At 37.6% G+C, this 57,035-nt stretch overlaps 4 protein-coding genes across 7 annotated transcripts; all 4 read left to right on the forward strand.

The window, feature by feature from the left end:
• Nucleotides 1-19,150: 19,150 nt before the first annotated feature.
• LOC128866055 (alpha-tocopherol transfer protein-like) lies at nt 19,151-30,039 on the forward strand. 3 transcript variants are annotated; one of them, XM_054106537.1, is made up of 4 exons: nt 19,151-19,288; nt 28,734-29,119; nt 29,187-29,559; nt 29,672-30,039. In XM_054106537.1, the coding sequence occupies exons 2-4, from the start codon at nt 28,791-28,793 to the stop codon at nt 29,924-29,926; spliced, it is 957 nt and encodes a 318-aa protein (XP_053962512.1). In that variant the 5' UTR covers nt 19,151-19,288; nt 28,734-28,790; the 3' UTR covers nt 29,927-30,039. The 3 variants fall into 3 exon arrangements, with proteins under 3 accessions (XP_053962512.1, XP_053962513.1, XP_053962514.1); XM_054106538.1 differs by having other exon boundaries at nt 19,155-19,269; XM_054106539.1 differs by lacking the exon at nt 19,151-19,288 and adding an exon at nt 19,295-19,608.
• Nucleotides 30,040-37,787: 7,748 nt separating this feature from the next.
• Nucleotides 37,788-41,306, forward strand: LOC128866058 (alpha-tocopherol transfer protein-like). The gene is made up of 3 exons (XM_054106544.1): nt 37,788-38,141; nt 38,223-38,595; nt 40,751-41,306. The coding sequence occupies exons 1-3, from the start codon at nt 37,834-37,836 to the stop codon at nt 41,006-41,008; spliced, it is 939 nt and encodes a 312-aa protein (XP_053962519.1). The 5' UTR covers nt 37,788-37,833; the 3' UTR covers nt 41,009-41,306.
• Nucleotides 41,307-44,031: 2,725 nt separating this feature from the next.
• On the forward strand, nt 44,032-45,350 carry LOC128866057 (retinaldehyde-binding protein 1-like). Its single transcript, XM_054106542.1, has 3 exons — nt 44,032-44,435; nt 44,500-44,872; nt 44,948-45,350. The coding sequence occupies exons 1-3, from the start codon at nt 44,128-44,130 to the stop codon at nt 45,203-45,205; spliced, it is 939 nt and encodes a 312-aa protein (XP_053962517.1). The 5' UTR covers nt 44,032-44,127; the 3' UTR covers nt 45,206-45,350.
• A 6,626-nt stretch (nt 45,351-51,976) lies between these two features.
• LOC128866056 (alpha-tocopherol transfer protein-like) lies at nt 51,977-53,412 on the forward strand. 2 transcript variants are annotated; one of them, XM_054106541.1, is made up of 4 exons: nt 51,977-52,072; nt 52,172-52,497; nt 52,565-52,937; nt 53,035-53,412. In XM_054106541.1, exons 2-4 carry the CDS (start codon nt 52,190-52,192, stop codon nt 53,290-53,292), a joined length of 939 nt encoding a protein of 312 aa, XP_053962516.1. In that variant the 5' UTR covers nt 51,977-52,072; nt 52,172-52,189; the 3' UTR covers nt 53,293-53,412. The 2 variants fall into 2 exon arrangements, with proteins under 2 accessions (XP_053962516.1, XP_053962515.1); XM_054106540.1 differs by having other exon boundaries at nt 52,021-52,039; nt 52,109-52,497.
• Nucleotides 53,413-57,035: the final 3,623 nt, after the last annotated feature.

Raw genomic sequence — 57,035 nt, forward strand, 5'->3', positions numbered from 1 at the left:
GCTCACAATGGACATTCAACCATCTTAGACTCCTATACGGATATAATGAAAATCCCTTCCAGACTGGAATGGCTTGAAGAAGATCCAACACCCAACACACCCGTTAAGCTTTACACAGACGGATCAGGGTTATATAGTGAAGAGCTTTCTATCAGTGAATCCTTTAAACTACCGGATCACTGTAGTGTTCTTCAAGCGAAAATAAACGCTATTCATGAAGCCTTAAAATGGTTAGAGATAAATAGAATATCATCAACAGATATCTGCATTTTATCAGACAGCCAAGCTGCCCCACGAGCCCTGGATGCATTCCAAACAACATCAAGGAGTATGTTACGTTGTCGCCAATCTCTTAATGAGATTACTAAACAAGATTGTATTATCTTATGCTGGGTTCCAGGCCACAGAGATATACCGGAGAATTGTAGGGCTGATCAACTTGCAAGAGAAGGTACCTGTATGCGAAACATAAGTAATTTTATGGGAGTGCCTCTCGTAACTTGTAAGCTTCTTATTAAAGACGCAGTAATCAGTTCTATAAATCAAAGATGGATTACTGTCAATACCTGTGAAATTGCTAGGCAAACATAGCCAAGGCTAAATCTACGTCTGTTCAAGAATATTATAAAATTGAGTAGACTTCAAATTAGGACCATAGTAGAGGCCCCCCAGGGCATTGTCTCATAGGAAATCACGCAAGGAGATTACATGCATGATTTCTTTCGTAGCTGCAGGGATGAGGAGGAGTTGGAAACAACTCAACACCTTTTTTGCGCATACCCGGCTATAGCCAGAAGCAGGAGCCGATATTTAAGATCCTACATACTTCTTAATGAACAGAGATAATCTATACACTTTAGGTATCAACAACCTTTTACACATTGTCAAAAGCTCAGGATGGTTCAATATGGAAAAGGAAATGTAGCCCAGCCCCCGCGGTTCACAACGAACCCACTTCGTGGTCCAAGTTTATATTAAAAATTATATGGCACCTCTATGCCAAAGAAAGGACTTTATTAAAGGTCTTTGAACAGAGTTTCGAGTTTTGTAAAAATTCCGCAAATTCTCTTTTATGCGTATGTTTTATAGATCATTGAAATGATATGGACGATATTTTTATAAAAAATAATGGAAACTATAAAATAAATAATTTGTAAAATAATATATTTTGACGCAGGCTGTATATATATATACATATATACACAGGTAAGTATATGTATAAATGTATACGTGGAAAATTCCGCTTTTTTTGGTGTAAAAACTTCTTTTTACATCTGCAAAATTTGTGTCTACCCCGTCTTTGTATTTTAAGCTATCAATTAAGTTCATCTTCTTCACTCGTTTTATTGAATTTATGCTGATTGTGAATAAAATTTCAAGAACGTGACTTTTATCTCATAACTCAAGTAAACAAAAGTCAGCTTTGAACTTTTATAGTACATACAAATAAAAGAAGGGAATTGATGCCACGTTTTTCACACAGCACGTGCAACGGCTAATAACACTGATCGATAAAAATAAACTTTCAATGATCCCTTGCACTTGTTGAAAAAATTCTGCATCGCCGCCTGATGCTGCTAATTCACGGCGAGCCTCATGCACGAACGAAGAACGGGCGCTCTTAAGAAAATTAGAGATTTCTAATGGGTGTGATTTGGGAATATAGCGACGACAACTACAAGTCTCTTCATTTCTTGAGTTAAGTTGTGGCCCTCTAGATCTTGTCTGAGGACAGCAAAAAGAAAAATAATGTTTTCGGAAAGTTATAGCCACATATATGCATGCCCTATACCTATAATCCTGACATCGCTTACGCTTAAAGGTCTGGAAAGTCTAAGTCGAAACCCTCTCAATGTCATACAGCATGCTTATCAAAGTGGGAAATCTTGCAAATCGGCTCTGCATGAGTGCGCCAGCAAAATCGAAAAAGAGCTGGAAACAAGAGAGTACAATCTTGGTGTGTTTTGTGGACATTGAAGGAGCTTTTGACAATGCTACCTTTGACTCAATGTGCTCTTCTATCAGAAGTTATGGAGTAGAAAAAATCATTGTCAGATGGATGCACTTATGCTATACAAAAGACTGCTTGCCACGGATAGAGAAAGCGATGAAGAGTTAGCCACAAGGCGCTGTACTCTCTCTCCTACTTTGGTGATTTGTTGAGGACTCTCTTCTTAATGATCTGCAGGAAATTGGACACATCCAAGCCTACGCAAACGAGATCATTAGAAGCTATATGCAATAAAATGCAGGTAGCTCTAAATAAAATTGAGCATTAGTGCGAATTGCATGGTCTCTCGGTGAATCCTATAAAAAGTATCTTAGTGGTTTTCACTAGGAAACGCAATATGGAAGGTCTGTTGCTACCCACATTGAAAGGGGTAACACTGCAACTGCCTTCTGAGGTTAAATACTTGGGAGTAATCCAGGTCTCTCGAACACTAAAAGTCTTCGGGCAGTTTAAGAGAACCTTTGGCAAGACATGGTGTCTAAGACCCGCGATAGTACACTGGTTGTACATCACCCTGATTAGCTCCTTATTATATACGCCTCTGTAGTATGGGGGAAGGCTACAATGGTTAATTCCAGAGTAAAACCCCTAAACAGGCTACAGAGAAGTGTGTGGTTGGGTATCACAGGTGCTAGGAGTACGACATATGGTGGTGCCCTTAATGACATTCTGACCTGCAACCTCTATATACTCAATTTCGAGAGGAACCGATGAAGGCGGCGTACATGCTCAAGTTAAACGGAGTCTGCGGAAATGAAGAAAGCACTGGCCACTGTCACATATACCACCAGTTGTCGGAGCGGTGCACACTGTTCGCGATACCAGCGGGCGATCGGGTGCCTTACGTTAGCTTCGGTAGGAAGTATGACGTTTGGATCGCAGATAAATATCAATGGTTAAGTCCAGAGAACACTTTCTACACCGACACATCCAAAACCAGTGATGGTAGCGGGTCTGGATGGTATTTATACGAAGACACTAAGTACACCCATGCCACAGGTTAGATGGCCACGGTATTCCTTACCCAAGTCTATGCCATCTTGAATGTGGCGTACTGGCTAATTGAGAAAAAGTGGCGGAGTAGCAGTATTGGAATTTCTAGTGACAGTCAAGCTGCACTGAAAGCCCTTGCTAACCCACGCTGCTCTTCAAAATTAGTCGGTGAATGTAGGACAAAACTGAAGAGTGTTACAACAAAGTTAGTCTTATTTGGGTGTCTGGGCATTTGGCATTACAGGTAGCGAATTAACTGATAAATTGGCTAATGAAGGCTCTGCAAGTATGCCACTAGGCCCTGAACCCTTTCTAGGTGTAAATTCTGCATCGATTTAACTGTGGATTGACGACTTCATGAGGTCTACCCATAGAGGACGTTGGTCCGGGTTGAACTCGTGCAGAGTAGCCAAGTGCTTTGTGAAAGAACCAAACAGGAAAATAGCGACTTTTCTCCTAAAACTCAGCTGAAAGGACCTGGGAGTACTGGTGGGTGTAATCATAGGGCAGAATGCCTGTGATCAGCATATGGCTACCATGGGAATCTTTGGCGGCCCAATGTGCCTATCCTGTAGTGAGAACGAAGACACTGCAGTACTTTTTCTCTGTAGCTGTCCGGCGTTTTCCAGAATCAGATTTAGGATAGTGGCTGGCGCTTTACTGTGTATGAATAAAGTTCATACTCTTCCTCTTCCGGATCTCTTAAGATTCATCAATGAATCCAAGAGATTTGTTGAAAAGTGACCTCAAACTAATTTATCCGCCTTACCACCCACTTTTTATCTTTCCTATCTCTATTCTTTCTACTGAAATCTATCCGGGTGTAGTACAATGGTCTCCTGACTGAGTGCTTGGACTTGTCCAACTCCCCACAAATCGAATCTAATCTAATATGCATTTCGTCAAAAACCGTACGCACCCTCTATTTGGTGAAATACGTCTTTTATTATTTTCGATGATCTTTCAGAAAATCCCTACTTATGAGACCTCAGAAATTATTATTATTTTTATTTCGTTGCACTGTGTAATTTGATGAATGAACAAATTACTGTCCCACAGTCTCGTTTATAAAAATAAATTAATCTGACTTTGCTTATTTAATAATTGGCCCATTGTACATTACTTAAGTGTAATCGAAATTGTAAACGCACAAGAATAGACAACCTGGATTCACTAAGTGTTCGTTTGAATTTGTTTCTAGTTATTTGATTTATTTGTTTGCATAGTACCAACACTTGACCACTGCATTCTGGCTTTTATTCAACATTTGACGAATTCTTGAGTTGCAATGCCTTCGCACTGTCAGTCCACCCATTGAATGCAATGATTTGTCTTCACATCAATTCATTTATAAACAAATAAATTCTGATTGAAAATAAGCACGTGCGACTTTTTAACCCTTAATAGTGTTTTTTTTTTTTGGTTTGAAATTTTAATTACCGTTTTTTGGAGGTCAGTGGTTTTTTACGATTAATAATTTTCTATATCAATTTGCGCTTTTAGATTTCATGGCAGTCGTGAATACGTTGTATTCAAACTTTAGACGCGTTTTTCTCAAAACTATATTTTTCAAATTGGCGTAAACGATAACTCGAAAAGTTATTGGCCGATCTGCCTGAAATTTTGCACACATCTTTTTTATGATATTACTTTCTATGTGTTTCAAGCTTTCGGAAATTTTTCGAAAAAATAGTTTTTTCGAAGCAAAAATAGTAGGGAAGTTCGTAGGGAAGTTTTTTTTTGAAGCATTTTATTTCGCGATTTTTTTTTCCATTTATTGTTAAGTCATATAGAAATTTTGACATTAATAAACAAAAAAACGTTTGGTTTTTTTGTATTCAGGTCACTGACGCCGATGCTACAATGCCCGCCGATTGAGAAGCCCGCCTGCGACCTTCCTGGAATTATTGAGTGTACATCCGCCATTTTAAATGATTAAAATAAAAAAAAAAATTATATTATTTTAATGTATAAATAAACTGTATGCCAATTTTGAAATAAAATATATTGACTTCTTCATTTAAATAATTTTAATGAAAATCAGGGAAAATATGGCCGTTTACAGGTGTCTGTCCCCTTAAGCCGATACAACCGGTTTGAGTATAGAATATTTTTTTTAATTATTTTTTTTTTGTGACGCTTGTTTGTTCACATTTTGGTTCACACTCAAACTGCCGAATTGCAAAAATAAGGCCTTAATGAATATTAGTAAAACCTCATTCAGACAGGAAAACATTTGTTGGTTCAGATCGTTATTTGTGGCGCTCGCGCTCTGTCAACGCCGTTTGTGTTCTCGTTCTTTTCTATGTCGTTGTTGACTTTAGATTAAAAACTAAGTTACACCAGTTTTTTGAGGTAATAACCATACCCGGTAGCAATGAATCTTGCTGGATAACTTTTTTGTTACTTTCACATACAAATTTTTCGCCACCAGAGAAATGGCGAATCGGAGGCGCCTACAAAATACATGCACAAGCTACGAAATGAAAATAAATAGTGTTGCTGTTGATAAGAAACTAAGTTATCATTGGTATCAGTCAACTTTATAAATAACGTTGATTTTCAATATTACCAAAAAATGCGGCATTTCTGTAGCAAACCAAAAAGAATGTACCAAAATTTCTTCTTAGCATAACAGACCTTGATGCACCATTGATTCTTTCACAACCTTGAGTCATTTGTCTCTATCTAAGGCTCTTTCCACCAAAATTTAATAAAAGTAATAATTTCACTCAGTAGTGAATTGACTCAGAAAGTCTTGGGGACACCACGCCATTCAATTTCCAACCTTGTAGTTGTGTTTACCGGTCATTAGACGATCGGCACACACGCGGAAAAGCTGGGCTTAACATTTAACCCCCCTTGCAGAAGCCGTGGGGACTCTTCAGAGAAAGAGACTGTTTAGCAGGTTTGGCAACCAGGCGATTAAGGTCACTGGGTGCTCGTTTCTTCGACAGCCTGGGGCAGTGCGGCAACCTAAATCCTATCAATCTGCTCCATTATATCAACAGCTCTGGCTGGCTGTAGAAATCGGCCTGTTGGAGGTCGCATAATGATATGAAAACGGCGCTTCAGTGCTACTTGGGGAGTGTCAGAGTGGTGTTTCAATCGGTTCACCTACTTACCTACCTAATGGTTTCTTTTCTGTGAAAGAAATATCGTTTAATATATTTGAAGTTTAAGCGCACGCTGGGTATAACTGGGCTCTTCTTCACTCATTTAATGCTGAAGTTATGCCAAAGCTGGCTTTTCTATATTGCAAAATGCCAAACCGCCACTCATCATAACCGTTGCAATGACTAAACATAACAAGAAAAAAAATAAAATAAAATAAAAAAACTAAAAATAAAAAAAAATTAAAGTAAAACACTTGTCACATTGGTAGCGTGTGAAGAAGCATCGCATGCCAGTGCATTGCAAAACATCGACGCAGCTTTATTAATATAAAATTTTTGCTGTAACCACTACACCGCTCAACTTGCTTGCTTTTATATTTATCGCAAAAACATTTAATTCAAAATTGAGTAACAGTTGCATTTTCATTATATAATTACATTGAAAAACAATAGCAAACATTCTAATTATTGGTGACATCTGCACGTGCTAGAGTAAGCCAAACGCATTTGGTTACCAAAAACAAAAACAGCATATACGAGGGCGGGCTAATAAGTGTTATAATTAGATAAGCAAAAAAAAATTCGAAATATTTTTTTTTTTTTTTTCAACACAAACTCCTTTTGGCGCGCTTTAAATTTTTTTTATTTTTTATTTTTTTCCTTGTTCACTCCTCTCGGGAGCATAGGGCCTCGACAAGACTCTTCCATCGTGCACGGTTCTGTGCTGCTGTTTTGGCACCGTTCCATGAGATGTCGGCATCTGCTAGTTCGCACAGCATCGTCCTTCTCCAAGTGGTTTTTGACCGACCGCGACCTCTGCTCCCTTGGGGTTTCCAGTCCAGTGCAATCCTCGTGATGCTATCTGGTGGTTTTCTGAGCGTGTGACCTATCCATCGCAGCTTTCTGCGTTTGATTTGCCTAAGGATGGGTTCCTCGTTCGTTAATCTCCACAGTGCGTCGTTACTGATGGTGTTTGGCCAGAAATTTCTGCAGATGATGCAGAGGCATTTGTTGATGAAGGATTCTAGCGTCTGTGTGATGGTGTTAGAGACTAGCTATGTTTCGCTTCCGTGCAACAATACTGCCTTGACGCATGAGCCGAATATTCGTAGCTTAATGCGCCTGGAGATTTGCGAACTCCTCCATACTGAATGCATTAGTTCGAATGCCGCCCTTGCTTTGTTTAGCCTACAGTTGACCTCTTGATCTGCTCCGCCGTCTGCCGTGATAATGCAGCTGAGGTAGCAGAAGCTTTCAACGAATTCCACAGCATTCTTATAAACTCCTGAAAATTTGTTTAATTTTTTTTTTGTGAACTCTCCAAAATGCGCCACAATTTATCATTTAAAAACTTAATTCCATGTAAATTTTCGAGCAATTTTTTTCGTTTACGTTTGCGTTACACTCTTTATTAAGCATATGGCCGAGCTCTTTCTCATATTTGAGGTGTATGGTACGTCTTAATGCTTTCTACAAATAGAGGGACCTACAGTTTTATGCCGCCTTCGAGCAGCAGAAGAGTTTTTTAGTGGAGCTTTTTTTCATTGCGTAAATACACTCGGAAGTTTGCCATTGTCTGCCAAGGGGCCACCGCAATTAGAAACAACTTTTCCATCAATTGGTGTTTCGTGCACACACTGGGTTTCGAACCTATGCTTTTTCGATTGGAAGTTACGCAACAACCCATTCGGCAACGGATGCAAATTTAGATACAGATAATAATCGCAGGAGTCAAAATATGGTGAATGCGAAGGATGAGAAAGCTACAGCCGGTGTCAGACAAAAAGAACCGGTTGTTTTCTTTTAACTTCAAGATATATTTCGTTCTGCTTTTGCTGCATAATAGTCTCACTCATGGGCTACGACACCAGTGCTAACTCAGGTGAGGGTCGTTCTAAACCTTCCCGTAAACGCAAACGAACAAAAATGAGTGAGAAGTACACGAAGCGTTTTGAGGCGGTATTTTCATGCACGAATTCGAAAGGGCCGAAATTAGCTTACGCCGCCGTTGCAAAAGTAATTAAAAAATTAAAAAAGTTTCTTGTGATGTGGAATCAGCGGTATAACGTGTACAAAAATGTTGATGACTTTACCGAGAGCGGCTTGAAGCGAGAGACGACAAAAAAGCAGGATAAAGTGATCGTCCAACTTTTTAAGCGGGACCCTTCTTTGTGACAACGCCAAGCACGCCCAATTCTTGCTAAAAAGAGAATATATGTGAGCATCAACACCGTCGAACGTCGACTGAGGTAGGCGAACATATCCCACCGTCCCACATCAGAACCACTGCTCTCAGAAAAACACATTGAGAAATAACAATACAAGCAAATGGCGTCACAGTATTGGACTGGCCTTCCCAGTCGACGAGCTGTTTGTCGACGAGCTACGCAGAAAGCTAGTTCAAAGCATGAAGAAGATGCCAGGCTATACTCGACAACGATGAAGACTACACGGCTTGTTGAGTAATTGCGACTTGTAGTTTTGTATATACTTTCATGTAAAAAAATTTAAATTATATATCTTTCATACTGCATGAGTCATCGCGGTTCCTTTTTTCTAACACAGACTGTATTTGCAGCGTAATTGATGTAGGCATTTGGCTCACTGTACGCAAATGTGGCGCATTGTGATTAATTTCCTTATATCTCATTTTTGATGCAGTGCAGAATGTGTGGACGCTCTCTTGAAATCTTTCATTTATCTCGCTGGCTTTCACTCTCCAATCGTACACAAAATTTTATTAACTTTTTTGGGTTTAGTCAGTGAGAGCTCCTATTGAGCGACTAGAACATGGTACCCTATTGGTCCTGTTGGAACCTTCTTGTTGAAAATTCCTTTAACCAAAAACAAATGTTGACTAGCGATGCTGCACAGATGTCATAAATATTCTTCAATTCCCCATTGATTTCTTTCGGAGTTTAGTATTTTATATAAAAGTCTTTGATTACTGCCTGAAACTCTTTTTTTTCTATTTTTACACAAACCAGAAGTTATTTTCTTCACAGTTGAGAGCTGACTGCATTTCCGTACGCAAAACTCTAGCAAAAAAGGAAATTAAGAGCATAAAGTGACATTTCAGTTTTGAGGAGGAGCTGATGGTTTCTGCTGGAAAAACTGTTACCATAAAGGGAAATTGTTTGATTCCTCTGATACACACAGCGGCGTACGCCAAGAATGTGCCCTATCTTAGAGGCGATCCTACTTCTGCATCGAGACAATGGGTTCAGATGGGATATGTTTAGCTAGCTTCTCGATTATGCTGATGGCGTTTGCTTCCTGACGCACAAAATAGCGGAATTGAACTGAGTGGTTGAGTCACTACTGAAAAGTGCAACCACTGCAGGCTTAAGACGTTGCATGCGTCCAGAATTTAAAAAAAATCGATGTTTTTCGATATTTCGAAAGCATAGTATCTTAAGAAAATGCTGTGAAATTTCCATGTGGGAATTCCCAATATTATAGCTTCTACAGCCCATTAACTAGGTAGAGAGCGGTACGCGCGTAAACTCGTTTTTCTCGAAACTCCTTTTTCCGGCACAGTGTGCATGATAACTCATACAATTTTTAATATTTTGTGATGCGGGTTTTTTTTAATACTAGAAAGTGTTTTCTCTATAGATTTATTTTCGATAATTAAAGTGTGATATGATGATGTAAAACGCATACTTTTTTTTAAAGATGCCGTAAATTGCAAAATTTTTCGAAATTCAAAAATCCGGTTCGACAGACTATAACTACAACTTTATTTTACAAAATTTTTTTTTTACTTTTTACAGATGCATCAACATTTCAAGAAGAAATGATGCAGATTTAGTCCGGGAGCCAGGGGTCATATTGACCTCATGCCGATAGAAGCTTCGCAGAAGTTGTGTCTGAAAAGAATAACAACAGCGTACCAAGCAAATCCAATGCTCTTGAACGAATTCTGTCGAAGTTAAAGGAGCAAACCGCCTTCAACCAATTGCTTTTGAAAAGAATTGAAAAACTTGAACAAAAGCAAGACACCAGAAAATCAAAAACATGAGAACGACCGACAAAGTTATGGCCTGGAATGCAAATGGAATCATGAAGAAAAAGGAGGAACTTGAACTTATTCTTGAAAACAGAGAAATCGACATTTGTCTTATATCAGAAACTCACGTAACAAAGCAAATGTTCATCAATTTCAGAAATTATTTTATGTATTGTTCTAATCATCCTCTAAATAATGCTGGAGGAGGCAGTGCAATTTTGGTAAAAACATCTTTAGAACATTATAAGGAAGAAAAGACATAATATTAAATGTGATCAATACAAATTTTTTTTAAATAAACATAAAGGAAGATTTGTGATTGGAGGAGATTTCAACGAAAAAAATGTAAACTGGGGCTCCTGTTTAGCAACTAGTAAAGGCCGCGAGTTATTGAATGCCTCCCAACAACTAGGCTGTGATATTATCTCTACGGGTAATCCAACATATTGGCCAACAGACCCGTCTAAAACACCCGATTTAATCGATTTCTTTGTTACAAAACATATTCCGAGAAACCTAATGTTCATTGAAGATGGAGTCGAACTAAACTCAGACCATTCACCCATTTTTCTCACCTTTGGAGGGGAATTAAAAAAAATTACACACAATATCTCCCTTTCAAACAAGCTTACTGACTGGGACTACTGCAAAAATATTATCGATGAAAAAATAGACGTCAAAAGCATAATAAAGAGTTCTGAAGACATTGATAATGACTAGAACACTTTTCGACGCAAATTCAAAATGCTACTTGGATGAGCACACCAGTAATTCAAGAGAAATACTGTCGCCAATCGTATCTAGCTGAGATTTTAAAAATCTTACACGAGAAAAGAAAAATAAGGAAAATGTGGCAAATATTACGGCTTCCCGAATACAAAACAAGGCTCAATTTTCTTACAAAACTTCTTACCAACAAGACTATAGAGTTCAAGAATACAAAATTAAATGATAAAATTAAAAGATTATCGGCAGACAAAACAACGGATTACTCCCTATGGAAAATGACAGCTCATATGAAACGACCTATCTGCCACAATCCACCTATAAGGTTGTGTAATGGTATTTGGGCAAAAAATGATTTTGAGAAGGCAAAGGCGTTTGCCTTGCACTTATAAAAAAATTTTCAGCCAATTGAAGGTACTAACACTTTTAATAATCTTTCAACTGTGCAGGATTTAACGTGCATCCAACCGATTACAACCGGATAATTGCTTAATGATATAAAAAAATTAAAGCTTTAGAAATATCCTGGCTTTGATCTTATCACATCTAAAGTTTTAAAAAACCTCTCACCAAAAGCTTTAAGAAAATTGCTACGTATAATGAACGCTTGCTTAAAACCAAAGTACTTCCCTTCACAATGGAAAGTATCAGAGATGAGGCTGACGGTCTTCCCATCTCTATAAAAGCAGCTGACCATCATTATTATATTTTCATATGTGTGCAAAATTATGTAAAAATATTACAATCGGCATAAAGTAGTTTTACTTTTTAATTTATTTTACAAGTTCGCCTGTTCAGCTGACGTCTCCCCCCCCCCCCCTCTACGGCGCAGCTGACTATTTTTTTTTATTCTACTAAATGTCAACATTACTCAAAAAAAATTTCAGCCGGTATTAAATGAGTTGGTAGAAATTTTTTTTCGACACGTTTCGTACCCTTCCACAATCACACCCACCGCGGGTGCGCCAGCTGACGTTCACTTTCGTTATTCATGAAAGCTAAATCACAAATATAGTCAAGAATTTAACGGTATAAAAACGCAGTCCAAAATCGACCCCTGGCTCCCGGACTAATTGTGGAGCAACTGTTTTTTCATTGTACTTTGGGTCACGTGATTTTTTATGCATGGTACTAAATTTTGTAAAGAATTTGTTTTATAAAGTTTAAGTACTAATAAACATTGTACACAATTTTTTATTTTTTATTCTATTATTATCCCTTCTAACACCAGTTTTCTTTTAGCGCATTTTTGGCGCTGTTTGACGTATGTAACCCCTTACAAATTAACTGCGGCAAAACAAAAATTTTGAGTTTGTCTAGAAATTCAAAAGCAGCAGTGAATATTTCGGGTGCTCCAGTATAAAGTGTTAAGCAATTCACATGTCTTGGTAGCGTGGTAGCAGTTTTGGTGGTACGGATGAAGTAGCCAAATTTCCCATTGGCAAAACAGGAACCGCCTTTGCTATGCTCTCTTCTGTGTGGCGCAATGACAACCTTAACGCTCACACAAAATTGACATTTTTCAAGTCCAACGAGTTATCGGTTTTGCTTTACGGTTGCTGCTCTTGAAAAGTGACCAAATCTAGATTTCTTAAATCGCTGCCTGAGGTTCATTAGTTTTTTTTTTTGCCGAAACGATAACGAATTCCGGTTTGCTAAGAATGATGCAAATAGAGTCAGTCAGAAAATCGAGATGGATTGGTCATACACTTCACAAATACGAAAAATGTATTGTCCGAAAGGTAAAGAAGTGTAGTCCTCCTGCGAATGCTGGTCGCAAGCCTGGTAGACCAAGGAAGCTTGGAGGCAGACGGTCAAAAGGGAAGCTAGAAGTATCGGGAATAGCTGGAGTTAATTAAAGTTCATTGCCAAGAATCGTGCAAGGCGTAGGCGTAGTTGATACCCTGTGCCACACGAGAGATTGATTGAGATCAGAAGAAGAAGAAGCCAGTGCGAATACAGCCGTCCGATTTGCTCGATGGCACTTCGAAAATGAAATGTGAAAACAACAGAGTGCCCACATGCGAAAACGGGACAAATTCAAAACATAAATTTGACACACATTTAGAAGAAGGCGCAGATGGGGAGTAAGCCTGCCCTCGTAGGCAGCAAATTTTTAAGTAGTACAGAGGAGTGAAGTTTCAGTGCTTGCTGTTTTTGTTTTTTTTTTTGTTAATATGACAAGCAGAATTATCCGGTAAATGCGGCGCGATAAGGCGCTTAACAAAAACGGGAACACAAAATTATAAAAGAGTAAGCAATAAAACCACAACAACATCTGCAAAGCAGTATTAACTGAAATTGTAGAAATAAAACGCAATCGATTGTTGCTAGCAACTAATTGGTAGCAAAATAGTATCAGCGACTAGAAAACAAAAAGTAAGGGTCCATGCATTGCACAAGTGTTAATGCATCTATTAAATTGGCTGTTGTATGTAGCTGCACTTGTAAATACGAAAATATTATAACCTACCTAAAGTGCAAGGTAGCGGCGGATAATCCACTTTCAGCTGTAAAACGTATTAATGAAGGCTCGCACATCAGCTCACAAGCACACAGCGATACAAATATCGATTCTTCTTTGTTGTTTTTTTTTTTTTTTGTTCTCATTCTACCAATAAAACGTGAATTGCCCTAATATTTAAGTAGTACTAATCTGAAACACAAATACGTACATATGTGTTCGTGTATGTGTGTGTGTATGCAAGCACTCTGAAGAAATGGATCGATATTCACGTTGGTTTTTGATGGCCGAGGGTTGTTGTTGATTTGGGCGCTATAGGCGAGTAGACGATTCGACGATAACTGCATGGTGGGACAAGAAAGACACTTTTTGAGGAGCAATGAAACTTAAATGATAAAAAAGTTAACCATTTGTGTATGATTTATTTACTGCTATTGCTAAAAAATTTTGAAAATTGGTTTTTCGTGTGTCTAAATACACTGCATTAAATAACTACAGCGTAGATAGGCCGATAGTCTTAGCTACTAACGCCTTTTTTAATGTTATATAATTATTCATAATTATATTTCTAATATAAAAATAAGTAAATAAACTATAGCACAGGGACTTGTTGACGAGCTTTGCAAATTTATCGATTTCTTAATTAATTTTAATAATTTTTTTAAGAAAATATAGTTCATTAACCTGCCAAAACTATGGAAATCGAAATTTAAAAAAAATTACAAAAACACTTTTTGATAAAAAATTTTCAGAAAATAATTGGGTATGCAGTTCTATAGCCCATTGAATTTTATTTTCTAAAATACAAATTTCAAGTGGGTCGGAAATTCCGACGATTTTTCACATATTTTTTAAGTGAAACTCCTTAGACGTCGATGGACGAGCGAGAATGTAGAGTAAAATTTCAAGGCCATACAACGGTTTTGGCATTTTCGTTCCGCGAGAGAGGAAAAAGGTATAACGTAGAGGAAAAGTGGAGAGATAGCTATACCTTGTATATATCTTAGAGAGACTTTAAGCTATTTTTCCTGAGTTTTTCCTTGTGGTTGCTAATTTCTAGTGAGACATAACACTGCCTACTTTTTGGCGCTTGTTTGTTGCTGCAAACTTGTAGGAAATATATTTTGGTGCCTACTTTTTGGCGTTATATATCCTTGGTGCCTACTGTTTGGGGCGTTTTTTGATCCAATTTTTTTAGGTTTTTACGGATTTATTGGTATTGCCTTGCTGTAATTTGTGCCGTTGCTGCGGCTTTGGAATCGCTGTAATTGTGCGGATGATAAACGCTCGGAGTAGTGCGCGCTGTTGCCACGGTTTGTGTCCGGCGTTTACCTACACCGGTGGACCCTTGTCCGTTTTTTGTAAATTTTGTCTATTTGTATTCTCTGCAAATGTTGTGAATTTATTTAGATATATATTCTTTCTCTCTCTTTCTCTCTCTCTCTCTCTCATTCTCTCTCGGGTCTCTTCCTCTTTCTTTGTCTGCCTTGACAGTTTCACTTCTGTTATGTGTACTACGCTACAAGCTACTTTTTTTCTGGCGGTATCGAGGATTTTTATGAGACAGGTTCCAAACCCAGCACAAACCTGGGTTGCTTTGCCTTCTCACATTAACTCGCCCTCGAACGAGTGCTCGGAAGCTACCCAGAGGATACTTGGGCAAAACCCGGAACTTATGAGCTGATTGGAACATATGCAGAAGAATCGGCCTATGTATAAAATATATGAGCACTAGTTATATGGAATAAATGTACGAAACTGTCAGAAAAAAGAATTGTCAAAAATTAATGTAAATTGCACTTGAAGCTTACACTTTGCTCAATAAGTTATAACTGATAACCTGTATACCCGAAATGTTACCAAAAATTCTGATTAAAAAGTTGATGAAATTTTTTTAATTTGAAAAGAGTTTGAAAGTTGGATTTGTGCAGTTATTGTTGGAGAATGAACTATATTTTCTAAAAAAAAATTATTAAAATTAACTAAAAAACAAATAAATTGAAAAAACGCGTTAATAATGGGCTATAAATGTGCGTACTCGAATTTTTTCAGAAATTCTGTTTGAAAAGTTTGATGAAGAGTTTCAATGAAAATTAAATTTATATGGTTTTTTTAGGAAACTTACTATATTTTCATAAGATATTTATTAAAATAAAATAAGAAACAAATATTTTGTCAAAACTTTTCAATAAGCCCCTGTGTTGTAGTCATTTAATGTCTGTATAGGCGGTGAAAAGTCTTCTCTATTCATCACAAATGCAAAGCTCTATGCAAATTTCTTGGTAAAATTGCGCTTTCATTCAATATATGACCGTTGTGACACCTTAACGCAGCATTTTGTTCCTTAGCACATCCAAGATTTTAACTCTCATTTCATCACTTACGATATATCGCAACTACTTTTTACTATCAGGTAAACGCTACGATCCTCTCTTAATAAATGATTGGACCTTTATTCAACTTATCATTTTTTTTCTGTAGCTGAACAGTTATACATAGTTCTCAGCATCTAACAAATACCTGCCTTTCTTGTCCTAGCACCAAAGCGAACTGCGACCCAAGTGTTGGGTTACTATGATATGATTTCTGCCGAGCTCATCAATTTAAAAATTCAAATTTCCAGGCCTCACGTAGAGGTGCTTCTGCTTTTCCTTTAACATTTCGATTGTAATAAATTTTTTATTTTGCAGTTGTTTTCTGCGCGCTTGATACATGAATTTTGCCGATATGTATGTACGTCTTGCGGGCAGATGTGGAAGATTTCGCTATGGAAATGATATTAGTAGATGATGAATGACATAGTGATATAATGAAAATGAATGAGCAAAAGTATTGTCCAAAAAATGTATTTTTTTTTGTACTTTAAGTTCAGATTTTGAGGTTGAAGACAAAAAATAAATTTTCGTGTATGCAGTTTTTTATTACTGAACTAGACACACATCAAGTTTGTATGGCGTTCCAAATTACACAACTTTTTTTCTATTTTGTTATGTATAGTAGTGTTATTGCTGTTTCGTCATGGAGCCACCCATTTTGAGTGTAATGCGATAGAAATTAGATACAACAGATTGGTTGATTGATCGATTCATTTCTTAAGTGTGCAAACGATTTTTGCTTAAATAAATGACAAATACATATCTAAATATTTAATATATGAACAAACGAGATTTTTAAGAGCAAAATTATGTCAACATTTTTTGATAATAGATGCAATATTTTTGAATACAAAAATAGAATATTATTTTTTGAAAAATTATATATTTCTTATAGAAAGATGCATTATTGTTTTGTATTTTTTTTATTTTTTTTTATTTTTGTTTTGTATTCTGATTTGCTTATTTCGCTTCTGTATATGTAATAGTCATAGCTTTCGTATGTATTAGGGTTGCCTGCTTTTTATTTCGTCAAAAGTTGAGAAATTTTAATGAAACTTGGAAAAACCGCTAATACTCGTTTAACCTATAATTTTGTGAAAGTATTTTTTATCAATGAATATTGTCCCTTTCCAGTAGTTTGAGCGAAGAAAATGGCTAACAAACGTTGAATATGATTCACGCCCAGCTAGTCCGTCCACGTCAAAAACAAATGATAACATCGAAAAATTGGTAACTTCATACGAACTGTCCATCGGATAAGTATTACTACTGAGTTGCTGAGTTTGAAATTAACAAAAAATATGTAAAACAAATTTTACATAACAATTTTTGCATACCGGATGTATGTGCTAAAATGTTGCCCGAAATTCTCACAATCCGTATTGTCTATCGAGAGATTTCTGTAGGTTAGGTTAGGTTAGTCTGAGACAAGCCACTCGGCCCATTGTGATACCTGCATTTGATTTCCATCCCCTAACTAAGTTGGTCAAACCACTTAGATATTTTTAAGAAGCTAACTGGACCATCCAGTGGGACCTTTTGTCCATTTTTCCCAGGTCTTCAGAGAAATAATCGTCAAGATATTTGGCATGGCTTCTTTAAAGTGCAGCACATTCACAGAGGAGGTGTTGTACCGACTCAATTTTCCTTTATATCCACAACTCTTGGAGAAGTTATTTTGATATACACCTATTTTACTGGCTAAGGAGCCAATAGGGCAGTGACAATTTATAACACCTGTGAGAACGCTGTTAGTTGGACTGTTGAGTACAAGCGAGCATTTTGTCCTTTTAAGATTCAGTTTTGGCCAAAGCGCCAAAGAGACCCTGCAGTTAGTATTTGTAGATCACTGTCTATTGGTTTCTGCGAATTGGTAACGCTGCAGTCAATCGCAGTATACAGTTCATTTAGAGGATTGCTGAAGTCCACTACCACTCGCTGAAGCTGAGCCTTTCCTTGCATCCTTGCACACTCATCAAGTAGCAGACACTAAAACCAGCGAGCAATGTAAAATCAGAAATGTAAATGCAAACCCATTCGGGTCCGCTGGTATACGACCTCATGGCCTTTTGGGTCCTCTACTTATTACAGTACCACATCCTAACCCAGTTCATTATTAAACTTGAGAAATAAGTAGAGATGGGTTGCGCTGAGTGCATGCGCCTTTCTACTGGCTGCATTTATCTGAGACGTCTCAATCTTCTCCGCATATGGAATCAAATTTTTTGTCTACAAGGTGGCGCAAAATTAATCACCCTAACGTTGTACCTCAATCACATTTATATACATATATATATATATAATTGGCGCGTACACCCTTTTTGGGTGTTTGGCCGAGCTTCTCCTCCTATTTGTGGTGTGCGTCTTGATGTTGTTCCACAAATGGAGGGACCTACAGTTTTAAGCCGACTCCGAATGACAAATATTTTTATGAGGAGCTTTTTCATGGCAGAAATACACTCGGAGGTTTGCCATTGCCTGCCGAGGGGCGACCGCTATTAGAAAAATGTTTTTCTTAATTTTGGTGTTTCCCCGAGATTCGAACCAACGTTCTCTCTGTGAATTCCGAATGGAGATCACCCACCAACCCATTCGGCTACGGTGGCCGCCTCACATTTGAGGCTTGTAAAATCAAAACCAATTATTTTTTTGATTAGTAGCCAATTTATTCAAAAACAAAACTTATGATTAACTGATAATATGTGCCACCTTGTATAAGCTATTCTTATTAATTTATTTATATATTTATTAGACTCAAGGTAGTACGAGAGCGAGGACTAGCTACCAGTTCCTACAACTCGTAAAGCTTTTCCCAAATATTTTATTACTACTTCTTTGACATTGAAAGTTTTAAGCAACAATTATTCAGCCCTCACCCACTGTACGGATATGTTCGCCACACAAAATACTTGCCGATAATCCACTTAGGATCAATAAACGCAAACAAATTTTGTACTGTTTTTGCTATTTGCCCGTAGCATTGCGTTTTGTTTTTAGTTTATTGCCCCTGCCGTTGTTGCTGGCGCGGGGTGGTAGGCACATGATTAGTTGTTAAGTGTTTTGAATACATTGGCATTAACTTTAACTAAATTTGTATTTGTTTTTTCCTTGCATTACTTATTAAAATGTATTGTTATAGACACACATACAAACGTAAAAGTAATTGCGATCGCTTTTCTTGCGTGTTTTATTGCAACTTTTGCTGAGTTACGGCTGTTTTATTTTATTGCCTTTTTAGCCGTTTTCATTGCTTTAGTATTACTTAGCGGTTCCCAACAAGCTTGCAGCATTGCACTTTTTTATTATTTTATTTTTAGTTTTTACTCTTTGCTTTTATTGTGCTTTTTAACTCACTTTAATTTATGTTTGGTTTTTTTGTGTTTTTTATTTGTTACTTTTTCATTCGATTTCATTACTTTGACATATGCGCTGCCATTGTCGGCTATCGTTGCAATATTGCTGTGACAGTTGCTCGTGGCGCCTCAGACGGTGCAATACAAAATCTGGCGCTTCATCTTATTTAATTTCACCTGTTGGCCTGCAGCGATTGCTTGTCGCACTACAGAGAGCGGGTAAAAGCGCGAGATAGAGGTATAGAGAGAGGGTGAAGTGGTGTTGTGCCTTGTGCGTGTTTACCATAAAAAATACAATATATCAGCATTTATGGATTAGACGCGTTGGTGTGCGTATTTAAAACAAATTGACTACAAATTGTTGCTCAAACGAAAATTGTGAATTGTGAAAATGTAATCTTTGTAACCTTTTTAAGTATCTTGTGCAAATTCAAAGAGTTGTTATTGCTTTAGTGGGCATCGAAGTAGCAAAAGGCGGTATATGCAAAGAAAAAATAAACTGCCGGTAAACAATACTGACCTTTTCTGCTACTTAGTTTTAATGAATACAACTTATTGGTAAGTCGCCAAGTTAGCTCTTTTGGCGTAAAGTCTTTGATGCCAAAACTTAAAATTAGAAACATCAGAAATCCTTTTTTTTTTAATGGGTTAATGGATTTGTTTTTATGTTTAATTTTTTATTTTTTAATTTCTATTTCACTTAATTTCACATTCCTATTTCCTAATTAATTTACTCTTATTTTTTGTCTAAATTCGTATTTAATTTTTTATTTTCTGTTTTACTTATTTTTTATTTTTGGCCTCAATTTCATGGGTTAATGGATTTGGTTTTATGTTTTACTTTTTATTTTCAAGTTCCTTATTTTTTAATTTCTATTTTACTTAATTTCTCCTTCCTATTTCCTAATTAATTTCCTTTTTTTTAGTTTCTATTTAAATTCGGCCGCCGTAGCCGAGTGGTTTGGTGCGTGATTACCATTCGGAATTCACAGAGAGGTCGTTGGTTCGAATCTCGGTGAAAGCAAATTTAATAAAAAACATTTTTCTAAATAGCGGTCGCTCCTCGGCAGGCAATGGCAAACCTCCGAGTGTATTTCTGCCATGAAAAAGCTCCTCATAAAAATATCTGCCGTTCGGAGTCGGCTTGAAACTGTAGGTCTCTCCATTTGTGGAACAACATCAAGACGCACACCACAAATAGGAGGAGGAGCTCGGCCAAACACCTAACAGAAGTGTACGCGCCAATTATTTATTTATTTTTTTATTTAAATTCGTATTTCATTTTTTACTTTCTGCTTTACTTATTTTAGATTTTTATCCTCTATTTCCTAATATTTTTTTATTTTTAATTTAATTAAAGTTTTTATTTTTTATTATTTACTTTCTATTTAACTTTTTTTACTTTCCATTCACTCTTTAATTTCATTTTTTCTATTTTCTATTTAATTGCTTCTTCTGATTTTAAATCTTCATTTTTTGTCCAATTATTTTTTGTTTTTAAATTTTTTATTATTTACTTAATTTCTTCTTGTATTTTTACTTCTTTATTCTCTTTTTAATTTACAATATTAATTTATTAAATATTTTTTAAATTTTCTTTTTAATCTTGATTTTCTATTTAATTGTTTCATATGTATTTTATTTGTATATTTTATATATTTTTTTTGCACTTTTGTTTTTTATTTACGGATTAATTATATTTCCTACCTTAAATTTTCTATTTAAACTATTTTTATTTTCTGTTTCATTTCTTCTTCTATTTGATTTTTAATTTTTTATTTAATTAATTAATTTATTTTCTTCCTCTTTTTATTTTTCATTTCCTATTAATTCTTCATTTGTATTTTATTTTCTATCAACATAATTTTTTCATTATCTATTTAATTTACATTTACTACTTATTTTTGATTTATACATTTTTTATTATTTATTTTCTATTTCTTTTTTAACTTTGAATCTCCATTTCTCATTTAATAATTTTTATTTTTTCTATATTGTATTTTCTTACTTTTTAATTTTTATTTTCAGAAAAATTAAATTTCTTACTTCACATTACTGAAACTTTTTGTTTATTTTTAGTTTTTCTATTTTCAATTTAGTTTCTTGTTTTATTTTTTACTTTCTGCTGTATTTTTTAGTTTCTATTTAATTTATTTTGTAGTTTTAATTTGCATTTTTTGTTCTTCTTTTAATTTATTTCTTACTTACTTTATTATTTTTATTATTTATTTTCTATTTTGTATTTAAATGCTGCTTTTATTTTTGTATTTTAATTTATTATAATATATGTTTTTTATTTCCATTTTTCTAGTTAATAAACTTTTTACTACCTATATTTTATTTAATTTATATGCTTTTATTTTGCTTCTATTTTCCATTAAATTTCGTTTCTAATTCTATTTTTCATTTATAGTTTTTATTTTTTATTTCTCTTATAATTTATTATTGATTTTAAATTTATCTACATTCTAATTGCTTTTTTTTTAATTTTTTCCATTAATTTATATTTATTTGCTGATTTCTATTGGATTTCTTCTTTTGCTTTTATTTTCTATTTCCTCTTTAATTTCTTTCCAAATGTCTTAGTTTCTATTTTGTATTTAAATATTATTTTTTAATTTCGTATTTTCTATTTAACTTTTCACATTAATTTTAATTTATATTAATTTTATATTTTTTTAAGTTATTTTTTTATTATTTGTTTTAAATTTCCATCTACCATTTCTAGAAAAAATTGTTTTTCTATTTAACTTATTCAATTATTTTCTATTTAATTCATTTTTTATTTCCTATTTCCTGTTTTCTATTTTTTTCTATTTAATTCCCTATTTAATTTTAATTTTTATTTATATTTTTTTTGGTTTTTTGCTTTTTTTGTTATTTTCCTTTTTTACTTATATTGCTTGCTCTTTCTCATTTTCTATGGTGTATTTTTTCGACTTACGATTCAAATTCAAATTTTAAAACCGGCGCGTAGTAAGTTCGGCCTTAATTCAAAAAATTCGTTACAAGCAAAATTCCAATCGACCTCTCTTTTCCCAATCATTCCTCCTCTTAATATTCTTATCACTTAAACATTGTTTCGCAAGTCAACAACCGCAAACAGATTACAATCTTTTGCTCCCTCTAGCCATTTGGTGCTGGGCTATTCAGTTCACTTAGTTCCCAATGCTTACAGAACTGAATCCAATAACCTCATTAATTGCCTGAATTGGGCTCTGAAATCAAATAGAAATAGACAATCGCGACAGTTCATAATCAGAGAAGACATTAAATTAGTCATTTTAATTTCTGTGAACTTTTGACTAAACAACTCCCATGTGTCAACTCAGCACTTTCTAGCGCTTCTATTCTTATGTCGGTTCAGAACTTTGTAGCACAACGTTTCTAATAAAGTTTGATTGAAAATGTGACATTTTTCTATATTTTATTTCGAAACATGTTGGTATTCGATAAGCATTTCCTTCATTCAAGGAAATTAAATTCAATGGTGGTCTTTTCATCATCTGCTTTGAAATGGTCCGATAAGGCTTTAGTGTTCACTTGTTTCTAAGATGTACTCGTAAAGTGCAAATTTGCGCCATATCCAACTAAGCTTTGGACGTCCTTTTACCTGGTATAACAAGTAGCGCGCGGTATGTTGTTGTTGTAGCAGTTCATCAAGCCCTGCCAGTGCGGTGTAGTTACCGGTCGTCTTCGTCTATCTCATCGAACTGTAGGTCCAGGTGGGGGGTGATAATGCCTGTTCGGTCAAGGCTTGCTAAACATCTTCGTTTGGTCTTTAAATAGCATAGTAGCATTGTTGTGGAGATACACAGAGGAGACATCAGAAAAAATCTTGTGGCTGTCATGGTGGAAGTATTTTTGGCAGGTCTAAAGCTTGGCCCATTGCGAATCACTAGTACCAGCCGACCGGACGGGTGCAGCGTAATTCAAAAGCGACAGGCCGATTGCTTTAAATGTTGCCAGCCACATTTTTGTACTTGCCCCAAGTGCTATCATCTATTGAATTGAGCAGCTTGCTGTTGTTTCAGACTTTAATGGTAGTTTGACCTTCTTTGACCAGGTGGTAAATAGCGCGCATATTTTCGTTGTGGGTGAAACTCTTAATTTTATCGTATTTCATTCTAAATCCAACAATTCATGCGCGAAGTATTTGAATCCATAGCACATAATTCTGTCACCTCTAAACTGTTCCACATTTGATACAATCAGTCATTTTTCTGCCAACCTTCGGAAAATCTTCAAAAATGTCCGTTGCTTTCAATCTTTGTTTAGGGGCTTTATTATATCCTTTCGGCAGTTCGTTCCTCCTGCTTCTTCAATTATTCATTTCTTCTATTGAGAAATGGCACAAAAAATTTTGCTGATTTCAAAAAAATTCGAAAACTTGTATAGCTTAAAAAACAAACAATTCAAAGCGATTTCCAGGTTTAGTTATGGAACTACTTTCTTTCCGTGCCATTTTGTCTCCTAATAAATCGCGTTCGCAATATGCGCCTTGATTTTAATTTTTGTACTGTTTTCTCATTTTTATATATTGGCTACACTCAACGCCAACAGATGATTGCTGACAGGTGGGGGAAATGGGTAATTTGATATGGAAGTGACAGAAAATATGGAAAAAGTGGGGATGCAAAAAAATGCAAAACAAGAAAAAACTAGTGAGGCGTTGAGATAAAAACGTGTAAATTCAATATCTAAAGATATAGTAAAACTGATATACTAACCAAACTACATACATACTCGCACGTACATTCATATGTCAATGCATTACAAACACGCAATTGTGTCTACAATGAGCCTGGACGCTTACATATCGCTCAACTGCACCACAATAAATTGAGAAATCAAATTTAATAAAATATGAGCGAAATGCTATGTGAAGAATCAACAAGCAAGCTATTTATTGCTTATCGTTCGTGCCCTCCAAAAGACCTCTCCTAGAGTGGAATCGATTGAAGAAAAAAATAGTTACATACTTTTACTTTTCTATGCCAGCAATGGGTGAATTTTACACGCCGATACCCGGGTGTAGGTAGTAATCGGTCGCATTGAATATCTTTCTCCCCTTTCGATACACATTTACATATGTATATGCATTTTACAATCACATAATTATTATTTGGAAGGAAAATTATCCAAGGCTCCATGTCCTAGCTGAAGTAGGTCAAGTTGACTCAAGCGCAAATTAGAATAGATGGCATTGCCACATCAAATACAATATTTTGCTTTTCAAGAAGCACATTTCAAAACAATCCTCCCTAATTTCCTAACTGGCACGTCAAATATCAGGTCAGTCCATAAGTTCGTGCGTTTTTTAAAGGTATTTTTAAAATTAATAAAAAAGATGGTTAAAGTATTTATTAATCAATAATATATTTTCCTTCATTATTTACAATGTCTTCTCAACGTTTAGGCAAAATTTTTAATTCCCTGCTCAAAAAATTGTTTGTCCTTGGAGCCAAAATACGCTTCGATATCCCTTTTTATAGCTTCTTTTGAGGCAATATCCGGAGAGTATGGTGGATGCAGCATTAGGTCTCTTCCGAGCTCGTTCAGCTTGCCTAATGTTTGCCTTGCGGTATGAGGTCTTGCGTTGTCGTGGTGAAATAAAACTTGGTGTCTATTCCCTTAAGGCGGTCGATTTTTGTTAAGTGCCTCATTCAGGTTTGATAGCAGATGGGAATAATAATCAACAGTTTTTGTCTGGTTTGGTTCCAGAAGTTCATAATAAACAATACGGGCCATATCCCACCAAATAGACAGGAGAATCATCTTGGGGTCGGTTCCGGTGTTTCATCTTTATCTAACCATGGGTGTTTGCGAACAGGATTATTGTAAAGGACCCATTTTTCATCACCAGTAACGATACGATTCAAAAACCTTTCATTTTCAAGCCGTTGCAGCAGCTGAGAGCACGCATTCACTCTCTGCTGAAGGTTGGCGACGGAAAGACTGTGCGGATCCCATTTTCCCAGCTTTGAAACCTTTCCCAACTGAACCAGGTGCCTGTGAACTGTTCCATGCTATGAATTTAACCTCTGAGCTATCATATCGACTGTCAAATTTGTCTCACCTTCCACGAGTTCGAGCAAGGCGCCGAAGTTAAAGACTTAAGGACGACCAGCGCGCGGCGCATCCTCCCCTTCGGAGTTTTAAAAACCACTTTTGAGCACTCCTTACACTCACGGTATCCCCTCCGTGAACAGTGTTTATTTCTGCTGCGGTTGTTGCATTTTTACCACTTTTATAAAAAAAATACAAAATATGCCTCTTATACGCCTTCGAAGATTCCATTTTTTTAATAACACGTCCTTCTATCCGCGATTAAAACCACTTGTTGAATGCACCATATATCAAAGAAAATATAAATAGTTCCGTTATATTCCGCGAATAATTTTTTGTATGCAAAAATCGTACAAAAGTGAAATTATGGGTAAAATACGCACGAACCTATGGACTGATAGTTTGCTTCAGACAGCCAATTGCAACAGACGCCTTCGAGTATTTTCGGGAAAAATGGACAAAGGTAAATTTGGGATTTCGTGTGCTTTTTAAACTCGATTTTCTGCACGAGAAAAACTATCGAGCGAATTAAATATCCAATTTTGTTTTTGAATAACTTTTTTACCAAATAAAAAAACACAATGATTTATGAGTGCTGGAAATATTTATTTTGAACTTTACGCGCTTCATTGCTTGTCTGTTCTCGGTTCTTCAGTCTAGTTCGTTCTCTTCTTCTTCTTCTTGATTGGCGCGATAACAACTTGCCTGATTTTGGTCGAGCAAAGCGCCAATGGTTTCTTTCTCGTGCTAACCGGCGCTAGTTGGAAACACCAAGTGCACCCAAGCCTGTCAGGAGGAGGCCTTCCTCTTCCTCTGCTACCGCCAGCTGGTAGCGCATCGTATACTTTCGGAACTGGAGCGTTTGTAGCCATTCAGACGACATGACCCAGGGCAACGAAACCGCTGGATCTTTATTCTTTACGCTATGTATATGTCTTCGTTCCATCGTCTACAACACTCGCCGTCGCCAACGTGCAAAGGTGCAAAAATCTTCCGCAGAATCTTTCTCTCAAACACCCCAAGCGACGCCTCATCGGATATTGTCATTCAAATATGAAATGGAATCCGAAAGATGGTTGCGTATCTTCAACGAGTTTTTACGATATTTCCTAAAGGTAGACGAAATATGGATTGCATTACAAGACTCTACATATCAAGAAACACGAGTAGGACAAACTTGTCATTCCCACCAGAATCAGTTCTGCGGTAGAAACTGGAACGACTGGGGCGTATATCCCTTCAAAAACTCTCACATCAGTTGCATTTCCTAAACAATTATGGGGAATATTTATGCTGGAACAACAGCAACAGCAAGGCGACCAAAAATTCATGGCGATAGTTTTATTGGGATGGCATAGTCCACAGAGTTGTAGGAAAGGTTTGAATCTAAAGCAAAGGCCTTGGCAAAGCACAAATCCCATTCACCAATACAACAACCTACCGGCGCATAAGACCGCAGTCGACACGAGTGGTAAGAGCTAGTTTTCCCTCAGTCGAAAAAACACGAGTCGTTCCGGTACTTATAACCGGCTGCTATTTATGGTCGGGATATTGCGGAAGAATCGACCACGAAATACAGAATATATATCCGGCGGAGGTATACCGTACGATACTAACGACCTATTCATATGCCCTCTTAAACCCACTCACCTAATACTACTCTTCTTCTGGAGCCAATCGGTCGAAACAGCACTTTTTCTGGACCTAGCATTAGATGAGTTAGACGATGACGAGCGGTAACTACATACACTGCACTGATAGGACCTACAACAACAACCACCACAGTCGCAATGGCAATGCCAAAAATCCCTTAAAGAGGTTATAAATTGCTTCCTCATCCAACATATTCTCCAGATTTAGCGGCTTGTGACTCTTTTTTTATTTCCAAAAATGAAGAAATGGCTCGGTGGTAAACAATTTTGGTAGAATGAACAGGTTCTCGATGAAATAAATGCCCGCCTTGACGGGCTGAAGAGCCCCCCATTCGAGATCTTGAAGATGGGTGCCCTTCAATTGTTTTCATCGACTCTGGCGCCAAGGTAAATGCATAATATTATCGGGAAAGTATTCTGGAGGTTGCTTTGAAGCCGTAGGCAGACAAACCTTTCGGTGGCAGATCATGGACATTTCAACAGAACTCGGCACCGCCTCACAAAGCTCGAGTGAACCAAGAATGGCTAAAAAACAACGCTCCGAACTTCATAACGTCCACACAATGGCTCTCAAATTCACCAAACGCCAATCCAATGGATTATTCAATCTTTGGGCCATTTTGGAGAGCAAAGTCTGAACTAAAAGATTCATCTGTCTCGAGGCGCTGAAAATAACCAAAATACCCGCAAGTCATATTCGGGCAACTTGCGGTTCGTTTCTGGACCGTCTCAAGGCCATAGTCAAGGCAAAGGCAAGGCAAAGTGATCCTATCGTGCAGTAAAAGTATATTGATTCTTAAAATTATATTATTTTTACACATTTTTTACTTTGAATTGAATAAAAGTAATTTTCCAAACTAAATTTATGGCCTTTTTAATTGGTTACACTTCGAGTGCCGGACCCTGTAATAACCGGTATGACAATTTCAGCTTTGTGTTAATTCTTTTGACTGTGCGTGTACTCGTATATTATTTTTGTTATTATTTATAGGGGATATATACAATATAACCCTAACTTAATTAGCACACTGACTACCAGGGCCTTCAGTGCTATGGGTATTTGTGAATATACGAAAACAATTTCGTGGTGATCGGTCCAAATTTACTCGAAAAAACCCGTTTAAACTTTTCTATACTCATTCCACTGAGAGAGGATGTACTAAAAATCAAAATAGAAGCTTTTTAACATTTTTCCCATCTTATTTATTTCCCGCATATTTTAAACAAAAGCAAAAAGTCTTTTTTTGTTTTTTTAATTTCTACAGTAACCTCTTCAATTGCAAAAATTGTACAGCTGTCGTTGTCAGATGCGCCTGTTTTGAATGATGTGTGCGACAACGACCGCGTCGGACTACAGTCCACACCAAACATTGACTTATTCGGAAGGCATTTGCAAATGTTTTTTATGCATCGTTAAAGTCTCGTGGCACAATCATTTCTGATAGTAAAGTCTGCATTGTTATTTGGTGCCATTAACATTATAAATCATAATTGTGCACCCGTAATGCGTTCATATCAATTATCAAAAAACAATAAATCATATGCACCAAAGCTGTGATAAGCGTCCAAAAAGGCACACACAATTTCCATAGTCATATACGCACATATATTTCTTTTCAATAAAACGTATACAGTCATGGCAGTGAAGGGCAAATATAAATGCAGTTTTCCAAAAATCGCAAGCATACAAATAGCAAATGCAAACATTTTCTATTTATAATCTTTTGAAACAAATTGTACCTCTCTTTTATCTAACTCACCAACACATTCGATTGTGGTGTGTATAGATAACGTAATTTTGGGACAATTCGCAGAATCAAACACAGTACAAAGTGTAGATTCGAGGCGACGAGTTTTACCAACAACGAGCAAAACAGCTCTGCGCTGCACACAAACCACTCAACATCGCATTAATCTAGCCGTAATCTACTAATAAATACCTTAAACAAAATCTACTTTTAGGCAGTCTGCTTCAACATTTCCAATAACACACGCACACCCCGTACCGTCTACGGTATAATGAATCCGTTAAGCGACAACATACCACCCGTCATACGTCCACTCTCACCTGCTTTACAGAAAATCGCCGGCGAGGAACTGAACGAAGTGCCAAGTCGGGTAGCCGACGATGTGCTCGCTCTACGCCAATGGATACACAAACAACCGCATTTGTGTGCGCGCACTAACGATCAATTTCTTGTTGGCTTTCTGCGCGGCTCCAAGCATAGTTTGGAGAAGGCGAAACAGAAAATCGATCGTTTTTACACGCTGAAGGCAGCCTTGCCGGAGATATTCAACGAGCGGCGCCAAGTAGATGATCCGTTGGTGTTGGAAATTGTGCGTTTGGGGTAAGAATTTTGTGCTTATAAGATAGTTTCCAGTGCTAGAGCAAAGTTATAACGAATTGCTTTACAGTGTTATACTACAGATATCGCTGCCCGAGGACTACCCTGGACCCTGCATCACAATTATACGCGCCTGCTCATATGACACTACCAAATATAAATTTGCTGATATTATACGCGTCGGCTCGATGTTTGGCGAAATTATGACTATCGAGGATGACAACTCCACAGTTAGTGGATATATAGAGGTTATGGATATGAACAATGTGAGCGGCCAGCATTTCTTGCAACTAAAACCGGATCTACTACGTAAATTCTCGACTTTCGCTGAGGAAGCGATGCCGTTGCGTCAGCGTGGCACACATTTTATTAATGTGCCAACGCCTTTCGAGAAGGGTTTCAAGACGCTGAGCACATTCTTTTCAGAGAAAATGCTGAGCAGGGTTGGTGTGGGAGCTTTATTTTTTATTTTATTCTTTATTTTTTGTAATATTTTTTTGTTTTTATACTTTTGATGAGCAAACTTTTAATATTTAAACTCTTTTATGCACGCAGATTTCCGTCAACTCTAGTCCGGAGGCGTTGTTCGATTTTGTGCCGCGCGAATACTTGCCGCAGGAATATGGCGGCGAAAATGGTACCATAGAGGATATTATTGAGCGCATGGAGGCGAAATTGCTACGTTATCGTGACCACTTTTTGCTTGAGCCGCAATTCGGCACAAACGAGAAGCTGCGCGAGGGTGCACCCTTCAGTTATGAGAACTGTTTTGGTATGGAAGGTTCATTCCGTAAATTGGAAGTTGATTAGTCAAAGCTGCTTTAATTTATAATTACATAGTAATTTTTCAAATGTATAGACTCATATTTGTTTTAAGAATATACGTAAATATGCATACCGTTCTGTTCTGATGCTACGTTTTATTTGGAGTAATTTTTTTATTTTTTTAATAATTTTTTATGTAATTTTTTGTAAAAATGTTTGAGCATCTGAATCTGCAATCACCAATTGTTGTTGTTGTTGTAGCAGCACAAACATTTGCCATCCATGTACAGGAATTCTGTTGGAGTGGCGGTACTTGACCTGAAATAAATCTGGGTCATTCCGGACTGCCGTGGGAACGAATGCTCAACATCTTTTTATACTCTCGTATAGAGGAAAACAAACAACACCGTCAGTAAAATAAATTGTCAAAAATCTACGCAATTTTTTACTCAGTTCAAACTTGTACTTTATTCAACATTAAAATTTAATGGGCTTGAAAACTGCTTACTCGAAAATTTGCCACAAATTCTGATAAAAAAGTTGGAAATTTTGAACAAAAATTGTTGATTTTTTGTTTTAATTTGCTCAAAGTTTAAAGTTAGACGAAATAAGTACATTTTAATAGCAGACATTTTAAAACTAAATAAGAAACAAATATAGTTTTCCCATGACTTTCTTCAAGACATAAAATAATTTTTAAGCCAAAGCCTTAACTATAACTGTTACAATTTGTTATTTTTTGTTTGTTTTTTTGTTGTATCTAAATGTAAATTATACAATTCTAAATGGATTTGTACCTAAAAAAAATTTAGTTCATGGATCTTAAAAATATATTATTATTATTTTATTATTAAACATAATTAAAATTGCAATATTAATATGTTCGCACTGGCTACCAGGGCTATTGGCTTCTTCTTCTTAATTGGCGCGATAACCGCTTACGCGATTTGGGCCGAGCTTAACAAAGCGCGCCAGTCGTTTCTTTCTAGTGCTAACCGGCGCCAGTTGGACACACCAAGTGAAGCCAAGTCCTTCTCCACCTGATCTTTCCAACGCAGAGGAGGCCTTCCTCTTCCTCTGCTACCACCAGCTGGTACCGCATCGAATACTTTCAAAGCCGGAGCGTTTGTATCCATTCGGACGACATGACCCAGCCAACGAAGCCGCTGGATCTTTATTCGCTGCGCTATGTCTATGTCGCCGTAAAGCTCATACAGCTATCGTTCCATCGCCTGCGATATTCGCCGTTACCAACGTGCAAAGGTCCAAAAATCTTACGCAGAATCTTTCTCTCGAACACTCCAAGCGTCGCTTCATCGGATGTTGTCATCGTCCAAGATTCTGCGCCATACGTTAGGACGGGCATGATGAGAGTCTTGTAGAGTGTTAGTTTTGTTCGTCGAGAGAGGACTTTACTGCTCAGTTGCCTACTTAGTCCAAAGTAGCACTTGTTGGCAAGAGAGATTCTACGTTGGATTTCAAGGCTGACATTGTTATCGGTGTTAATGCTGGTTCCTAAATAAACGAAGACTTTTACAACCTCGAAATTATAACTGTCTACAGTGACGTGAGTGCCGATACGCGAGTGCGCCGACTGTTTGTTTGAAGACAGGAGGTACTTCGTTTTGTCCTCGTTCACCACCAAACCCATTCGCTTTGCCTCTTTATCCAGTTTGGAGAAGGCAGAACTAACAGCGCGGTTGTTAAGGCCGATGATATCAATATCATCGGCATACGCCAACAATTGTACGCTCTTATAGAATATTGTGCCTGAGCGATTAAGTTCTGCGGCTCGTACGATGCTCTCCAACATCAGGTTAAAGAAGTCACACGACAGCGAGTCACCCTGTCTGAAACCTCGTTTGGTATCAAACGGCTCGGAGAGGTCCTTCCCAATTCTGACGGCGCTGCTGGTGTTGAGCAACGTCATCTTACATAGCCGTATTAGTTTTGCGGGGATACCAAATTCAGACATAGCGGCATACAGGTAACTCCTTTCCGTACTGTCGAATGCAGCTTTGAAATCGACGAAAAGATGGTGTGTGTCGATTCTCCTTTCATGGGTCTTTTCCAAGATTTGGCGTATTGTGAATATTTGGTCGATGGTAGACTTTCCAGGTCTGAAGCCACACTGATAAGGTCCAATCAGTTGGTTGACGGTGGGCTTCAGCCTTTCACACAATACGCTCGCTAGAACCTTATAGGCGTTATTTAGAAGACTAATCCCGCGGTAATTGGCACAAATTGCAGGATCGCCCTTCTTATGGATTGGGCAGAGCACACTTAAATTCCAATCGGCAGGCATGCTTTCATCCGACCATATTTTGCATAGGAGCTGATGCATGCACCTTACCAGCTCCTCGCCGCCATGTTTGAATAGCTCAGCCGGCAGTCCGTCGGTGCCCGCGGCTTTGTTGTTCTTTAGCCGTGATATTGCTATTCTCACCTCGTCATGGTCGGGTAACGGAACGATAATTCCGTCGTCAACGATTGGGGTATCGGGATGTTCACTTTCTCTATGACATGCGCAGCTGTCACAGCTGTCGGAGGATGGTTCCATGTGTAGAAGTCCACGCAAGTGGGGAAAGTTACTGACCGCCATTCACTTGGGAGTGGCCAGGACGATTCTTCTACATATGGTTCAAGCAGCTCACAACGTCCGGGATTAGCCCACGTATCCTCTGGTTAGCTTCCGAACACCCGTTCGGGAGTGAGCTAACGTGAGAAGGTGAAGCATCCCACCATAGCTGGTTGTGCGCTGGGTTTGGGACCCGCCACTTAAAAAGCCCCCCCAATGAAAACAGCAACAAAGCCTCGGATGAGGGCTATTGGCTTAGTCATGCAATAATATCAGGTCAGTCCATACGAACTTATGCGTTTTTTAAAGGTGGTTTTAAAATTAATAAAAAATATGTTTAAAGTATTTATTACTCAATAATATATTTTCCTTCATTATGCACAATGTCTTCCCAACGTTTAGGCAAATATTTAATTCCTTGCACCAAAATTGTGTTGTCCTTGGAGCCAAAATACACTTCGATATCCCTTTTTATAGCTTATTTTAAGGAGTAGCTCTTTTTACTCATATGGGTTGAAGTCCACGGAAAAAATGATAATCACAAGGTGCAATGTCCGGAGAGTATGGTGGATGCGGCATAATGTTTGCCTTGCGGTATGAGGTCTTGTGTTGTGGTGGTCAAACAAAACTCTGCGTTTATTCACTAAAGACGGTCGATTTTTGTTAAGTGCCTCATTCAGGTTTGATAGCTGATGGGAATAATAATCAGCAGTTATCGTCTTGTTTGGTTCTAGAAGTTCATAATAAAAAATACCGCCATATCCCACCAAATAGAGAGAAGAATCTTCTTGGGGTGAAGGCCATCTCTCACCGACCTCTGGTTCTGGTGTGTCATCTCTATCTAACCATTGGCATTTGCGAACAGGATTATTGTAAAGGACCCATTTTTCGTCACCAGTAACGATACGATTCAAAAACCTTTCATTTTCAAGCCGTTGCAGCAGCTGAGAACACACATTCGCTCTCTGCTGAAGGTTGGTGACGGAAAGTTTATGCGGAACCCATTTTCCCAGCTTGGAAACCTTTCCCAACTGAACCAGGTGCCTGTGAACTGTTCCATGCTATGAATTTAACATCTGAGCTATCATATTGACTGTCAAATTTGGCTCAGCTTCCACGAGTTCGAGCAAAATGTCGGGGTTAAAGACTTCAGGACGACCAGCGGGCGGGGCATCCTCCACGTCGCAGTTACCACTTTGGAATTTTGAAAACCACTTTTGCGCAGTCCTTACACTCACGGTGTCCCATCTGTGAACAGTGTTATTTCTGCAGCAGCGGTTGTTGCATTTTTACCACTTTTATAAAAAAAAAATACAAAATATGCCACAATATATAAAAGAAAATATAAATAGTTCCGTAATTTTCGGCGAATAATTTTTTGTATGCAAAAATCGTACTAAAGTGAAATTATGAGTAAAATACGAACGAACTTATGGACTAACCTGATACAAGAGAGAATATCTGAAGATTGGTAAGATTAAGTGGAAAATATTTAGAGGTTTTAGGAAACTTGCAATTTTTCATAAATTTGATTCAGAAGTAACGGAAAGGATGATGCAGGGTTTGAGAGTGATTTACAGTGATCCATAGCAACGTATGCTTAAGTTGCTGACGTTGCAGAAATTACAGAAGGTTTGAGGTCTAATTACCAGATGGTGCTCATGTGTTAGTTGCGTATGACGGACAAAACATTTATTCTTCCAGGTCGATGTTATAGTTGAAAGGGAAATCCTAAGGCCGTGGGAGTTAACAGCTTTGAAATCTTATAGGTACGAGCACCACTCGTTATTTAGTAAACTCTTTAGAGCGTTCGAGTATATATTTACCGTATAGCTTTTGTGCCTAGCAGTTGAATGAATGCAAGTTTTGTAGCTGGGTCTATATATATATATATATATATTATGCTGGTATATTAGTATTCAAAAGTGACGCCGAGATGTCAGAAGTGAATAACTTCTAATCGGCACATTTTACGATCTTTAGGAAGAAAATATCGCAAAATTCGTGATTGTTTTGGTGGAAGTAATCGTCTCAATGAGGCGACTATTCAAAGTTTGGTGAAAAAATTTCAAAAAACTGATTCTGTCGAGTATAGAAAAAGGGCTGACAAACCAAAAACTGGACGTTCTGTTGAGAGTATTGCCGCTGTAACGCGAAGTGTTGCCGAACAATCTTCAACATCCCTCGATTCATCGATACCTCAACGTTCTCGACAATTACGCAGTCATGAATCGACCCTTTGGCGGATTGTACTTTTAGATAAGCTCATGGTGGACATTTAAATGATACCATTTTTCACATAGTATAATTGTTAACAGCCGCATTTTGCATAAAATTAGTGAAACCTGTAGTGCAATTCACTAACACGTTTTATCGAAATTTGCATTGTTATATATCCTTAACCACAATTTTAACGATTTTGTTATTCGGTAACCCATTTCATAACGAAAATCTATAAGATAAAATCAGCTGTTTTTGTTAAAAAGTCGATTATCGCAAACTAAACGAAAAAAATTTTGGTGTGATTAACTCAACGAGAAAACAAGAATTAGTTGTTTTAATCGTTAACCGTTTTGGTGAAATTACTTTATCGAAGTGTTATTAAGTATGTCGAACTTCTATGAGCGAAGCTCATGGAAAAGGTAGGCATTGCTGAAAGTGCACTCCCCCGGCATGTGGAGAAGAGGATGAGACGGCGGACCACTTTCTGTGCGTTTGCCCAGCCTTCGCTCGAATCAGGCTTGTGGTCTTTGGCACGCATGTGTTAAGAAGCGACCACCTTGGCTCCTTGGTACCACAAGATCTACTCACATTTCTTCGGAGGTCGGGGAGATTTAAAGATAATTAAAAGGAACCCCGTTTTCTGCAGAATGGACTTATAGTAATTTTGTTTAAGTGTTGTACTTGCTAGTCTGTCTCGACAAAAAAAAAAATATGGCTTATGATTTATCGATTGCAGAAGAGGTAGTGAGCCCTCAATCTGTGGATCGACGTTTGCTTCGGGATGTGGTCAATCATTTTCGTTTGGGGAGGTTCATAAATTGTTTCAGTTAACTCCAGACTTGGCTGAGGACCGCATTTCTTAGCTTGACAGTCAACTTAGAGGTTCCAGAATAACAGCGATTACGACTGAAAAACAGGTAAATCTTAGATCTTCTAGTTTATTCAATTCTAAATTCTGCTTTTATGTTATTAGGTTCTAGCTGCATCGCGATTTCGTTATCAGCGACCAGTGGGTGAGCAATAGGAGAATTCCATGAGCCAGTTGTCAGTTAACCGTAGCATGCAGATGCAATGAACCGCTCCATATTTTGCACAAGGGTGAGGTTTCCTATGACCTAAGGTGAGCGGCAAGCTGCATAAGAAATTTTTGATTGAGTTGCTCTGTTGTGGCGCGGCTTCTTTTAGGAGCTGTCGATGTAAAGCGATATACGCAAAGTATTAAATAAACAAACTAATTTCAAATAACCAGTTACTTTATTTTACTTACTTTGTGGAAATATATGAAAAACCAAAATCGCATTTAAAACCTTGGCTAGTTTGCACTTTTTTTATATTTAAAATGTTTAGTGTAGTAGGACTGATTTTTTTATTTTTATTCAAGGGTTATGCAGGTCTTTCAGAACGTATGCCGCGAGTATGAATGCTTTGGAGACTGAAGCTCCTAAGCGTATGGCAAAGTCCAGGGTAAGAGTGTAGCACAGGCTACTAGCTAACAGTGATTTAAACAGCCCCTGAAGTTATTATAATCTTTTATTTCAAGATTGATAAAAATTCGAAAAATGTTTAATTAGATTTTTTTTGTTTAATTTGAGTACGAAAAATGTTTATCAAAATTGTTAATTAGACTTTCTATTTTAATTTGTGTACACAGTTTTAAAGCCCTTTAAATTTTAGTACAACAAACTTGAAGCGCAATTAGGAAGGAGGTCAAAAATTTTGTGGATTGATAATTTTTTTCCATGAGGATGTTTAGCATTTCCTCCGTATAAAAACTGAAAAATGTCGTGTATTCATTATGTGAAAAAATTATCAAAAATCATCGAACATTTCAAGTATTCTTTGCGATATTTTCTTTAGTCGCAATACCTCAAGGTGAAGATAATTTGGTTGTGCCCACAAACTTGAACTTGTCTGAAGGCAAAAGCAGAGTCACGAATCCCCCAGGTTAATAATATAAATTATAAATACCAGTTTAGATTAGATTTGCGGGGGGTTGGATAAGTCCAAACACTCAATCTGGAAGCCTATTGTACTACACCCGAATAGATTACAGTAGAGAGAATGGAGAGACAGGATAGATACAGTGAGGATGGTGAGACGGAAATATTCGTTTGAGGTCCCTCTGCCGTGAATCTTTTGGATTTGAACTTTATCCATACTCAGTAGATCGCACTCCAACCGCCTAAGTCTGATTATAGAAAACGCCGGACAGCTACAGAGAAAAAGCACTGCAGTGTCTTCGTTCTCACTACAAGATAGGCACATTGGGCCGCCAATGATTCCCATGGTAGCCATATGCTGATCACAGGCGTTCTGCCTTATGATTACACCCGCCAGTACTCTCAGATCCTTCCTACTAAGGCTTAGGAGAAAAGTTGCCAATTTCCTGTTTGGTTATTTCACAAAGCACTTGACTATACTAAGAAGTCATGAAGTCATCAATCCATAGTTGAATCGTTGAAGAATTTACACCCTGAAAGGGTTTAGGGTCGAATAGTATGCTTGCAGGACCTTCATTAGCCAGTTTATCAGTACAAGGAGCGAGTAAAGTCACAATTTCCAGCCACCCAAATAAGACGAACTTTGTTCTGTTTTACAACACTGTTCAGTTTTGTCTACATTCACCGACTAATTTCGAATAGCAGCTTGGGTTACAAGGGCTCTTAGTGCAGCTTGACTGTCACTACAAATTCCATCCGTAGCCATCTGTCGTAGGAGTACTTTGTCTTCATCTAAGTACTATTCAGATTCGTTACCATCACTGCTTTTGCATCCATCGGTGTAGAAAGCGTGCTGCAATCCCGTTAATAAGTTCTCTGGACTCAACCATTGATCTCTATCTGGGATCAAAACGTCATACTTCCTACTGAAGCTAACGTAAGACACCCGATCGCCCGCTGGCCTCGCGATCAGTGTGCACCAACCGCTCCGACAACTGGTGGCATATCTAACTAAAAAACAGTTACTTAGTTAGTTTTACACTGCCCTGTACTTTAATCTTTCTTATCGCTCTTTGATTACATTTCGCCAAAATTTAATTTTTACTAGAGTCATTCGGACATAGTAATGCGCTTTTGCAGATAGTTTACGAGCGGGTGTATTGGCAGAAGGTTGAAAAAAGGGTGCAAATTTCCATAAAATTCTCTTGAAAATGTCGCAACTCGCAGTACGCGCCCTGAGCCCACAACTCCAGCAAGCTGCTATTACCCAGTTGCACGAGGTGCCTGAACGTGTTGCAGCCGACATAGAGGCGCTACGCACTTGGATCCAACAACAGCCGCATTTGCGAGCACGTGAGGATGATCAATTTCTGCTTAGCTTTCTGCGTGGCTGCAAATACAGTTTGGAAAAGGCAAAACTCAAGGTTGATAAATTCTACACATTACGCACTAAATATCCGGAATTCTTTACCGTCAACGATGTGGACGATGAGAAGCTTCGAAAGCTCATTAATTGCGGGTATGCTTCTCTTTCAATCAAGCAGCGCCTATCAGTCATTTACATTGGTGGAAAATTAAACTATTTGTATTTTTTTCGTAGCATCCTCGTTTATTTGCCAACACCTCTATTTGAGTGTGGGCCACGTATTGCTTATCTGCGCAGTGGCGTTTACTCAGCTGATGAATTTAAAGTAGACGATGTTGCGCGTGCCATGGAGGGCATACAAGAGATTTTACTACTCGAGGATGACTATGCGATGGTCTATGGTGTGGTTAGTATAGTTGATCTGGAAAAGGCGAGCATGGCGCATTTTATGCAAATGACGCCAACCAGTCTGAAAAAGATGGTCGTGTTCTCAGAAGAAGCTTTGCCACTGCGAACAAAGGGAACGCACTTCATAAATACACAAAGCGGTTTCGAAACGTTCTTCAATTTATTTAAGCCAATGCTGCCGAAGAAGAGCCAAAAGAGGGTAAGTGATTGGTATGCGATGAAGGGAGTGAGTGGAGGGTTGAGTTGTAGTGCTATAAAAAAAGTGAGGAGAAGTTTGAATTCTAATGCGATAAAGTGAGCTGATGTGATAAGTTGTCCAAAACACAGATACTGTGAAAGAATATTTTAAACTCTTTGGAAGATGAGCTACCTGGCACTCCAATTATTTATTGCATTTTTTCTCGTGTTAAGAAAAGTTTCTTCGGAAGCGAATGCTTGTTGTTGTTGTTGTGGCAGTATAAACATTATGCACGGGGAATGCTGCTGGAGTGACAGTCCTTGGATGGATATAAATCCGGGCAGTTCCGGTAACGTAGAATCAACAGCCATGGGAAACGAACGCTTCATACGTGACGCTGCAGGAAGGGGGATGACATTAGCACAATGAGCCAGCCGCTGTGTATACAAAATCATTGCTGCCCTTGAGAATAGTTTAAAGTTCAACAACTATTAAATTTTCTCACATGCAACTCATCGCTAGTAAGTTTGATGTGTCGCTTTCCGGTTACGCGGCCATCAGTCTACCGCGAGAAGGTGTTCACTATGGCACGGCAGTAGGGGAAAAGTCGAATTAGTGTTGTAATGATGTACCATAGATGATTAGTATCTGGATCAGGTCGAACAAGATATATACTGGGTCGAGCATCCTTGGTTAGGTGTTTGGCCGAGATTGTCCAACTTGGGGTATTCGCCTTAATTTTGTCTTATAAATGAAGTGATTTTTTTTTTTTCAACTCCGAGACTCAAATGATTTTTATGAGGATTTTTTTCATAGCAGAAATGCAGTCGGGGGTTTGCCATTACCAGCCAACCGCTATTAGAAAAATATTTTTCTTTAATTTGGTGGTTGATTTCGACCAGAAATGGTAGGTTTAGGATAATATAATCTAGGTGGCATGAAACCAGACGTAGACCTTTTAGTCCATAGTGATAGCAGATGGACTGCGACCCTTTATAATCTGAAGTAAACACTAGGTGACATGGTTGAAGTGCCAGTCTGGCACTCCTCAAGAAGCACTGAAGCGCCGTTTTGATAAAACACCAAGTAAGTATAGAATATCAGCGCTCTTTGAGATGTTTTCTAGGTTATCAAATTAGGAGAGCCCCAGCGCTTAAGGGGTCCCGGTGGTCTAGAGCTCGAAAATTCAGGGTATTTTCAGGAATTTTTTTTACAAAAAAAAAAAATAATGAAAAACGATATTTGAATTTTTTAGGCTTTTTATTTAACTTCTTTTACATAATTACAAAAATGGAAATTGTTTTTTTTTAATTTCAATAATTTCAAAAATTGCGTTGAAGTTTACAATCCCGAAAAATTGCACCTGGACGGTGTTGTACATTTTGGCTCTGCTATTTATCTGAAACACAAAAACCAAAAAATTATTCATCAGTATGACTGTAGCTATGGCCCGTACTAGAATAAAAAATTAAAAAGAAAAAAATTTGACAAATTTGAATTTAACACTCTAAATAATTGATTCATTATAGTACAGGTGATAGCCATTGTAGCTGTATATAACAACACATTAAAATTTCAGACGATTCGATTGAATAATTTTTTTTTTTGACAACACCAGGCCGAAATATGTAAGTAGTTTTGATATAATTGAGTTTAAACCATTTTGACCATTTAAATGCGATCATTGATGCCGCCGCGTGACAAATCTGACTCTACCTGCTAAAACGGCTGTAGAATCGAAAATACTGGGAAAATCCTTCGAAAAATTTGGCAGTATATTCTTAAAAGCTTATACTTTCGAAATATCAAACAAAAGTCGATTTTTTGAAAATTCTAGAACGCCGGAACCTCTTAAGTCACCACAGAGTAGACACAAGGAGATATCCAAGGTTTACCCTGTTCTTTGCCCATTATACTTCCTACTTATGTGAGTATGTCATAAGTGATGATTCCCGTTTTGCATACAGGCCTCGCTAGCAAGATGTTGTTAGGCAGATACTGGGCTTTGCTGGTGACCAAATTTGGGTAGGAGAATATTTTCCATGACATAAATTTATGCTGCTTTGCATTACAAAATTACTTTTCCCGAAATAATTCGTACTCATCCCTTTACAATCATTACTTACAATCTACTTTTCTTCGTTCCTTTAAACACCGCTCTCTACTTCACTTTCAGCTCTCTGTGCACGGTAACAATTTGGATAAACTTTACGAACACGTCCCATTGAAATATTTACCCCAAGAATGTGGTGGGGAGAATGGTTCCATTGCGGAGGGCATTGTCGAGCTGAATAAGAAACTTGATGAATACCGAGACTATTTCAAGGAAAATGCACAATATGGCACCGATGAGACACTGCGTGTGGGAGAAACCACGGATTTCGATAATCTCTTCGGAACACAGGGTTCGTTTAGAAAGTTAGAAGTGGATTAAATTATAAAAATATAATAAAAAATTAAATTCGAACTGTGTAGTTTTCTGCACGAAAAAACGAAATATAGTACATACATACATACATATGTATATATGGTATTCATATGCTTGTATGTGCAAATTTATTATATTTCGTTCATATATGCACAGGTATAAAACTGAAGATTAGCTAATTTTAAATGACTATTATTTTGTGGCGATTGAAGCTTATCTGGTAGCCAGGCAATCAATTGTTATTTGATCATAAAATATATGATATGTATGTACATATGTACCTATGTATGAATGAAAAAATTAAAAAAAGCATTTTTGATAATCAAGACTTTAATTTTCTGTGTTACTAGTCTAAGCGTTTTGTTTAAATAAAATAAAAGATAAGCAACCGGCTTATTTTCATGCTTCTCTGTTTTGATGACATTCCTATCAATTTATCATTCTGCCGAAGATACGTAAATATAAACTCCAAAAACAAAACAACTTTCAGTGGGTACTCCAGTTGAGCAGAAAAAGTTGGGCTTGGCTTCAACAAAAACATTATATTGCACAAAAACAAAGTAAGTATCATATGTGCTAGAAATAAATGTTGCGCAACTTTGTTGCTAGCAACAAAAGCCTGGTTATAACAGAGAATGTTTGTATCATTTGTACTGAAATATTTAACAGTAACATTTGCACCTTCTCATTCATTAAAATTTTCTGATAGAATTGAGATATTGGCTTGGTGAGTAGTTTTCATGAATGCTAAATTTTGGGAATTTCACTTGTTTACTCTGTTATGTACAACCAAAAGAGAGCGAAAGTAATGAAGCTGCTGAAATAGGTATAAAAAAAACCCTCGATGCTTATCACAAGTTGCGGTTAGGGAACAATAAAATTGCAGAAGACGACTGCCTACTTAATGAGCTAAGAACCATATTTTTCGCGATATTGATTCGCTGTACGTATTTGAATATAAATCGAAAAGTTAAGGGAATTTCATTATGAAACTTGCAGCGATTACTGAGCTAATAAAAAAGAAATCAAAAAATCGAAGAGGAGATTTAAAAAAAAAAGTATAAAAAAATGTTGCTTCCCAAAACATTTTGTAAAAAAGTTTTCACAATTTTTTTTTTTTCAAATATATTTTATTAAAACAAAAACTGGTAATTTATATTATATTTTATATATTTTATTAAAAAATGCCGGGAAATTTATCTTTTACCAAAGTACCAAATAACCGAAAATACATATTTTGATTACAAAAAAAAATATTATTGTAAAAAAATTAAATATTAAATTCAATATTAAAACATAATTATCAAAAAATCTTAGAGGTATTTTTCTTCAAAAAAAAACTAATAATAAATAATAAAAAAAAAAAATATAATAATGTTGACAAAATCTTTCTTAATTTTTTTTTATTTTACAATACATTTTATTAAAAACCACCAGGAAATGTATCCTTTACCAAAGTACCACAAAACCCAAGATGCATATTTTAATTCCAAAAAAAAATATTAAAAAAATTAAATATTAAATTTAATATTAAAACTAAATTATCGAAAAATCTTAGAGGGAATTTTCTTCAAAAAAAAAAAAGATAATAATAAATAATATAAAAAAAATATAATAATTTTGACACAATTTTTTTCACATATATTTTGTTTTAATAATATATTTCATTTAAAATAAATGGAAATTTTTCTTTTAAAAAAATTTAGAAAGAATCGAAGGTACGAATTTTAATTTAAAAAGTTGAAATATTAAACAAAAAATTAAAATTAAATTTAATATTACAATAAAAAGAAATTATGAAAAACTCTAAGAGGAAATTTTCTTCAAAAATTTTATATTATAATGAAATTTTGCTTTCCAAAAAGCTTTAACAAATATTTTTCACCAAAATTTGTTTAATAATATGTGGTATTTGACTCCTGAGTGGGGACGCCCAGATCTCACTGTTTGTTGAAATGAGAAGTAGAATAAAACATTCTGTTCCGTGAGAAAAGACTCAATCCATCTAATTTGTCGCCTTCATGCTTGGCTTAAAAAAAACAAAATATTGTCAAGCCGAAAGATGAATACAATTTTCTTGAGAAAGACGATTAGATTAGAGACGCATAAAAAAAGTTTCATAGTGCCGAAATTCTCTCAACATAAACTTTGAATACACGACTGGACTTTCGCAACTTTTTTTAACCCAGTCTAGTAATGCACATGAAATCATTGTCTAAGAGCTATGATTTAAAGCAGCCTTAAAGTCTTTGATTCCTTCACTAAATGCACTGATCTCAATTTAGGCGCTTCTGCTAGTGGCAACCGACCGTTTGGCTTTAGAAAAGTAAAACAATACTGCCTCTTTAGGCAGGGTATAGGGTCATCGCTCGTATTCGAACATTTTCAGGTAATTTTCAAACAAATTTCAGGTAAAAATTACCTGTGTGCCGCACAAGAAACAAAAAAATTGCGAATTTTCGAGGAAAAAGGGGAATCTTATTACAGAACTGATCTGTAGTAATTCAGTAGTTTGTACACAGCCTCAGACCCTAATTCTAAGGTATTATTTTACTGATCCTATTGAGGAAAGAGCACTAAATACCACACGTGGGTTTCAACGTTTTTGTATTATATTATTTGAACATTTCTAAACACCGAAATTCTAGAAGGACTACTGTAGAACATATTCTGTCGAGGCACAAACGCTGTATTGAATACATACTTTCCTTTATTTCAACATTTTATTTTCGAAATAAGCATCGAATCTGCGGCCACTGCATAATTTTTGTTAGAGAGACTTTACTGTACTTAGAGTGCAATTCAAATTAATGGAACTCCGCCTTAGTGAGCGTCTACTGTATTTGAATTCTGCTAAGAGCCCATCAAGATGGAGGTAATTTAGTCCATTAAAGTTCTTAAGCTTATCAATAAATATCTACTGTTTTAAATAACTTTTTATAATCAATACAGCGATATCAAGCAATCAATTTGTAGTGAATTTTGATAAAACATCTAATCATTTTCGCACGAATCCTTCGTCGCTTTTGTTAACTTTTGCAATTTAGTTTGCTTTCAAGTTCATTGCCGAGCAGTTCTAATACTTGCTCAACTACGCCAACTACTCTCGCACACCCAACCACGTCATGGCACTGCTCAATGTACGCCCCATCAGCAAGGAGCTGCAACAGATCGCCATTAAGCAGCTGAATGAAGTGCCCGAACGCATAGGCGCCGACATTGAAGCACTGCGCACCTGGATCCAACAACAGCCGCATTTGCGTGCACGTGACGATGATCAGTTTCTGTTGAGCTTTCTGCGCGGCTGCAAATTCAGTTTGGAAAAGGCAAAAAGCAAGATCGATAAATTCTATACATTACGCACAAAATATCCGGAATTCTTTGGGGCCTACGATGCGGATGAGGCGATCGTTAGAACGCTCATCAATGCTGGGTAAGCAGCGCAAATAGCGTAAAAAGTATATTGAAATATATTTTTTAATTTTCGAAATATGTAGCTTAATTTTATTGCTGCCAACGCCATTGAATGAAAGTGGGCCACGTATTATACTTATCCACCTGGGTGGGCTGCCCGCTGACAAATATACGTTTGAGCAGTTCTCTCGCGCCGTTAGTCACTTACAAGAAATCATAATACGCGACGACGACTATGCCATCATTTCCGGCATGATTTCGATCATTGATGTTGAGGACTGTACTCCCGCACATGTCATGCAAATGACGCCGAGCATTATGAAGAAAATGTCCATACATGCGGAGGAGGCGGTGCCGTTGCGTCCGCAACAACAGCATTTCATACATATCCCAAGTGGTTTTGAGGCGTTTTTCAATTTAATGAAGCCACTGATGACCAAAAAACAACAGGAGCGAGTAAATTGAGAATGAAATTGAAAATGAATTTTATATTAAATTTCTAAAATTGATAATTTTCCGTACACTTTTCAGATTTCAGTGCACGCCGACAAGTTGGATAGATTTTACGATCACGTTCCGCAGCGTTATTTGCCCGTCGAATATGGAGGCGATAATGGCACCATAAAAGATATTATAGATTACACAAATAAACAGTTAGACGAGTATCGTGAATATTTTAAGGAAAATTTGAACTATGGCACCGATGAGAGTTTACGTATGGGTAAGCCCATCGATTTTGATAATTTGTTCGGAGTGGAAGGTTCTTTCAGAAAATTGGAAGTAGACTAGTAGCGTTAAATTTTGTATCAATTGTTATTAGAAAATGATTTAATATATTGTAAAGATCTACATAGAAAAAAATATATAATAATATACTAGGTTGTTCAATAAGTTTTGCGGTTCGATAAGAAAAACACAATTTTATGGTTTGAAATACACTTTAATATTCAGTGGAGGCTCCCTGAGCATCAATGCACTAGTTCCAGTGAGACTCCAATTTATGAATTCCATCCCTGAAATGAGAGAATGGATGGGCTGCAAAATACGCTTCCACAGTTGTTTTCCATTGTTAGCGAATGCCGTAAACGTTGAGCGCACAGCTTTCTGAAACTGAATACTTCAGTCAAAATATTGCTTACACTGCTCAATGAGATGCATAGAGCATCTATTAAGAGTGGTAACGATAGACCAACAACAACGTTTTGTACATAAGAATGTCAGGACGAAAGAAAATAGAAAATAAAGGGACGAACTGTGTTGAACAGCAGACATGCAGTTGAGGTTAGAAGCATACAACGATGGCTTTTCGTAATTTCATTTTGTGCTAGCATCTAAATGTACACGGCGAAAGAAAAAAAAACAAATCAGCTGGTCTACCTGAAGGGACGGTGGCGGTTGGGAGGCTTACGTGCATTTGTGAAAGGCTAGGCTGTGCCAACGGAGTGCTTAGGTACACGAAAAGGGTTACCCATGTTGGAGAGGTCAGCCTGGAGATGCCAGACAAAGACAGGTACGAGTCCGTCTGAGTTTTGAAACCAAAATCTTTGCATCACTGAGCAACTTTCCCGTAGGTCATCAACGTACATCCAGAAGTGTCTGTCTCCAAATAAGCCGCTTCTCAACACAATATAATATTACCAAGCCTTTCACTGAATTTTAACAAACGTATTGTATAATTTGTATTCCTCAAAGCAACCGCCCTCAAACCAATGCTGTTCTACCGATGCGGTATACAGCGTTGGAAAACTGTACCGCAGCAAGCACAATTGGCCGCACGGTATGAGCGACTTTCTCATTGTAAGCTTCGTCGTCTGAGCTTCATGGCTACATCACAAAACAATTAAATTCAAATAAATTTTGCTGCACCCTTTAAAAAATCATTAATTGCTATCAAAGCGAAAGTTTGCGCAATGGAAATATGCGCTCACTTTAACCTTGAACGCACAACAGAAGCATAGCCATTCTTACTGAGAGTCAGACAGCAATCAAGGCTTTCATCTCTGTCCGGGTTACATTATAACTGACGCTGGAATGTCTGGATAAGCTTATGATTTCTTACGCCAGAACAGTGAGGTATGTATTCTATGGTTTCCAGGGCACATAACAATCACGAGTAACGAAATGACAGATAGATTAGCCAGGAAAGAGCGGCCCACATTTATAGATCCACATTTATTTTGTGACCTAGGAAAGGGTAACATTTTCTCTCTTATTCCGGAAGACGAAGAAGATGAAACAGGGACAATCTACGGGGCTTCAAATCGCAATCAAAATCAATGATAGGTAGCTTTGACCAAAACCAATTATATTGATTAGATTCTATTGATTTCCTGCCAGCTTAACAAGATTGGGGCTAAAATGGAGCCCACAAAGAAGCAGAAGTCGCGGTCAGAGAAAAAACACTTGCAGACCATTAACACTACGCACACTTGCAGCGGCCAATAAAACATGGGACACTGAAAAATAACTGCTCGGAACCCGGGCTTTAAGATGGAAAAGCCTTATAGAGGCCCTATGCGCCCAAGAAGAGTAAAACAAGGAAGATTGATGGAATTAATAAGAATAATTTTTTATTTAGAATAATAATAATTTAGAATAATTACAGGAACTTAACGGGCCTTATCGATTAAAATTAAACGAGTGCTAGGAAGAAGATCGGGTCTTCAACCCAAGTATACATTATTAGTATAAGGCGCTTATACGACCAATTTTAACGTATGGCTCGGTTGTTTGATGGAAATCTCTAGAGAGAGAATACAACATCAAATTACTTGGGCAAAGTACAAAGACCAGCTTGTGCAATAACAGTCGGTGCAATCAGATCATGTCCTAGGGAGGCTCTGAACGCACTGACACGCGTTATTCCGGTAGATCTACATATCAAGAAGATGGCAACCATGAGTGCATTTAGGTTAAATGAAACGGGTCGCTGGAAGAAACGACTTTATGGCCATGTCAGTCTATTACTGCGACAAACCCAGTATGCTTCGAAGAGGACTGACTACATCGTCCCGACGGTAACATTCAATAGAAATTTGCCACTCTCTTTCCATGTAGGAAAGAATGGAATAAGGGATTCTCAATAAACAGCTTCGACACCAGAGTCGATACAGATTGCAGTAAAATGGATTGTGATGTTGGAGCTGGTACATATTCTCATAGACTTAAAATTGAAAAATTTGTGCGTCTCCCAAATACTTGCAGTGTCTTTCAGGCGGAAGTACTGGGAATTGGGGAAGCTTGTAGATTACTAATCGCAGATCCCTCTTTTAAGGGTAATATCGCTATTCTTTCGGATAGCCAAGCTGCAATCCAGGCACTGGATTCGGTGACAACAACTTTTAAACTGGTGGAATAAAGCAGAAATAGCTTTACCACCTTGAGCGAAAACCATAAAGTAACCTTAATCTCCCGGGACAGCGGAACATTGAAGGTAACGAAAAAGCAGATGGACTGACACGAGGGGGATCTGCCATGACTAACGCTCTGGTTGAATCGGTATTCACACCAATACAATTTCCCTAAAATACCTCCGAATCGCGGATTGTAGATGGAGAGACCAAACGAAATGCAAAAACGTTATGGCCCACCTACAACCTTAAGCAGTCGTCAGCATTGATAAACATGAAACGACGGGACGCCTGGAGGCTAACGGCAGTCATAACCGGCTTTTGGTCTGTGAGAGAACCAGCAGCCAAAATGGTCATCCCTCACAACACATACTGTCACAGCTGCAAACAACCGGAAAAAAAGGAAACAATCTTCCATTTCCTCTGTGAATGCCATACCCTATCGAAGGACAGAATGTTAACCCTGAGAAAACCGCTGCACAGACTGGATATAGTCATGCTGCAAATAACTGGTAAACAAGTTGGTAACGGGGATGTTGCAACAAAATGGTGCGGAAACGCTAGTTGGATTCTGAACGATTCACTACTTAAACCAACCAACCAACTATCGATTGAATTATCATCAGATTAAACTGAGCTTGCGTTGTCGAACATAACTAATACCATATTTTTGAGCAGCTACCGCTTACGGCCCTCGTGTGAGTACCTGTATTTCCTTTTCCGAAACTTAAATTTCCGTTCCGAAGTCCAATTGTGAGTCTTATTTAGGCATACAACGAAATTCGCTAGCAGTGTTGAAGGCCATGCCAGAAAAAGGGCTTAAAGAAATGCTTCAAAGAGTAGGATAAATGTTGACAAAAACAAAGGTATTGCATATAGAGGTGAGGAGAGTACTTCGGAAGCTTCAAAATATTATATTTTTTGAAGATTAAATTCTATTGTTCTTTTGGTTCCATTGTCAAATTCCGATTAGAATGCTGAGTAATTATTGTTATTCTACCATTTTTACTATTTTATTTTAGATGAAATATATTTATTTAACCAACATCTCTTTTTTTGTTTTGTAAAAATTCATTGAATTGTCTTTTTTTATTTTTTTTAAACACTAAAATTCCTATCAATATCGTTTTTCTTTCTTGTTCTCTTTCGCTGAAATCCTTATCTTATCATTTGGCTGATATTGCAAGACAACGAACGGCACGGAATAAATACAGTGGCGGATCAAAAAAAGTAACGGCGTCCAGACGGCTGGTTTTGTACTGAGCGGTATTATAATTTTTTTTTTTGGTGTAGTCATAGACTTTGCTAATCATCATATGTCTCCTAAGAGAACTGAGGTTTAGTCATAGAAAACTTCGCAGGCGCACAACGCACAGGAGTGAAAATTCAGTAAGACGGTTTGTGGAGACATTTGACTTGACTTGAGACGGTTCGCAAATGTCGTTTATTTTTCGGTCCACCTAACGCATCTTCTTGAGAAAAGATATTTAGAAGATGATGGCTAAATGAAAAATATAATAATTTAATTTGGCTGAGAATTCATGGGTGACGCTTTAACGTCCCATGCATCAACCACAAGTCGCTGCTTGATGCACATACTGGGTTGGGAGAGTAATTATTGGGCTGGTCTTCATCGTGAATACTGAAATTTAGATGTAATGCAAAACTTTCTCAAAAGAACTAATGAGTCTAGTCAGATATTAGTTTTCAAAATTTGAAAATATACTGTATGAATGGAACATCTTTGACAAGATTCGATGCAGTTCTTATATGCCGTTATCAGTTTATTTTTTATGACAGAATTGGATCTTTTAAATCCATATAACCACATATGAATATAATCGTAAATTAGGTTCACTTAACTACAACGAGGTGAGAGGAGATCATGCTAGGGGAATTATGTAGATATCTACAATAGGGTGCTTTGCCAAAAAGGGATTTCATTGGGATTTTTATATTTTAAGACTTCCACCAAATTGTTTGGAAAAATATTAAGATTTACGTGAGCTGGATCGGTTTCGCGGTACCTTCAAAGATCGGAGATTTTATAAATAAATCTAGTTTTAAAAACATTTTTTTCTAAAAAATCGCCTCAGGTAAGATCACAAAGAACGAATTTCTTGATTTTAGTCCAAGTGTGCCCTCTCTATAGGCAACCATTTTAACCTAACCACCTCAGACGAGAAAATGGTTTTAGCATAGAAGATCTGCATACAAATTTAAAAAAAATTATCAGCGGAATCAAAGTAATAAGATTTTTTATGCAATTTTTTACTTTTTTTGGAAGGTATTTTTAAAGAAAATTTGAATAACTTAGCGAAATCGGAAGCAATTTGGACGCCTAAGGTAACATCGGAAAGCTATTTTGTTATACTGTGCGGAAAACCTACCTACTTACTCACGTTTTAATCTTTTTTTTCGTATTTATTACTATTTTGATTTTGTTGATACAATTTTTAAACAATAGTCACTCCTGTAGGCACTTGCCAGAGGCTGAGCCACCTGCCAGGCGAGTCAAGAGACAACTGTTCGCCTACACTGACGAGATCCAGTACTAGACATTACTGCAGATACTGGACCGGACAGTATACCGACAGTCTATTCTACGTTGCCAGCACCACACGTATTCATATCTAGCCAAGGAGTGACCGAATTCAGCAGCATTTCCGGTACATGTAAACATTCCCGGTGAAATGTTTATGCTGCAATAACAATAATATTAAAGGATATTCATTGGGAGTCTCTCACCACCTTCCTAAACTCCCGAGCCCTGAATACCGTCATCAGAGTTCAGCCACCACCCATCGCAGACGAAGCGCTTCAGCTGTCTCGTGAGACCCGCTCAATTACGTTTTGGTTATTGTAGTAGGTTAAACAACTACTTATCCAGAATCGACTCCGACATACTCCAGCATGGGCCCAGGTATGTCGCACGATACTTTTCATAAGCTGTATCCCCTTTACCTCGGGACCCAACTCATAAAAACAGCTTGTTTTCTGGGCCTACCGTTAGATGAGCTAGACGATGACTATCGGTGACTACACTGCACTGGCAGGGCTTGATGATTTAGACTTTACATACCCTCACAAACAAAAGTTCAAAAGTGTGATAACACACGATTTTTGTGGCTAGCCCACTGGCCCGAGACGAGAGATAAATTGCTCACCGAAACGATGACGCAGTAAATCTATTGTTTCACGAGCTGTAGAGCAAGTAACGCCGTCTTGTTGGAACCAGATGTTGTGAGGATCACGGGCTTCAATTTCCGACATCCGGCATCAAAAACTCGTTTATCGTGGCGCGATAGCGTTTACCATTCACAGTAACATTGGCGGTAGCCTCTCCTTGAAGAAATATAGGCCGATGAATTCTTCAGCCCATAGGCCACCCCAAATAGTTATTTTCAATGGATGTAATGGCTGTTCTTCAATGGCTTCGGGTTGCTCTTCAGCCCGAATAAGACAATTTTGCTTATGGACGTAGCCACTAAACCAAAAATGATCCCATCGCTGAATACCATAAGTTGGGCCTGAGCGCACGATGAACACTTTTCACAGAGCGTCAATTTTCGTAAAGCATTTGTACGATTTGTAAACGTTGTGGAGGCGTAAGTCTTTCCACGATGAAATGCCAATGAATACTGAAAAAAATAAGGATTTAGTTTGACAGCACTATTGGAAACAGTACCTCCAATCTGATCACCCTTTATGTATTATCTATATAATATACCTATACATCCTTTATTGGATATTTGGCCTAGCTCCTCCTTCTATTAGCAGCGTGCGCCTGGATGTTGTTCCACAATTGGAGGGACCTACAGTTTTAAACCGACTCCGAAGGGCAAGTGATTTTTTATGAGCAGCTTTTTTAGCAGCTTTTGGGAGGTTTGCCAGTACCAGTTATTAGAAAAATTTGGCATGCCACGGAGATTCGAACCGGTGCATTTGAACTGTAAAATTGATTTCTGATTATTTAAAAAAGCATTCGTATTGAGGTCACCCTTTATCAATAAAAATAACTTAACTTCTTATGAAACACCCAGTAATTGTAAAGATTACAAAAAAGCTTGCAATTTTTTTTTTTTTTTTTTTTTATTAACTACAACCTAAGCACTTACGCAAACCAACAAAAAAACTACAGTCACATTTAGCACTTGCACGCATTATCTTTTGGTGTAATAATAATCATAAAAACTAATGAGACTAATATTAAATTAAACGACCCAACGATCAGCATTGGATGGCTTAAGTTCGATGAAAAAGCAACCTTCCGGTGAATACTCACACTTTTTAATGCTATTTATAGGTAAATAAATTCAAATAACTATTACGCGCATTTAAGCCACACCAGCAGTCAGCGGACTACCGCAGTAGGCTTAGTTAATAGTTTACTCTTCATCTAAAGGGAAACTACCAACGACAAATGGCATTGCCCAATATACGTCCACTACCGGAGCACCTACAAAAGGTGGCGATCGAGGAGTTGAATGAGAAACCTGAGCGATTAGCGGAGGATCTGCAGGCGTTGAAGAGCTGGGCCGCGAAGGAGCCACATTTGAATGTGCGACTCAACGATCAGCTCCTGGTAGGATTCTTACGTGGCTGTAAGTTCAGCTTAGAGAAGGCAAAGTCAAAGCTCGATTGGTTTTATACGTTGAAGACCAAGTATCCAGATTTTTACACCATTCCCGATGTGACCGATCCGAGTGTGGAGGAGCGCTTGAGATTTGGGTAAAGAGATGAGATTGTTTTTTTTTTTTAAACAGAAAATATTCCTAAAATGTATTGTTTATTCCAGTTCGGGTTCATTGTTGCCCACACCCCTACATGAGACCGGTCCGCGCATAATGTTCATACGCGCCGGCAATTACCCAGCCGATAAATATACCTTCAAAGAAATAATGGCAGTGGCGCATGCGCTACAAGAATTGTGGGTGCTCGAAGATGACTATGCGACTGTGAATGGTTTTATTGATGTACTGGATATATCCCGGCTAACGGCGGCACATTTTGCACAGCATTCGCCGAGTGTTGTGAAAAAAATGCTAGTTTTTGCCGAGAAAGGTCTGCCCTTGCGGCAACGTGCCACTCACTTCATTAACATACCGGCGGGTTTCGACAAAGTATTCAATATCTTGAAGCCGCTAATGCCAGCCAAGCAGCAGGAGCGTGTGAGTATAAAGTGAAGACGAAAATATTATTTTACCAAAAAAACAATAACAAATAAAAATGTATTAAATAAAATTTAAAAAAAAATTCCACCAACAGCTTTATTTGCATGGCAACAATTTGGAGTCACTGTACGCACATATCCCCCAAAAATATTTGCCCAAAGAGTATGGCGGTGAAAATGGTTCTATTGAAGAGATTACAGAAGCCTCAACGAAATTTTTCCTGGATAGACGTGATTATTTCGTGGAAGATCAAAAATATCGAAACAATGAAAAATTGCGTGTCGGCAAGCAGCCGGACTTTGACAGCATATTTGGCATGGAAGGCTCATTTCGAAAACTGGATGTGGATTAGGCAAAGGAAAACTACAGGCGCTGAAGGGAAGAGGGCGAAGGGTGCTTTTATCTTTTTTTGTAATTATTTTTTTCGGGTTTAATATTGGAAATACATTGCATTAAAGACAAGTAAAGATTAGTGAACTCGTTTCATTCGAAGATGAAAGCAGACACTTTTTTGACAGCTTTTCGAGCAAGACATGTTTCGAGATTTTCGCTAAGATGGAAAAAGAACAGTATCGGTTGGTTTCGCTTTTAGTTTTTGGATGGGAACAAATGCGAGGAGATAAAAACAAAGTTGGATGATGTCTATGGTGACGCTTCGCCATCTATGATCACCGTTAGATATTATTAGATTCATCGACTTTAAACGTGGGCGAACATCTGTTTATGATGAGCAGCAACCAGAACGCCCGGCAGAGATGCTTACCGAGGAAATCATTCAAAAAGTCCGCGACATGATTTTCGCTGATCGACAAACGAAAGTGCGCGAAGTAACAGAGGCCATTGATGTGTCGACCGGAACGGCAATTAATATTTTGCATGATAAGTTGGCGATGAAAAAATGATCGCCCCGATAGCTCACAAGCAACAACAAGCGGATGCGGCTGTTAACTTTGAAGCGATGTTTGGGGCAATTTAAGCGAGATCCGAAGGAATTTGTCCGTCGAGTTCCCACCGTTGATGAAACCTGGATTTATTATTACACACCAGAAACTAAACAACAATCAAAACAAATAGATTTCTCCCGGTGAATCTGCTTGAAAGAAGGCGAAGACAGTCCCATCGGCCGGAAGGGATATGGCGACGATTTTTTAGAATGGATTTTTTTTAGAAAAAGGAAGAACGATCACTGAGCAATACATCAGTGAGTTATTGGACCGCTTTCACAAAAAAATGAAGGAGACACGTTCGCATTGGGCGAAAAAGAAGGTGCTGCTTCACCACAAGAGTGCACCAGCATATTCATCTGGACTTGTCGCCACCTAACTGAATGAATTGCGTTATGAACTGCTACCGCACCCCCGCATTCACCGATCTGGCTCTCTGCAACTTTTTCTTTTTGCCTAACATGACGAAATGGCTCGCGGCAAAAAAAATTAGTTCAAACGAGGAAGCCATCGGAGAGATAGAGGCGTATTTTGGAGAGTTCGACAAACCCTATTTTATGGAGTGGTTAAAAAATGGCCGGAGCGTTGGGAGAAGAATAACTTTCTAAAGGGGTACTATGTTGAAAAATAGTTTTTTTTTTTTAAATGGTGTCTTCATTTCTAACACGGGTACTTATTGTACCCCCTCGTATTTGATAATTTTTCTCCGCAAATTTTAGCCATCGTATTCCATGCCTCTTTTTAAAGTTTGCTACCCAGCAGTTGAAGCCTTCAGACTTTTCCTAGAAGAACCACGCCCTCTGACGCTCTTTTCTTCAAACCTCCCCTAGATTTGGTTGGTAAACAGAATGCAGACAAAATTGTTGCTCGGCTTAATGCAACTAATCAATCATGCGATTTAGGTGTTGAACACTCTGCCTTAACAGTCGCTCTGGTCTAACTAATCCTGTTGACTATTGTTTGGATGAACCATAATCATATTTTAAGGGGTTATTTAGTACTATAATTCCAGCTAGACATGAGTGGGTTGGCAATATACCTGGTCGGAAAAACTATTACAGTTCTTTACTGATGGTTCAAAGCTTCACGATAAAGTTGGCTTTGGGGTCTACTGTAAAAAGCCAAAGGTAAACGTTTCGGCTCGCCTTCCCAATCACTGTGGCGTATTTCAGACTGAAATTCTGATGGTCTGAGGCTGATGGTTATGTAAAAATGTGACTACCTTTAGAGAAATCTACATTTACTCCGGTTGCAAACCGGCGATTAAATCTCTTGTTGGGGGTGTCACTAATTCCATCATTGCTCGCAAATGCCGGGTATCTCTTAAGGGGGTGGTAGTATGGTTAATTCGGTGTAAAACAAGCATATTTTTCGAAATTTTTTTTGTCGACACAGTTGATTTATTCAAAATTTTAAAATTACTTCATTATAAAGTCATATTTAAAGAATATTGTGTGAAATTTTCATTGATTTTTATGAAGAAATGAGTTGGTGGCAGCGAATCTTCGCGGACGTCTCATAAAAAAGTTTTATTGCGGTGTCCCTCAGAACTCATTACTGGATCAACTAAAATCAAAAAACCAAATTGATTTCATCAGCTAATAAAGTTTCGCAGGTAACAACGTCGAATTTTTTTTTTTTTTTTTTTTTTTAATTTTTTAAAGCGCTTTGAAGTCAAAACACCGATTTTTCATAAAAAAAACTTGAAAACTTTGTTGTTTTAAAATATGACAAAATTAAAAAAAAAAAAAAACTCGACGTTGTTACCTGTGAAACTTTATTAGCTGATGAAATCAATTTGGTTTTTTGATTTTAGTTGATCCAGTAATGAGTTCTGAGGGACACCGCAATAAAACTTTTTTATGAGACGTCCGCGAAGATTCGCTGCCACCAACTCATTTCTTCATAAAAATCAATGAAAATTTCACACAATATTCTTTAAATATGACTTTATAATGAAGTAATTTTAAAATTTTGAATAAATCAACTGTGTCGACAAAAAAAATTTCGAAAAATATGCTTGTTTTACACCGAATTAACCATACTACCCCCTTAACGAAATGGCGGAATATTTCCGCATCCATTTGATATGAGTGGCAGACTGTAGTGACATACCAGGGAATTGTACGGCAGACAAATTAGCGAGAGAGGGCACTACCAGTCGCCTCACTCTTGTTTATGGAGATTGTAGGTATACCCCTCTCAACTTACAAAAAGAGCGCTACAGAAAGAGTTTAGCCAAAATGGGACATCAGGCGTTCAAAAGCGCTACTTAATCGCCCAATCGTCTTTATGTCTCCGATAAGACGACATATTCAAAGATTGAATGTGCCTCATTTCGACTATTGCAGAAGTTTCAAAAATGGATAGGATGAAGCATCCCTCAGACATCTTCTCTGTCTCAGTGTCCTACGTGGCATTCCCCTAGGTTTAGATACTTTGGCTCATCGGTCTTGAATGATACGAGTGTCAGCCAGTTCAATAGGTTTGCACTTAAAGCAAAATGGTTTAACGAGGAGCAGCAGGTAAACCGATGACAATATCCGATGAGGCCTTCCTCCTTGGAGTGTTTGAGACAAAGATTCTGCGGAAGATTTTTGAACTTTTGCGCGTTGGCGACGGCGAGGGTCGTAGGCGATGGAACAATGAGCTGTAAGAGTTTTACGGCGACATAGACATTGTGCAGCGAATAAAACTCCAGCGACTTCGTTGACTGGGTCATGTCGTCCGAATGGATACACACGCTCTGACACTGAAAGTATTCGATGAGCAAAAGAAGACCTTCTCTGCGTTGAAAAGATCAGGTGGATAAGAACTTGACTTCATTTGGTGTGTCCAACTGGCGATGGTAGTACGAGAAAGAAATGACTGACGCGCTTTGTTAAACTCGGCCAAAATCGCTTCAGCGATTATCGCGCCAATCAAGAAGAAAAAGCATGCAAACTGCTACTTTGGTATCACAATGGATTGGCAACGATCTAAGTGAGTTGGTTTAAAGACTAACTGCCGCTTCTACCTGCCTACATACCTGCCTACATACCTCCCTACACCCCTTTCCCTCTGGTTCCATCCTGTCGAAACTGCATGCTCCCAGGGTCTGTCGTTAGATGAGATAGGCGACGACGGTTAATGGTTTCACCGGTCTAGGCAG

Source organism: Anastrepha ludens, chromosome 6 (genome assembly GCF_028408465.1).
Source record: "Anastrepha ludens isolate Willacy chromosome 6, idAnaLude1.1, whole genome shotgun sequence".
NCBI classification, from domain to species: domain Eukaryota; kingdom Metazoa; phylum Arthropoda; class Insecta; order Diptera; family Tephritidae; genus Anastrepha; species Anastrepha ludens.

What these genes read in the sequence shown, in the direction of transcription:
- LOC128866055 (XM_054106537.1), top strand. Translation starts at nt 28,791, where the DNA reads ATGAATCCGTTAAGCGACAACATACCACCCGTCATACGTCCACTCTCA. An exon ending in TTGGAAATTGTGCGTTTGGG is followed by an intron (nt 29,120 to 29,186) that starts GTAAGAATTTTG and finishes ATTGCTTTACAG; the next exon opens with TGTTATACTACAGATATCGC. An exon ending in CAGAGAAAATGCTGAGCAGG is followed by an intron (nt 29,560 to 29,671) that starts GTTGGTGTGGGA and finishes TTATGCACGCAG; the next exon opens with ATTTCCGTCAACTCTAGTCC.
- LOC128866058 (XM_054106544.1), top strand. Translation starts at nt 37,834, where the DNA reads ATGTCGCAACTCGCAGTACGCGCCCTGAGCCCACAACTCCAGCAAGCT. An exon ending in CGAAAGCTCATTAATTGCGG is followed by an intron (nt 38,142 to 38,222) that starts GTATGCTTCTCT and finishes TTTTTTTCGTAG; the next exon opens with CATCCTCGTTTATTTGCCAA. An exon ending in CGAAGAAGAGCCAAAAGAGG is followed by an intron (nt 38,596 to 40,750) that starts GTAAGTGATTGG and finishes CTTCACTTTCAG; the next exon opens with CTCTCTGTGCACGGTAACAA.
- LOC128866057 (XM_054106542.1), top strand. Translation starts at nt 44,128, where the DNA reads ATGGCACTGCTCAATGTACGCCCCATCAGCAAGGAGCTGCAACAGATC. An exon ending in AGAACGCTCATCAATGCTGG is followed by an intron (nt 44,436 to 44,499) that starts GTAAGCAGCGCA and finishes CGAAATATGTAG; the next exon opens with CTTAATTTTATTGCTGCCAA. An exon ending in CCAAAAAACAACAGGAGCGA is followed by an intron (nt 44,873 to 44,947) that starts GTAAATTGAGAA and finishes TACACTTTTCAG; the next exon opens with ATTTCAGTGCACGCCGACAA.
- LOC128866056 (XM_054106541.1), top strand. Translation starts at nt 52,190, where the DNA reads ATGGCATTGCCCAATATACGTCCACTACCGGAGCACCTACAAAAGGTG. An exon ending in GAGGAGCGCTTGAGATTTGG is followed by an intron (nt 52,498 to 52,564) that starts GTAAAGAGATGA and finishes TGTTTATTCCAG; the next exon opens with TTCGGGTTCATTGTTGCCCA. An exon ending in CAGCCAAGCAGCAGGAGCGT is followed by an intron (nt 52,938 to 53,034) that starts GTGAGTATAAAG and finishes TTCCACCAACAG; the next exon opens with CTTTATTTGCATGGCAACAA.